We start from the raw sequence: 72089 nt of genomic DNA on the forward strand, positions 1-72089 counted from the left end.
ACACTTTCGTGCTCAAATGGTCTCTGATGTCCAATTAAGCCGTTGAGGTGTTCTTTATTTACATGGTTTTATGAGTATAGCCTACTAAAATGTGTGACAGTGATGCGCATAGTGTCATATGGTGCAAAATAAGGTGCAGAAATCGGCATCATGTTTCAATGTTTATTCAATATGATTATTAATAAATCAAAAAGCGGTGGCGGCTGGCGGCATGAGACTTGTGGCTTGCTATGTTGTCGCTCCTGTTCAGCGTGAGCAGCCATGAAATATCGTAATCTGAAAAGCAGAACGTGATATTGTGAAGAGAAAACGGAATTGCAGTGAGAGTTTGCAAAAGCTACTCAATACGTGATTTACACAGATATAATCAAGGCTCACAAGACAACAACAAATGCAAACAGGCATGGTAAGGAACCACGTTTTTTGCCGTTATCGTGTAAGACACAGCTTGCGAACAGTAGCTTTTGTAACACGTCACTTGGCGACAAACCTGCAGCACAACAAGATGTGAGCCTATTTTAAAGAACAAACGAAATTGGTTTAGTCTCCTTTGCGTAGGGTCACTCACCTTGTTTTCGACGTCGTGTTGTCCAACCAAAGGATATGTAGGATCGACTGTCCCGTTGACAGGGCGAACGCCGCTGTTGATTTTCTCTTCATGAGTAGTGAGGTGCCAGACCATAGGGACACCTGCGTTTCCCTGAGTGTGGCTGTCAACTCGAGCTAATAGGCGGGAGAAGAGATCCGGGAGTGTGGGAATAACCAACACACACACACACACACACACACCGATTATTTGTATTTAAAACCACCCTGTGTTCAACACACCGTTACTGTACACACATCTGACGCATGTGTTTCGTTTTAAGTAATTTCGCAACGAAAACAAATTTTCACGTAAAAGAAGGCGGGAACTTCATTTAGCAATAGGCACTGGCTATGCACGAATGAAAGCACTTCTTTTCAGAGAAATCGCTTCAAAATTTGCTTTCACAATAAGCCCAGCTTTGCGGAATAAGCTCGGCATATTCCAACACCCAAGCACATCCTCCGGCAGTCAAGGGCAAGTCATGAGCGGTTACTGACCGCCTGTTTTACAAACGTAACCCATCCATAGATACTCAGTAAACACATGCGAGTACGAGCGCCCCAACGACTCCCAGCGCGCGGACGCCGTCTACGTCAAGATCAGACGTGTCATATGCTGGAATTACCGCACATAGCTTCCACAGTCACGTAAACTCACTCGATTCTGTTAACGCCGAACGTCATCGCAGATCTAGGCAAACCAGGAAAACAGCAAACAGAAACGAGGAACAAGAGTGCACGGCGGCGGCCGCAACAACGCGCGCCGTCAAAAGTCTCGAGCTTTTCTCCCTACCGGCTGGGCGTGTCCAACATAAGTGACTACCGTGTACGCGCTGGAAACGTCTTACTATATTTGCATCTTAAACCACTGTCTTTATGCCCACAAAACCCATTCTCTATAGCGCGTCTAAGTATTGTGTACACACACTTTTTTTCACGTTCCCACGCGCGGAAGCATGCTGCACACTCAATGTCGATAGAAATGTCACCATGAAGTAGACTAAAGCTCATCTCAAAACGACATCTTGCACCTTCAGCAGTGCAGACACAATGAGCGATCAGCAAACAATGACTGTAGATAATTGTTTGCATCGCTCATTTTATGGGAACTCGTTAACTGACAGTTTTAGTTGGGCATCCGCAACAGCCACGCGGACGCAGGCTGCTGTTGGAAATGGCTGGCAGCCTACTTCCGCAGAGCTGCTGCAGACGCCCAGCTAAAAGCAGTGCACTCAACGTTAGCAGGCGCACGTTGCCGTCTCCGCAGTTCCATGAATATTCCGCCCTCCAAGCGTCACTTCGAGCACGGAGCCTGGCGTCACCGCCACCAAAGATGCACATGTTCGCTCGAACACAAAACTACAAGACAGACAACTGATGCAACCCGCGGAGCCAGCGCAACGCATTCCAGAAAAACCGAGCAGACTGAGAGAGGACGTGGCCGCGCCAGCCCGGCACCGTCGGCGAGCCACGGCGACACAACGGCGCCGAACGGCAAACGCGCGATATGTACGGCATATACGGCGGCGCCTTCACCGCGGAAGCCAATTGAAACGCACTTCACGAGAGTCGAGTGACTCCTTTAAAAACGCTAACTCTCTTTTTCTGCTTCTACCTTCCAACAGGGGTCAAATGGATACCCGAAGAGAGTCAGGGTGCCGTGACCCTCTTTTAACTCTTTTGTTCTTAGATTGTGCGTGACGCAGGCTTACCAGGCAGGTCGACTTGACTGTGAAGTATACAGTGTACGAAGTAACATCGGCACTCACTTTCGAGCGCAAGCTTCTGTTTAGTCGAGTTCTGTTCAGCACGGAACGGCGTGCCGATGTCATACCGAGGAAATGGAGCTAAATGTGTTTCAATACACCTGACGAGGGCCCAACTTCGCTTTGGCAGTTCAGGCACATGGTCCAGCATGAATTTTACACAACTGTTAGAGAGTGATGATACAATATTACACAACGTTGTATCATGCATCAGCTATACAATGTGTGAAGTTATACAATGTATATTCTTGAGGGTCAGACAATGGTGGACTTTAAGTAACAGTCAAGCAGTAGAGGTTTGACATATAATACATTGTTATAAGGCCCCGTAGTATGGTCTTACATTCTTGAATTTGCCTCGTTTGGTTTACTTTGTATATTGATACGGCCTTCATGACTTCATCTCGGTTATTACGTTTATCGCCACGCAGATTACGGCGGCCCACTTCTTTCCGACCACGTTGAAAGCACTGGTGCGCGAAATGCGCCGTACTGATCGGCGATTGCCTAGCCTTAAGCGCATCGTGATCACGGGAAGCGTGCTGACCCCTTCCGCAGCTAATGAGGCGCGTGAAGCCTTCGGTGGACTGGAGTGTCTTCTCAATATGTACGCCATGACAGAGTCCTGCTCCCTTGTCACAGCTCAACCAAAGTCCAGTGGAAATTGTACCGGAGCCGACGCCGGTGTTCCTAATACAACGGCGATGCTAAAGGTAAGATATCATGCAAGTTCTACCACACAGACCCGTGCCGATACTCACTGCCGCCTACTGGCGAGATGCCGATAAAAGGAAATGCGAAAAGAATAAGTGCGATCGCTGAGCGAAGAGCGGCAACGATTAAAGACCTCCACCGTGGCCTCAAGGATCGTGGATGGCACAAGTAAAAAACACAAAAGCGTATCAGATAGACTCAGAGGCTGTTTGTTATTTATGTATTTCATTCTACCAGTATATTTAACTATGTATGCCGTTGGACAAACTCTCGAAATTAAAAAAAAATTGTGCCAAGCGCAAATATTACCGCGTACAACAGAAATTGAGCATTTGTGGGCATATCATTTCGCGATCTCGTGCGTCTTCGCCGTCACCAAGCGAAGTCTGACCAATTATCTTTGTATATTGATCTGACATTTTAGGCCACGAACCAAAGGTACTCGCTGATTACACAAACAAAATAGCAGTGACCCGAGTTACAGATAAATAATACTTACACTGGTGTAAAAAGTATGTATTTGATGTTGCAATAGTGGTCACGACTTCCTTTTTGATGATCACTAATCCAAAGCGAAACCTAGCTGGCGTCTGTGGCGGTCAGTCATGGGAAATTAGTCAAGTGCACAAGAATTCAACGTAGATACGCGCAGTTATATTCTTCCGGTGAACATTCACCACCGGCTCTATTAATGTTAACGCTTTGGGCGCAACACGTGTATTCATGCATCGGATATGTCGCCGATTCGCAAGCGAAATATTATTACATTAGAAACTCGATTTAACGAAGTGATCAGATCAGCCCCTTCGAAATATTTCGTTAAATTGAGAAGTTCGCAATATCGCGAAGGCCATCTTTCGGTCCCTCGAAGCCTAGCCTTGCTTCGTAGCTGCACTCAGAAGCAAGCTACTGCGGCATTGCATTTGCCACTAACACACGCTTGTGCAGGTGAGAAGTCTGTGAGAGCGGCCCGGACATGGACCCTCTTATGTTCGGGCGATGCAGGCCAGGTAGACGGTCACGTGAAGCAATGACAGGTTGCTGCTATGAAAAGACAGGGGACAGCAGTAATTGCGCGAGAAGACCGAGCAAGAAAGTTGCGAAAAAGCGATCAGTGCCACCTTCCACGCAAACCATGAAATAACGAAAGCCACCGCCGTGTTTTTGTGAGAGAATTTACAGGGAATAATCCACCGCCGCCCTTGGCACCATGTGGTACGTAAGAGCGGTACCAACTGTTGAGTTCATTGTTGCCCGCATGGGCGCCGTGTACAGCTTCATCAACATAAAGATCAGGTCGTGACTAGGGCGGCTAGAAGCACTTACTCGAAGGAAAACCTGTCATATCAAAATTAGAAAGAAACCACCGCTTCTTTCATTCCTTTATTTCCTTTATTAAAACATTGTGTCTATACTTAGCTTCGTTAGTTCGCGCTGACGATAACAATGAACCTTATGGGTGCTGTCGGGGAATTGAACTTTATTTGTCAAATCGGGAACTACGTAAAATCGGGTTTTGTTAGACAGAGTTTTAACTGCATATATAATCATAATGCCGACACAAGACGCTTGTTGCTGTACCCAAGTAATAAGGACTTCGCGAGGAGCATGAACCAGAAGTTTGTTACCTCGGCGGCAGGCAGGACCCTTGTTGCAGCGCAATGGGCGAGTTGGTGCGTAGCTCCGACGATTCACTTATTGCAGGACGTTCCCGTCGGAAATGGACCCGATAAGTCCATCGCAATCTGCTGGAACGGCTGAGAAGCTGGTTCAGTCGGTTGAAGAAATCTCGCTGGCTTTGTCAACGGTGCCTCGCATCCCTGACAGTCGCGTCATGGCGTCCCGAAAAGAGGAGCTATGGCTGTAAGCCCCAGCCAATAGTACTTTTCCTACGTCCTCACGAGTGTACGAGAAAAACCGAAGTGTCCAGCCATTGGGTCGCCATGCAGGTCCTGCATGCCTAGTGGCCGCAATGTTGAGGTACAACGTGAAGAGAGTTGGCGCGGGCTGGTTGTTTAAGAGAACGTCGTTCTGTAAGCAAAATTATGTCACTTCCCGCCTAAATACCTTAGGGACAACAGCAGTCTTGCTTCCCAGTTTTCTTCCAGGCTTCTTAATTCCGGGTCACTTAACTGTTTCCACGGGCATTATGGGGCCCAAAGAGTCACCGTCGTCGAGATCGTTATACGGCGGCGGTTCAACAGCTTCGCCCGACAAGCATTCGTGAAGCCAAGCTCTATTGTGTGAGGCAACCTGATGGCCCCTTTAAGTTGGTAGCCAACGCAAGGCGTGGTGGAAGTTCAGGACCATGAAAGGTCTGCTGTATGGGTAAAGGCGGAACATTGACGTACCTCAAACGATTGCAAAACACTCTTTTTCATTGCTCGAATATTAGGTTCCACCTTTTATATCGAGCGGCTAGCAAAATTTGTAACCTTTCAAGTCCATCGTTTTTTTGGACTAGCACAGCGCCATCGCCTTCACGACTTGCATCAGTGTAGATCTCGGCATGCACGTCTTCGTCAAATTGTGCAAGTATTAGCGTTGTGTGCAGACGGCGTTTCAGTTCCTAGAATGCTTGTACTTCTCGCGTTATTCATTCGAACCCGACGTCTGTCTTCGTCAGGCTGGTATGTGATTCGCCGATGAGGGAAATTCTTACAAAGCGCCTGCAATAGGCACACGTACAGGCCTAGAAATCGGCGCGTGGTCTTTCTGTGCACGGCTGGTCGGAAAGTAGTGATGGCGGCTATCTTCTACAAGTTGGGGCGTACGCCGGCCTTGCTGATGACCTGTGCTATGAAGAGGAGCTCTTCGTAAGCAAGTAGGCACTTTTCCGGCTTCAGCTTACGCCCAGATGACCTGATTGTCTCAAACACTGTTTCAAAGCGTCAGAGGTGTTCCTTGAAGTTTGAAGCGAAAATGACATCGTTCACGTAAACCAGACAAGATTGCCACACTTGAAGCCTGTCAGTACTGTGTCCTTTGCTTCAGTAGAACTCGCAGGTGCCCGAATAGGGACGAAGCATAACATTGAATTCGGGCAGCCTTTTCTGTCTCTTCATTCGATTTCATTTTGCCAATAGCCAGCCCCTTTTCTTCGTCCTGCGGTATTGAAAGAAAAGGCAAAAATAAGATGCAGGGAAAGCCCGTACCACCGAAATTAGGCGGGCTCAAGCCAATGTAATATAAAACGATACGAATATTAAAGTACCCAAAGTTGTTTTTGTAAGAAATCAATTGCAACAAAAAATTTAGGCACGATAACGAGGACGACGCAGGGAGCCATGAAAAAAAATCATGGGTGTAACCTTAAGGGACAAGAAGAGTAGAGTTGAGGGAATTTTGTCCATCTGGTGTTCTTTAACTTGCACGTAAATCTAAGTACACGGGCCTTCAGCATTTCGCCTCTATCGAAATGCGGCCGCCTCGGTCAGGATTCGATCTCGCGACCTTCAGGTGAGCAATCTAGCACCATAACCCCTAGACCACCGTTGCGCGCAAGGGCGAAGTCAGCTGATGATGATAATGAATCTTGCATGCGTTGGCATGGATTCCAACCTGCCGTTATGAAGCCTTCTGTCCTCGTTGGCGCTCACAATATATATATACATATATATATATATATATATATATATATATATATATATATATATATATATATATATATATATATGTTGATATTGTACAGAAGCATTAAAACGCTGTAATGGGCCGTCCTCTTGAGCGCCTTCTAGTGGGTCGCCCTCTTCGCCTCTTCTCGGAGAGCACGCCCCTCGTGCTCTTGCTCGTGAGAGTCTGCGAGTCTGCGCTCTCTCGTTACTGTCGTCGCTGCGCATCGTCGCCGTCGATCCCGCCGTCAATAAACGCCTTTACAAAGTGGTGGAGAGTGCTGTACCGTCCCCACAACTTCGGTCTCCATCTGATGCCCCTAGAGCTTCGATCCCGTACCGTGCCAACTACCATGCCGCAAGACGCCGCTCAGCAAACGCCGCCTCCTGCTCCGACCGCTTGTCCCGGTGTCCCCCGTATCCGTGACCCTCCTGTCTTCACCGGCGCGGATGGCACCGAAGTGGAGGACTGGCTCACGATTTACGAACGGGTGAGTGTCCCCAATAAATGGGACGAAGCAGGCAAGCTGAGCAACTTGGTTTTCTACCTCGCGGGTGTGGCCGGCATGTGGTGCAACAACACGCATCCGATTTCCCGACGTGGTCCGCTTTCAAGACCGCCATCATCAACGTGTTTGGCCGCCCTGCCGTTCGTAAGCTGCAGGCCGAACAGCTTTTGCGAGAACGAGCTCAGCAGGCCGGCAAAACCTTTACCAGCTACATTGAAGACGTCCTCGATTTGTGTAAAAAAGCCGACGCCACCATGTCGGAATCTGACAAGATGAGGCACATTATGAAAGGCATCGACGACGATGCCTTCACGATGCTGCTCGCCAAAAAACCCAGCACAGTGGCCGAGGTCATCACGCTCTGCCAGAGCTACGAGGAGCTGCGCCGGCAGCGGTCGATGACCCGTCGCTCTCCATCCCGCGACGCCGAGCTCGCTGGCTTGTCGACCATATTCGACCACTCCGCCTTGCTCGCAGAGGTGAAGTCATTCGTGCGCGAGGAAATCGCGCGCCAGTTCTCTCTGCTGGACTTTGCTCCACCTCAGTACGTTCACCAGCCGTCGACCACTCTTCTCCCTCCCCTCCGTCGAGCGATTGAGCAGGAAATCGCGGAGGTCATGCCTGAGTACCGCCAGCACCATCCCGCTCCTGCACCACTGAGTTACGCCCAAGTTGTCGCAAGGACGTCCCCTGTAATACCTACGGCAGCCCCACATAGTTACGCCGAAGCCGCCGCTAGACATCAGTCCTTCGAAGCGGCTGTGCCGGCTACCTACGCCGACGTAATGCAGAGGCCACGACCGCAGCCCACGATGCAGTCATATCAGTCGCTACCCCTTCAATCACGTCCTGCGCCATGGGCGGGCCCTGCTCCAGCAAACCGATGGCGCACACCTGACAACCGCCCATATGCTTCGCATGCGGTTACGCCGGCCACGTGGCGCGTTATTGCAATCGCGTCCAGCCGCCTCAAGTCGCGTCGCCCTCCGCCAGCCAGACGAACCGCACATTTTACGCCCCACCTACGCCTCTGTCACCGACGTCACGCCAAGCTCCATCTACTCGGCGCTCTCCGTCTCCCCGACGTCGCTCACTGTCGCCGATGCGCCCGCGTCCGGTCGCACGCGACCAGGAAAACTAGTCGTCGCAGTCCACGAGGCAAGGGCTGCGACGCTATCGAACTGCGAAAGCCCTCAGCGAAGCCCATCGAACGTAATAGACGTTTTTGTGGACGGTGTTCGCGCATCTGCCCTTATCGACACTGGAGCCGCCGTATCCGTTATGGACGCTAAACTAAGCCGCCTGCTACGAAAAGTGACGACGCCACTTTCCTGTCTTTCCCTCCGTACAGCCAGCGCCCAATGTATTCACCCTACGGCGGTATGCACAGCCCGTGTCATCATTCAGGACGCTCTGTACGCCGTCGAATTCATCATAATTTCCTCATGCTCTCACGACGTCATCCTGGGATGGGATTTTCTCTCCCGCCACGACGCCGTGATTCATTGCGCGCCAGCCGAAATAGAGCTTTCACCATTCTCAGAATTGACGCCGGCAGACAGTTCATCGGCTGCGACCAAGGTATTCGTCAAAAACGACATCACAGTTCCTGCAAATTCGTCAACGGCTGTGTCAGTCTATTGCACCGGTTTCTGCGACGCCGTTGCACTCCTTTCTCCATGTGACCGCGTTTTCACTAGGAAAGGCTTGCTGGTGCCATTTGCGACCGTGGAAATCACTCAGGGCGACACGGATATTTTTGTGACCAACACATCCCTGTTCATTGTTACGTTGGTGCGAGGGGAATGTCTCGGCAGAGCGGAACCCCTCGAAGACGCCCAAGTTATAGACGCACCGGGTGACACGCACTGCGCCAGCTCCCGTACGCTCAGTGCTGTTTCCACGTCCGATTCGTCACCTGCTGATGTGTTTAGGTCCTCCATTGCTGACAACCTCACATCGGTCCAGCGTTCCCAACTTCTGTGCCTGCTGGAAGAATTTCGTTCTTCTTTCGATGTCGGGCAAACTTCTCTCGGCCGCACTTCCGCTGTTACCCATCGCATCGACACTGGCGCCCAACCACCACTGCGGCAACGTCCATATCGCGTGTCTCCAGCAGAACGCAGGTCATTAATGAACAAGTCGACGATATGCTTCGACGCGACGTTATTCGGCCCTCGGACAGCCCATGGGCGTCTCCCGTTGTTCTCGTTGCGAAGAAGGACGGTTCCGTGCGGTTCTGTGTGGACTACCGACGGCTCAACAAGATCACTCGCAAGGATGTTTACCCGCTGCCGCGAATCGATGACGCGATTGACAGTCTGCAAGGAGCCGAATTCTTTTCATCTTTTGATTTGCGCTCGGGGTACTGGCAAGTACCCATGGCGGATGACGCTCGACCGAAGACAGCCTTTGTCACGCCCGACGGCTTGTACGAGTTTAACGTCATGCCGTTTGGTCTGTGTAATGCGCCCGCGACCTTCGAGCGCATGATGGACACCGTTCTGCGCAACTTGAAATGGCACACGTGCTTGTGTTACCTGGACGACGTCGTCGTTTTCGCTCCGGACTTCTCCACGCATCTCCAACGTCTGCGGCATGTTTTGACGCGTTTGCGCAACGCAGGCCTCCAACTGAATCTGAAGAAGTGCCGATTTGCAGCGCGGCAGCTGACAATCCTCGGCTACGTCGTGTCCAAGGACGGAATCCTTCCCGATCCGGCCAAGCTTCGGGCCGTGGCCGAATTTCCCAAACCTACGTCCGTCAAAGAACTGCGCAGTTTCGTAGGACTGTGTTCGTACTTTCGACGCTTCATACGAAACTTCGCTACCATCATATCGCCGCTGACGAAGCTCCTTGGAAGTAACGGACCCCTAAATTCATGGTCGTCCGAGTGTGACGACGCGTTCGCAAAGCTCCGTCGTTTGTTGACGTCTCCTCCCATACTACGCCACTACGATCCTACGGCCACAACGGAGGTACACACGGACGCCAGCGGTGCAGGCCTCGGCGCTGTTCTTGCGCAGCGCAAACCAGGGTTCCCCGAATATGTCGTGGCATACGCAAGCCGTACGCTTACCAGAGCCGAGACCAATTACACAGTCACGGAAAAAGAGTGCCTGGCGATCATCTGGGCCCTTACAAAGTTTCGACCTTATTTGTATGGTCGCCCATTTGATGTCGTCACCGACCATCATGCACTATGCTGGCTGTCGTCATTGAAGGATCCCTCAGGCCGTCTCGCCCGCTGGGCACTTCGACTACAAGACTACGACATCCGCGTGCTGTACCGCAACGGACGCCAGCATGCTGACGCCGACGCCCTCTCGCGCTCTCCCTTGCCTGACGACAATACCCCCTGCTCAGTATCTCACATAGCTCTTGCTTCAATCGACGTTCACACCATTGCTACCGAACAGCGCAAGGATAAATGGATCACCTCGCTGATCGACTTGCTGACGGATCCGCCGGCAACACCATCCACTCGAGCGTTGCGTCGTCAAGCCCACCATTTCGCCATTCGTGACGACCTACTGCACCGACGCAATTATAACGCCGACGGCCGCCAGTGGCTACTAGTGATAGCCCGCAGTCTGCGTTCTGAAATATGCGAGGCCTTCCACTCTGACCCGCAATGCGCGCACTCTGGGGTATCCAAAACTTACCACCGCATTCGACAACGATACTTCTGGCGAGGGATGTACCGCTACGTGCAGAAGTTCGTTCGCTCCTGCCTCGATTGTCAACGCCGAAAACCTGCAACGCACGTGTCGCCAGCAGGTCTACAACCATTACCTTGCCCTAACCGTCCGTTTGGGTGCGTGGGCATCGATTTGTATGGACCACTTCCTCTGACTTCGATTGGTAACCGCTGGACCATCGTCGCTGTTGACCATCTAACGCGATACGCCGAAACCGCCGCCCTCCCAGCAGCTACAGCGCGCGATGTGGCCTCCTTCCTGCTCCACCGATTCATGCTGCGTCACGGTCTGCCCCAGGAGCTGCTCAGTGATCGAGGCCGTGTCTTCTTGCCGGAAGTCGTCGAAGCCATTCTCAGAGAGTGCAACGTCGTTCACCACAAAACTACTGCTTACCACCCGCAGACGAATGGCCTCACCGAACGCTTTAACCGCACGCTCGGCGACATGCTCTCAATGTACGTCGCAGCCGACCACAAAAATTGGGATGCCATTCTGCCCTTCGTCACGTACGCCTACAATACCGCCTCTCAGAGCACTACTGGTTTCTCGCTATTTTTCTTATTGTACGGCAGGCACCCGTCGCACACAATCGACACCATCCTTCCCTACAGGCCGGATCGATCTGAATGTGCGCCTATTTCGGAAACAGCCAGGCTTGCTGAAGAATGTCGCGAGCTTGCGAAGACCTTTACAACGCACGAACAAGAGCGGCAGAAGAGCATTCGCGGTGGCACCACCACTTCTGAATCCACGTTCCTCCCTGGAGCGCTCGTGTGGCTCTCGGTCCCGACCGCTGCAACTAGCCTCTCTTCCAAACTGCTGCCCAAATACGAAGGCCCCTACCGTGTCGTCGAACGCACGTCCCCGGTCAACTACCTGATTGAACCCATTGAGCTAGCTTCGGACATGCGCCGTCGAGGGCGCGACATTGTGAACGTGGAGCGCCTCAAGCCCTACCATGACCCGCTCATAGTGACCAGCTGTTAGGTCGCCCGGCGGCTCCCTTTGCGTACCCGGGGTAATTGTACAGAAGCATTAGAACGCTGTAATGGGCCGTCCTCTTGAGCGCCTTCTAGTGGGTCGCCCTCTTCGCCTCTTCTCGGAGAGCACGCCCCTCGTGGTCTTGCTCGTGAGAGCCTGCGAGTCTCCGCTCTGTCGTTACTGTCGTCGCTGCGCATCGTCGCCGTCGATCCCGCCGTCAATAAACGCCTTTACAATATATATTGTTGCAACCTATTCATGTGCCGACGACGCCATTTGCACAAATCGGCATGGATTTTCTGGGCCCCTTCCCCACGTCTACTACTGGAAATAGATGGATAATCGTCGCCACCGATTACCTCACCCGATACGCCGAGACAGGAGCTCTGCGACGGGCAACAGCGGCTGAAGTGGCGCGATTTTTTATCGAAGCCATCGTTTTAAGGCACGGTGCTCCCGCAGTTATTATCACTGACAGAGGTACCGCGTTCATGGCCGAGCTTTTGGACACCGTTCTGCGACTAAGTGGTACCGCCCACAGGAAGACAACGGCGTATCATCCACCGACCAACGGGTTAACCGAACGTCTCAACAGGACCCTGGCTGACATGATAAGCATGTACGTAGATGTAGAGCACAAGAACTGGGACGACATCCTACCCTACGTCACATTCGCGTATAACACGGCTCGTCAGGAGACCACTCGGAAGACACCCTTCAGTCTCGTTTACGGCCGTGAAGTTACAACTACGTTAGACGCGATGCTCCCTCATGAAAATGATGGCACAGAGACGGACGCTGAAGAATTTACGCAGCGAGCAGAAGAAGCTCGGCAACTTGCCCGGTTGCGAATCACCGAACAACAGGACTATGACGCCAGGCACTACAATCTCCGGCACAGACCCGTCACATACAGCGTGGGCGACAAAGTGTGGGTTTGTCGCCCACGCTTTGTGAGCATTATTCATGCGCTTCCTCTTCTCATCTCAACGGCTGCTTTGACTGCCAGAATAAATCCCGATCTCACGGCGGCGCAAAAGGAAGAACTTTTCGCTCTGCTTCAAAAACACAGCACTTCGTTTCATATCCATTCAAAGCTCCTGGAACGTACTTCCGTTGCAGTGCATCGCATCGAAACCGAAGACAATTCAATTGTACGCCGCCGCCCATATCTTGTGTCTTCCGCTGAGCGGAAAATCATCGAGGACAATTTTGCCGACATGCTCAAACGGGACGTCGTCCGGCCATCGTCCAGCTCTTGGTCATCACCTGTAGTGTTGGTCCGGAAGAAGGACGGTTCTGTGCGATTCTGCGTCGATTATCGGGCGCTTAATAAAATCACGCGCAAAGACGTGTACCCGATGCCATGAATAGACGACGCATTTGACTCTCTTCAGGGCACTGAATTTTTCTCCAGCCTCGATCTCCGTTCTGGGTATTGGCAAATACCTATGCACGAAGCGGACAAGGAGAAGACGGGATTTGCAACACCAGACGGGCTGCATGAATTCAACGTCATGCCTTTCGGTTTATGTAATGCTCCTGCCACGTTTTAACGCTTGATAGACACAGTTCTTCGCGGCCTTAAGTGGAAAACATGTCTCTGTTAACTGGACGACACCTTTATTTTTTCTACCACTTTTCGTCAGCATTTTGAGCGCTTGGACGAAGTTTTGACGTGTATCTCGAACGCTAGACTACAGCTCAACACGAAGAAATGCAATTTCGCCAGCAAGAACATCAAAGTGTTGGGCCCCTTGTCAGCAAAGACGGCGTTCGGCTGGATCCTGACAAGCTTGCTGCCGTGATGAGCTTCCCTTGCCCAGAAAATCAAAAACAACTACGAAGTTTTCTAGGCCTGGCGTCATACTTCCGCCGCTTCATCAGCTGTTTTGCTGCCATCGCGTCGCCACTGCACAAGCTGCTGACGTTAGGATTTGCCTTCACTTGGACCGACGACTGCGAGCGTGCTTTTCAAGCCCTTAAGCATGCCTTAACGACCGACCCCGTTCTGTGTCACGTCGATGAGAACGCACCTACTTTTTGCACACCGATGCTGGTGGCCACGGGATCGGTGCAGTTCTTCTACAGCAGGATGCCACTTCACGAGAGAGATTTGCTGCGTATGCCAGTCGTGCTCTCACGGCTGCCGAACAGAACTACTCGATAACAGAGCAGTCTTGCCGTTGGTTGGGCCATACAAAAATTTCGACCATATCTGTACGGACGCCACTTCGATCATCACGCCTTATGCTGACTATCTTCTCTGAAAAACTTGTCTGGTCGCCTGGGTCGCTGGGTACTCCGTCTGCAAGAGTACAATTTTCAAGTCGTCTACAAGTCTGGCAGGAAATACCAACATGCTACCGCTCTCTCTCGCTACCCCCTGCCAATATAATCGTCGAGTACGGTTGTCCATTGCGTGTCACGTGATTACAACGATGCGTCGCCCTTTACGTTATCCCAACTAGCGCTTACTGACACGTTGGCTCACTACGCTCAATTCGCCTCGCGCCAGCGTGATGATCCACACTGCAACCACATTATCGAACGCCTAAGTGGCAGATTGCCTCCGCCTAATGCCAGATTGCGTCGACAACTACGGCAATTTAAGCTCGACAGCAATATCCTACATCGTTATCTTTACACTACCGATGGACGCCGGTGAGTTCCAGTTCTTCCACGTTCGCTACGTCACCAAGTCCTCGAAGCCTTTCACGACGACCCATGTGCAGGCCACTTGGGATTCCACAAAACATACAGGCGCGTCAGGAGACGTTTCTTCGGCCTTTCAACTTTGTGGCCAAGTACGCTGCATCTTTGCCTCTGTGCCAACGACGGAAGCGACCTACATCGTGTCCTGTTGGCCTATTACAGCCCATCCCGTGTTCCGAGACACCATTCGCCATTGTTGGAATCGATCTAGTCGGACCTTTCCCAATCACGCCAGCAGGTCATCGACGGATCGTGACAGCTGTTGATCACCTGACACGGTACGCACAGACTGCTCGTCTACGTACTACAGGTTTTCCCGCTCAATTTAATCCAAGCGCCAGCCACATTAATCTAGGCGCCAGTCAATTTAATCCAGCCGCCACTCAAATTAATCCAGGTGCCATTCATTTTAATCCAAGTGCCACTGAAATTAATCCAACCGCTAGCCGATTTAATCCAGACGCCAGCGAATTTAATCCTGACGACATCGTGACTTCAAAGCGACCCAGAATTTTCGGGAACGCGTGGAATGAATAGCTTCGGAGTGAATTTAAGAGGAAATATTATCAAGATGCGTAGAGTAAACAATGAATGAGTCACTAGTGACACAATGTGACTCGCGCGACTTCATCACGCCTATCACCCGCGTACGCACTATTCACACCTTCGACATGTATATCAAAGGAAAGGCCGTCCACACAGTAATAACTTCATACCTATTGCCCAGGCCTATGATCTGATCACTAGTGACTCAGGTGACGTCATCACGCATATCACCCACGCACGCGCTGTCTTAACCTTCCGTCATGCATATCAAATGAAACGTCTTTGAGAGAGTAATGACTTGAACCCTGTCACTTGGCCTAGTGATGTGATCACTAGTGATTCGCGTGACGTCATCACGCCTAACACCCACGCAAGCACTCTCTAACCTGCCTTCATGCATATAAAACGAAACGTCTTTGAGAGGGTAATAACTTGAACGCCGTCACTCGGCCTAGTGACGTGATCACTAGTGACTCGCGTGACGTCATCACGCATTTGAGCCACGCACACGCAGTACAAACCTGTCTTCATACATATCAAACGAAACGTCTTTGAGAGGGTAATAACTTGAACGCCGTCACTTGGCCTAGTGACGTGATCACTAGTGACTCGCGTGACGTCATCACGCCTAACACCCACGCACGCCCTGTCCTAACCTGTCTTCAAGCATATCAAACGAAACGTCTTCGAGAGGGTAATAACTTGAACGCTGTCACTCGGCCTAGTGATGTGATCACTAGTGACTCACGTGACGTCATCACGCATTTGAGCCACGCACACGCAGTACAAACCTGTCTTCATACATATCAAACGAAACGTCTTTGAGAGGGTAATAACTTGAACGCCGTCACTTGGCCTAGTGACGTGATCACTAGTGACTCGCGTGACGTCATCACGCCTAACACCCACGCACGCGTTGTCCTAACCTGTCTTCATGCATATCAAACGAAACGTCTTCGAGAGGGCAATAACTTGAACGCCGTCACTTGGCCTAGTGACGTGATCACTAGTGACTCGCGTGATGTCATCACGCCTAACACCCACGCACGCGCTGTCCTAACCTGTCTTCATGCATATCAAACGAAACGTCTTTGAGAGGGTAATAACTTGAACGCTGTCACTCGGCCTAGTGATGTGATCACTAGTGACTCGCGTGACGTCATCACGCATTTGAGCCACGCACACGCAGTACAAACCTGTCTTCACACATATCAAACGAAACGTCTTCGAGAGGGCAATAACTTGAACGCCGTCACTTGGCCTAGTGACGTGATCACTAGTGACTCGCGTGATGTCATCACGCCTGACATTCACGCAAGCACTCTCTAACCTGCCTTCATGCATATCAAACGAAACGTCGTTGAGAGAGTAATAACTTGAAGGCCGTCGCAGGCAGCGTCTGCTAGTAGAAAACTGACTGATCGCGCTGCACAGCCGTTCACCGGCCAACCCGTATATGTAGGCACCGGATCGCGCGTTTCGAATTCAGTCAAGGGCGTCTTCACATGGCTTTCGCTTGACTTGACGCTTTTCTTGACTCGAGTAGATGCGATGGAAGCAATAGTACCTTCAACCAGTAGTGGGGTACAACCCAACATCAGCGTCCCACCACTCGTTGAAGGCAACGCTTCTTCTTCATTCAATAAGTAAGAATAATAAAGGCGAAATAACAATTAAGCATTTCCAAACCATACTCAATTGCGCAACATTCACCCGAAACCGTCACCACTATGCGACGCATTTACTCCAGCTCGTCGTGTGGGAAGATGTGGGCGGCTTTCTTGTTGCTTCTCGTATTTCGCAGTATGCCTTGGAAACGCGGGCAGCCAGGCCGCACTACAGTGCACGAACAGGCGTTCACCACCAAACAGGCACGCTTATTCCAAGCACACTAACCTATAAGAAACGGCGTGGCGTAGAAGGTAGAAAGAAAGCCACGAGTCAGGCACAGCGTTCGACGGCGCATCAGCAAATGGTCATCTGCAATTAGCAATAGTATGTATCTCAAGTACGAGGACTGCCCTTTATTACAACGGATTTGTTTCACAGGATAACCAGATGAATTATTATTTGAGCCGAAGGAGTGGTTGACAAATCCTTTTGTAGCATGTTTTGAAACAGGCAGACCGTGCGTCTTATGCTTGATTATGTATATACAGTGTTATGACTTACCTGGCATGTTATCGCAATGCCGAAGCAAAGATGATGCCCGGTTAAAACACCCACCCGACCTTAAGAAACAATCGTTGTTCTTATAACGTCGAGCTTGTTAAATCGGTTATGAAATGGGTGATGAAAGAGAACCGGGGCAAGTCCGTGGAAAACGAAATTTATCATTATACAGGCAAAGCAGTTTTCATAAACACGCAGCCGTACTTGTGCTGCTGAGCAGTGTTTCACATATCAAGGCAGTCGAGGGCAGCTTGTACGAAAGTGTAATTGTGCCTATCATGAGCGGCACAGTCCACACGCTGGATGTGCTGCATAGAGCGCCCCGCGGCCTCAACCAGCAGAGCACGGCGATGTTCTTTCTTCGAGATCCCTCCCGGTGTCGTGAGGAGATCATCCCTCCGCTCGCTTAGAAAGCCCTCCACACCTGCCTTGAACTTTGAGAACAGCTCCTCAATTAGATTGAAGAAGGGGCTGTATGGCGGTAGCCACTTGACTGTGTGGTCGCTTGCCGCGAGGACAGCCTGTTCGGCGCGGCGGTGCGCTGGTGCGTTGTCAAACAGGAACACTGCCTGTATTCCCGGTTTCTGCTGAGAAACTTTTCTCGACACTTCTGCGAGAAAGTCGTTGAAGACAGCCCAGTGGACCTTGTCCGCAATTGTCCAATGGACAAGGCCGTTCGCCGACATGCAGGCTATAACATTTACATTCGCCCCCTTTGCGCTAGTTGACAAACGGCACGCTGGAGCACCTCGTTTCGCCCTTCCGAAACTGCGCGAGCACCATACGTTGAAGTTGGTCTCGTCGATGTAGTATCGTGTTAGTGTAGTTCCCTCGCTCTGAAGCCACTGGGCATATCGGCGCCGCAGCTGCTTCACGTCGGCGCGATTTCGATCTACTGGCCTCTGGGTCAGCAGCTTCACCGAATATCCATGGCCATCGAGAAGCCGATCAATCGTCGACGTGCTCACTTCAATATTAGGCATCTCTTCCTTGAGGGCCCTCTTTATTTGTTCCAGCGTGAAGGATGGATTTTCCTGTACGATTTGTTGCAGGGCGTCCACCACGTCCGGTCCAAACTTCTTCGACGAACCACCACGTGTTTTAGCTGTGTCACGGTCAGTAGCGGCAATAGAACGCACGGTCTTTATATTGATTCCCAATGTTTCGGAGAGCACTTTTAAATCACCTCCGCGCCTGTGAACATCTATTATCCGGCAACGATCTACAGGGGAAACGCGAGCGTACTTTTTCTTCTGTTCACCAGGTGCCTTCCGCGGCCTTCCGGGGCGTCGAGTGTCTCGGTCTTCCATAGCACCAGTGGTCGCAGCACGAACTTTCACTTATTCCAAGGCCTGCAAAAGCGCTCACATAACGATGTCACCAGCAGAAACTTGGAACTATGCTGGCTTGTCGCTCGCGTCGCACCACGTCGTCCCGTCGTCTGCGTGAAACAGACTCGGCGCAAAACAGCTGCGACACACTGTCGTCTGCTTCAGTTTGATGTAAAACGTATCTTCAATTCACTATTTCGTGTGATTGTCGTCTGCATTGAAGAACGACAATTGAGAATTGAAAATGCGTTTTAAATACGTTTTACATTCTGCGAGAATACCATAATGCTGGTTATTTATGATTCGAAGCAATTGCTTTAAATCAAACTGAAGCAGACGACAGTGTGCTGCGGCGAAAACAGCTGCGACACACTGTCGTCTGCTTCAGTTTGATTTAAAGCAATTGCTTCGAATCATAACTAACCAGCATTATGGTATTCTCGCAGAATGTAAAACGTATTTAAAACGCATTTTCAATTCTCAATTGTCGTTCTACAATGCAGACGACAATCACACGAAATAGTGAATTGAAGATACGTTTTACATCAAACTAAAGCAGACGACAGTGTGTCGCAGCTGTTTTGCGCCGAGTCTGTTTCACGCAGACGACGGGACGACGTGGTGCGACGCGAGCGACAAGCCAGCATAGTTCCAAGCAGTGCTGGGCAGTATCGAAGATACATGTATCTTAGATACTATCTTAGATACTCTTTGGGTATCTTGTATCTGTATCGCGATACGTCTCACAAAACCAGTATCTGTATCTGTATTTCCGATACATTCAATAATGTATCGTGTATCTTAAGATACAAGATACTGCTATAAAAACACCACTGTGTTAACAATAAATGTTGGCTGAACTCCGCTTCTCAAGGTGATACTGCTGCCACTATTCCACCTGAATAAAACTAATGACCGGTGGCATTCTTTTATCTTTTTGCCAGAGTGCTCCACCGAGCACAGGCGATTAGGTCTACGCGTCGCTATTCGTGGAGCAGACTCACGTGATGGCACTCGAGCCACCTCGACAAGAACGGGCGCGCGAACGTATACGCGCATCCGACGTTTTTTTCTCGATGTTTTCTTTCTTTTTAATTGTGTCGGTGCCATGACACTTGTTCGTAGCCACTATACTGTGCTGAGTACTCCAATGCGTGCGGCGTCTTTCGCTCAAATTCTGATGCCGCTATTCGCCGCGAGATCGGCCTATAGGAGGCAGCACCGTCGCCGCGTTAGTGTGGAGAGGCGGTCGGCGGCGCGTATACAAATGCACACCACGGCGGTTCGTTGTGAGCTGTTTGAGCCGATTGTCGGCGAATAAAATGCGTTGATTGCAGCTTACTGGTAATATATACGCTCTTCATTGTTGAATCGATGCACGAAAATCATCCAACGTTACTATTATTAGCGAGAGAAGCGCAATCTGCTGATGAAATGGATGCGCGCCCTGGATGACAGTTTGTGCTTACGCACAACATGACGTTTTTTGTTGTTTTCTCTGTACGTGTTTAGCTTGCGTTTTGTGTACTACGCACTGCTGTAGCACGGCTGAACTACTCAAGTGTTTACTTCTTGTTCATTTGTATACCAGCCCACATTCCTGTGCAATGAGTTCAATAGCACTGTTCGCGCGAATACGCATACGCATGTAAGAGTGTTTAGCACAGAGTTTTCATCGACTGATTACGTGCACGACAGTGATGCAACAAAGGTCCAGTTATTTTATGGAATAAGGATTTTTTTTCTCGAACTAATCATGTCCGCTGCCTTCCATCAATTTATAACAACTCCACACAAACGCTCAAGATAATGTAAAAAAAAAGGATGAGGTTTGCGTGACATATTATACGACAAAAATGTAAGGCACGCCGTCGGAATTAATTTTAACATTTGGGTTCTTCAAAGCGTACCTAAATCTAAGCACACGGGTGTTTCTGCATAAATTTTGCCCAAAGTTAAAATTGCACGCTGGAACTCCGTTTTATCACTGCTGTGGCATTCCATTGTCTTTTTTTTTTTAGGGGACAGTTTGAGTACCGAAGTGTCAGACTTCACTTGATAGAAATATTTCGCTGTAGTGGGACCACGACCATACAATAAAAAGACATCGCACAACTAAAGCTCATCATAAACTACAGTGCCGCAGTTATACACTTAACAACAACGCGAAAGTGCATGAGCCTCGCTTTTGTTTACCACCGTGTCGCTGAAACGCGGCATTCACACACTATTTAATGCTCCTTATGTTTGGGACTATGCCAAGCGCACTGTACGACGTGCTTGAACCAGAAAGCGGCACCAACACTGAAATGATTCTGGCGAACGAAGGGTACGACACCAATACACAGCCCTCTCGGAAGTCGCATTCACTGATCTTATTACAATGCGCATGCAGCCGAGCAAGCCCATTTGCTTCTGTACACCATGTTAGGTATACATACGAGCAGTTAAACGCGGGCTAACATAACAGAACAAACCGCCTTTTGAGAACGTGCTGGACGTACGCGCACATGCAAACACGACGTGGCTAGCAGACGACGCAGGGAGCAATCCACACTAGGCGCGCTTCAGCCAGTAGCCGCCAGGCGGCGACTCTGCTCGATCTCGCGGCCAATAGTGTCGTTGAAGTTTGTCTTGCGTGGTGCTCATTTATTGCAAAGTCTCAATAATACAAGATTGGGGTTGATTTACGTCTCGCGGCTATCACACATAAGCGATTTGAAAGATCTCGTGGTGTAAGCTTGATGATGAGATTGATTTATATGCAAATGAGATTTTAACAACCGTCACACCACCGGTGCCGATGCTAGATGCAGTAGAACAAGCATCTACGTAACAGAATATATTATGGCGTACTGTATCATTGTTCTTGCTGCTAAATTATTCAAGGACTTATTTTAATGATAATTTGATTTATAACACAATTGCTCTCTTTGCTGTACTCCGTTAGCATTACATGCATTACGTAGGCCTCGGTATAGTTCTTGCCCGTCTGTGTACTGTGATACGTCTTTTGCAACCAGCCGCTAAAATACGTTCTTTGCTTTAGTCGTATTTTTTTAACTGTCTGCGTGAAAGGATGTAAAATAATCTGAGCGTGCGTAGAGTATGCAGTAACAACAATTCTGCTTACGATTTAGTAAAATAGCGAAATTGAGTTTACATTATAATAATGCAAAATATAAGAAATGTTAAAAAATATTAGGAAGGTGGTTTGAGAAATATATAGTGCAAAGTACTCCGTTTTCCTCATGAACGTCCACACGAGCCCCTTTATACTATTATCCATCGCTACTGTCTTTTTTTTTTTCAATTTTCTGTCCTTAACATTAAAGTTGAGGCAATCAGTTTTCTATTGTCTGACCGTAACATCTAAGTGGACGATACATCATGCTTGTCATAGCTTCTAGAGGTGCCACCTTTATCGTATTGATACAGTGTTTTACATAACTGGAACCGAATATTTACAAAGAAGTAGTTAACCTCTACCGAATAAAACCAACTACATGGCTTAGCGTCATGTGGCTCTCGTTAGCGTATTTTTATATTGCGCTTAATTTCTTATTTAATTACGATGAAATATGCAACACTTCATATATTCAATTTAGGGCCAAGTGCACTTTGTTAGGTTGTCGAGGACATTCAAAAACGACCAAACCGGCGCGTGGACCGTGGTGAAATGAGCGGCCGCTGCTTTAGGTATCGGCTCCACAGTGCGTCAACATTTCTTAAGGGCGCACACGGCATAGCAAACGCCACCGTCCCTGAGAAGCGATAGTTTGACGGTCCGCGCGCCGGTTGTTTCGCTCGAAGCAAGTTTCTGAGCGCTGCAGTACGGTAACGCATGAGCACAGTCACGTGATTTTATTTCACATTTCGAGGGCTGTCCTTAAAAAGCTGGAAAATATTCACCATGCACCGTGTACGAACCAAAAAAAAAAAAAGATAAAACGGTCGTTTTTAAATGCGCTCTATTCGTGACGAAACGCACTCGGCCCAAAAATGAACATTGAAAATGTTCCATGATTGAGCTTATTTAATTAACCTTTTAGGCGCAATATAAAAAATGCCATAACGAGTGCCATATGACGGTAAACCATATGCCATTGGTTTCATTCAGTCGCAGTTAACCACTTGTCTTTTAAATATGTATTTGGTTCTACTTACGTGAAACACACTGCATACTTAATGACTGTGATTGTTAATACGGAACCACCTTGCTATTTGACTCAGGTATGTTCGTTTTCCTTTGTAGATCACCGTAATGCATTTTTTTACTTTTATAAATCAACAGGTAAGAACAGCTAGAAGTGGCAATAGTGCGAATAGCAGTGATATCCTGCGACGCTTTGTACCGCTACAATACGTCTGAAACGTTTCTGTGCGCCACAAGTTCTCTTGCAGGAGAAAGGGTAAAAGCAGAGTCCCTCAACAATTTCGGTGTTATCAAAGGACTCTGGTAAAGGATAGCCCGTTAGTGAATATGTTGCTAGCGAATCCTTTACGCCAGAAGATAAGTAGGATATGAAATATTATTGCACTTTTATGTCTTCAATGAACTGTGAGTGCTGACTCTCTTCGCACGATGGGTCGCAAAAAACATCCCTACCAGCGTTTCTGCTGCTCTACACCTGTAGGGTGATGCGCTATAACGAAAACGGTAATACGCTTACGGACAAGGTAAGACTGTACAGCGGTATTTGCGCCATCATGCGGAGGCTTCTTAATGACGTTATTGCAAGTAGATGGCAACCAGCTAGCTGGTCGCCAAATAGAGCAGCGATACGCATTATTACGATAGTGTCAAGCAAAATCAGCTGACCTCGCCGCGTATAAAGAGCGGTCATGTTAAGCAGCCAAACAAATCTCAGTAAGTTAATTGTTTCGGAATGAAACTGGTATGCTTTAAGCACGGTGTAAGAAGTGGCTTTGAGCAAGAATGACAGAACTTTCGGGATGCAATCAGATTTTTCATTACAATTAAACAAAGTTTGTCGCAGTTACGAAAATTTCAAGTAAACGCTTTTGTACATACGCCTTTGCTGCTTCATTTTAGAGATCTATAATCGCGAATTTGCAAATGTATCGAAGTATCTTAAGATACAATTGGGAAGTATCGTATCGGATACATTTTTTCGGGGAGTATCTTGTATCTGTATCTCAAATACTTCTTGCCAGAGTATCTTGTATCGTATCCCGATATATTTTCAAAGTATCTTTGCCCAGCCCTGGTTCCAAGTTTCTGCTGGTGACATCGTTATGTGAGCGCTTTTGCAGGCCTTGGAATAAGTGAAAGTTCGCGCTGCGACCACTGGTGCTATGGAAGACCGAGACACTCGACGCCCCGGAAGGCCGCGGAAGGCACCTGGTGAACAGAAGAAAAAGTACGCTCGCGTTTCCCCTGTAGATCGTTGCCGGATAATAGATGTTCACAGGCGCGGAGGTGATTTAAAAGTGCTCTCCGAAACATTGGGAATCAATATAAAGACCGTGCGTTCTATTGCCGCTACTGACCGTGACACAGCTAAAACACGTGGTGGTTCGTCGAAGAAGTTTGGACCGGACGTGGTGGACGCCCTGCAACAAATCGTACAGGAAAATCCATCCTTCACGCTGGAACAAATAAAGAGGGCCCTCAAGGAAGAGATGCCTAATATTGAAGTGAGCACGTCGACGATTGATCGGCTTCTCGATGGCCATGGATATTCGGTGAAGCTGCTGACCCAGAGGCCAGTAGATCGAAATCGCGCCGACGTGAAGCAGCTGCGGCGCCGATATGCCCAGTGGCTTCAGAGCGAGGGAACTACACTAACACGATACTACATCGACGAGACCAACTTCAACGTATGGTGCTCGCGCAGTTTCGGAAGGGCGAAACGAGGTGCTCCAGCGTGCCGTTTGTCAACTAGCGCAAAGGGGGCGAATGTAAATGCTATAGCCTGCATGTCGGCGAACGGCCTTGTCCATTGGACAATTGCGGACAAGGTCCACAGGGCTGTCTTCAACGACTTTCTCGCAGAAGTGTCGAGAAAAGTTTCTCAGCAGGAACCGGGAATACAGGCAGTGTTCCTGTTTGACAACGCACCAGCGCACCGCCGCGCCGAACAGGCTGTCCTCGCGGCAAGCGACCACACAGTCAAGTGGCTACCGCCATACAGCCCCTTCTTCAATCCAATTGAGGAGCTGTTCTCAAAGTTCAAGGCAGGTGTGAAGGGCTTTCTAAGCGAGCGGAGGGATGATCTCCTCACGACACCGGGAGGGATCTGCAAGAAAGAACATCGCCGTGCTCTGCTGGTTGAGGCCGCGGGGCGCTCTATGCAGCACATCCAGCGTGTGGACTGTGCCGCTTGAGATAGGCACAATTACACTTTCGTACAAGCTGCCCTCGACTGCCTTGATATGTGAAACACTGCTCAGCAGCACAAGTACGGCTGCGTGTTTATGAAAACTGCTTTGCCTGTATAATGATAAATTTCGTTTTCCACGGACTTGCCCCGGTTCTCTTTCATCACCCATTTCATAACCGATTTAACAAGCTCGACGTTATAAGAACAACGATTGTTTCTTAAGGTCGGGTGGGTGTTTTAACCGGGCATCATCTTTGCTTCGGCATTGCGATAACATGCCAGGTAAGTCATAACACTGTATATACATAATCAAGCATAAGACGCACGGTCTGCCTGTTTCAAAACATGCTACAAAAGGATTTGTCAACCACTCCTTCGGCTCAAATAATAATTCATCTGGTTATCCTGTGAAACAAATCCGTTGTAATAAAGGGCAGTCCTCGTACTTGAGATACATACTATTGCTAATTGCAGATGACCATTTGCTGATGCGCCGTCGAACGCTGTGCCTGACTCGTGGCTTTCTTTCTACCTTCTACGCCACGCCGTTTCTTATAGGTTAGTGTGCTTGGAATAAGCGTGCCTGTTTGGTGGTGAACGCCTGTTCGTGCACTGTAGTGCGGCCTGGCTGCCCGTGTTTCCAAGGCATACTGCGAAATACGAGAAGCAACAAGAAAGCCGCCCACATCTTCCCACACGACGAGCTGGAGTAAATGCGTCGCATAGTGGTGACGGTTTCGGGTGAATGTTGCGCAATTGAGTATGGTTTGGAAATGCTTAATTGTTATTTCGCCTTTATTATTCTTACTTATTGAATGAAGAAGAAGCGTTGCCTTCAACGAGTGGTGGGACGCTGATGTTGGGTTGTACCCCACTACTGGTTGAAGGTACTATTGCTTCCATCGCATCTACTCGAGTGAAGAAAAGCGTCAAGTCAAGCGAAAGCCATGTGAAGACGCCCTTGACTGAATTCGAAACGCGCGATCCGGTGCCTACATATACGGGTTGGCCGGTGAACGGCTGTGCAGCGCGATCAGTCAGTTTTCTACTAGCAGACGCTGCCTGCGACGGCCTTCAAGTTATTACTCTCTCAACGACGTTTCGTTTGATATGCATGAAGGCAGGTTAAAGAGTGCTTGCGTGAATGTCAGGCGTGATGACATCACGCGAGTCACTAGTGATCACGTCACTAGGCCAAGTGACGGCGTTCAAGTTATTGCCCTCTCGAAGACGTTTCGTTTGATATGTGTGAAGACAGGTTTGTACTGCGTGTGCGTGGCTCAAATGCGTGATGACGTCACGCGAGTCACTAGTGATCACATCACTAGGCCGAGTGACAGCGTTCAAGTTATTACCCTCTCAAAGACGTTTCGTTTGATATCCATGAAGACAGGTTAGGACAGCGCGTGCGTGGGTGTTAGGCGTGATGACGTCACGCGAGTCACTAGTGATCACGTCACTAGGCCAAGTGACGGCGTTCAAGTTATTGCCCTCTCGAAGACGTTTCCTTTGATATGTGTGAAGACAGGTTTGTACTGCGTGTGCGTGGCTCAAATGCGTGATGACATCACGCGAGTCACTAGTGATCACATCACTAGGCCGAGTGACAGCGTTCAAGTTATTACCCTCTCAAAGACGTTTCGTTTGATATGCATGAAGACAGGTTAGGACAGCGCGTGCGTGGGTGTTAGGCGTGATGACGTCACGCGAGTCACTAGTGATCACGTCACTAGGCCAAGTGACGGCGTTCAAGTTATTACCCTCTCAAAGACGTTTCGTTTGATATGTGTGAAGACAGGTTTGTACCGCGTGTGCGTGGCTCAAATGCGTGATGACGTCACGCGAGTCACTAGTGATCACATCACTAGGCCGAGCGACAGCGTTCAAGCTATTACCCTCTCAAAGACGTTTCGTTTGATATGCATGAAGACAGGTTAGGACAGCGCGTGCGTGGGTGTTAGGCGTGATGACGTCACGCGAGTCACTAGTGATCACGTCACTAGGCCGAGTGACGGCGTTCAAGTTATTGCCCTCTCGAAGACGTTTCGTTTGATATGTGTGAAGACAGGTCTGCACTGCGTGTGCGTCGCTCAAATGCGTGATGACGTCACGCGAGTCACTAGTGATCACATCACTAGGCCGAGTGACAGCGTTCAAGTTATTACCCTCTCAAAGACGTTTCGTTTGATATGCATGAAGACAGGTTAGGACAGCGCGTGCGTGGGTGTTAGGCGTGATGACATCACGCGAGTCACTAGTGATCACGTCACTAGGCCGAGCGACGGCGTTCAAGTTATTGCCCTCTCGAAGACGTTTCGTTTGGTATGCATGAAGACAGGTTAGGACAGCGCGTGCGTGGGTGTTAGGCGTGATGACGTCACGCGAGTCACTAGTAATCACGTCACTAGGCCAAGTGACGGCGTTCAAGTTATTGCCCTCTCGAAGACGTTTCGTTTGATATGCATGAAGACAGGTTAGGACAACGCGTGCGTGGGTGTTAGGCGTGATGACGTCACGCGAGTCACTAGTGATCACGTTACTAGGCCAAGTGACGGCGTTCAAGTTATTACCCTCTCAAAGACGTTTCGTTTGATATGTATGAAGACAGGTTTGTACTGCGTGTGCGTGGCTCAAATGCGTGATGACGTCACGTGAGTCACTAGTGATCACATCACTAGGCCGAGTGACAGCGTTCAAGTTATTGCCCTCTCGAAGACGTTTCGTTTGATATGCATGAAGACAGGTTAGGACAGCGCGTGCGTGGGTGTTAGGCGTGATGACGTCACGCGAGTCACTAGTGATCACGTCACTAGGCCAAGTGACGGCGTTCAAGTTATTACCCTCTCAAAGACGTTTCGTTTGATATGTATGAAGACAGGTTTGTACTGCGTGTGCGTGGCTCAAATGCGTGATGACGTCACGCGAGTCACTAGTGATCACGTCACTAGGCCGAGTGACGGCGTTCAAGTTATTACCCTCTCAAAGACGTTTCGTTTTATATGCATGAAGGCAGGTTAGAGAGTGCTTGCGTGGGTGTTAGGCGTGATGACGTCACGCGAATCACTAGTGATCACATCACTAGGCCAAGTGACAGGGTTCAAGTCATTTCTCTCTCAAAGACATTTCATTTGATATGCATGACGGAAGGTTAAGACAGCGCGTGCGTGGGTGATATGCGTGATGACGTCACCTGAGTCACTAGTGATCAGATCATAGGCCTGGGCAATAGGTATGAAGTTATTACTGTGTGGACGGCCTTTCCTTTGATATACATGTCGAAGGTGTGAATAGTGCGTACGCGGGTGATAGGCGTGATGAAGTCGCGCGAGTCACATTGTGTCACTAGTGACTCATTCATTGTTTACTCTACGCATCTTGATAATATTTCCTCTTAAATTCACTCCGAAGCTATTCATTCCACGCGTTCCCGAAAATTCTGGGTCGCTTTGAAGTCACGATGTCGTCAGGATTAAATTCGCTGGCGTCTGGATTAAATCGGCTGGCGGTTGGATTAATTTCAGTGGCACTTGGATTAAAATGAATGGCACCTGGATTAATTTGAGTGGCGGCTGGATTAAATTGACTGGCGCCTAGATTAATTTGGCTGGCGCTTGGATTAAATTGAGCGGGAAAACCTGTAGTTCTGCCTCAGATGTGGCCGACTTCTTTCTAAACGCCGAGAGCAGCCTATGGCGTCGTTGGCAAAATGTGCTAGAAGGCCGTGTGCACAACTAGCATACACATACTGAAAGAAATATTGCTCATGTATACACTTGTTTCTCTGGGTATACGTGTTGCACAGACGGCCCTCTAGCCCATTTTGCCAACGACGCCATAGGCTGCTCTCGGGCGTCCATACTTCCCATTGGGCCCGCCAAGCAAGCTCACATTGTAACGCGAGTTCATTACTCGTCGCCCTGACGGCCACGCGACAAGACTTTCGACCACTCACGAGCGACTGACATACATCTCGCATCTTGCCGCTGCCTGTGACGAGTGTCAGCTGTAAGGGCGACCACATGCTTTGCGGCGAAGTGGCAACAAAATGAAATGCAGGGCGCTTCGGAGGGCAAAATTCAATAATTATTTTCTTTCTTAAAACAAAAAATGATTTGATTAGACTTTCTGCATTACTTAACGATGAGGTCTTCTATCAAACGGCGCATGACAAGGATCTTTACTTGGACTGCATCAGTATGAAAAATACTGTCAAACATGCGACAAATCGCATATTTTCTCTAATTTCACAATTTTTTTCGGGAATATTTGAAGTCTATTTTACCCCTAAACAGTTTTGTATTGAAATACACTTTCCTTAAAATCATACTATTATTAAGATTGGTCAGGAAGATTTCCAGATAGCTCAGAAAAAAATGACGAACATTGAAGATTTTGTAGTTTTTGAAGATACGTAACTGGTAGTGAAACACAAAAGTTAAGGAATTAATGAACAGGACAACTAAACAGAACCTCTGCGATAGCACAAGCGTGCTTTAGAAGCCCAACACGCAAAAAATAGATTTTATACACATTTTTCTATTAGGCACCGTTTAACAAATACAAGCGAATTTCTAGGGGGCGCCATGATCGTCAAAATTTTTTTCGAGCAAAAATGTTGTGCCACAATACTACATGTGGCACAGGAAAAAGGCACAAATTTTATCAGCGAAATCTGTGATGTGCGAGCGCCACGTCTGGGACACTTGGCATGAAATGACCCATATATATATATATATATATATATATATATATATATATATATATATATATATATATATATATATATATATATATATATATATATATCGGGTGTCCCAGCTATCTTTTTTTAGCCAAGGCTTAAAAAATGCAATATTAGAGGCAGGCGAGCGCAATCAGTTGCAAATTGCTCACAGTCACGTTGCGCACTACATACAATTCCTTGTTTGGTAATTAACTAATTTATTAATTAGGATTATTCGACTAAATTGCTAAACATTGACTTTAGGCAAGAAGTGCGCCTTGCAAAGTTTGAGAGCGTCTTCAGAAACCCCAGTTGCATTATTTGCGATAAATAAAGTCTCACGTATACCATTTTTTCTAAGCTGCAAAGAAAGCCCGCGCAATAGAAAAAGAACCACGTGACTTGCGCATTTGCGCACCGCGAAAATGCTGCCCTCAGCCGTGGTTTGAACGAACGAAATCAGCTGTGGCCGGGACTCGCCGGCTCCGTTTCAGTGGTAGGCCGATGAGTGGTGGTGGTTTCTTGGCCCGTTGCCAGCCAGAGGCCGTATTCTCAAAAGTCCACAATCGCAAAAGTATCGCCTTTGGTGCGCGCTGGTTGGCTATTGACCAAAACAGGAAAAGCGAGGGCGCCATGTAGTATTTCCGTCGACGCGACGGTGCTCTACGGCGCTCCTGCAATGCCTGGAATAAACGAACACACCTTATCACCGTCGTTTGGTGGTGAAGACTAGCCTTTCAGTGACGTAGGCGGTAGCTTCTAATATTCAATCCTCGGTGGATGTACGCAGCATTTTTTGCGCTGAAGCTTTCAGCGAGCATTACCTTGGGGTGTTATTAGTACTCGTTCTTTGCCAGCACCTGTTTTTTCGTGGTTTGAACGTCCCAGGAACAAGAACCGTGCGTTGCTCGCGTGGCTTATCGCGAGGTGGGAACTTGTTGAGATGTTGAGACGATATCGCTGCGGCGGCACACTACAGCTGAACTCTCCGAGTATGCCGTGTTAAACTCGCAACGAAAATACATTTCACGCAAAGTTGCTTTCTTTAAATATTATACTCTGCATTAAACAGTCGCACAAAGAAACGTTGAAAGCACTTTCAACACGTCCTATATTTCAAGTAGCCACAGCCAAGCCTGGCCACTGCGTAGAAGCCAGCATGCGCTCGAAAACGCCGCACTCGGGTCGCTCTGCGCTCGTACGGTACAGTCACCCCTGTGTTGTGAGACATTCGTAACACCAACGGCCAGTGCAACAATGACGTCACAGGCAAGTGTTTCTTCAGTTATTGAACGCATCAGATTCTACGTCACCAAACGCGATACTATCGCCTTATGCGATCGTTTGAGAATACGGGCCCATTTGGCGCTCGTGACGGTGCAAGATGTAGCGAGCGCGGGCCAAGAATCCACAGTTAACTTGTCGGCCTACCGCTGCAACGGAGACGGCGAGTACCGGCCGCAGCTGATTTCGTTCGCTCAAACCATGGCTGAGGGCAGAATTTTGGCGGCGCGCGAATGCGCTAGTCACGTGGTCCTCTTTGTATTTCGCAGGCTTTCTTTGTAGCTTGGAAAAATTGTTATACGTGAGACTTTCTTTATCCCAAATAAGGCAATGGGGGTTTCTGAAGACGCCCTCAGCATTGAAAGCAGCATTTCTCGCCAAAAGACAATATTTAGCAATTTAGTTAAATAGTCCTAATTAACAAATTAGTTCATTACAAAACAAAAAAATTCGGCAGATCCCACGCATTGTGGGAATCGGTGTCATGCGAAGCAGTCCGTGCGTACTTCTATGCTGTATTTTATGGCTTTGAGCCTAGCGTTACGAGGTGGAGCGACGTGTTTTTATAAGTGTAGTAGCAAGTGTGCACGTTGTGGCCTTACCAGTCACGTCGACGACTACAACATTGGCGTTTAAAGGGTAAGTTATGGGGCGACATAACGTCAGCCCTCACGTTAGAGTACATACGTCAGTATTATGGAAACTAAGGGCACTTTCTGGTGCAATCATGTTAATATCGCACGTAACTTTCGTTAATGTACTCCACCGGGGTCGCGCAATGCTTCAATATAACTTGCTGAATCATACGAATACAAGTGTAATGTTTATTAGACTACTATAAAAGCGGAGCCAACACTAGAACCACAGACGTTAGTCTGGTACGACGCCTGTACCGTAGGAGTACATATGTAGTGTTTATTGTTTTCCTCTAAAATTAGATAGCCAGCACCACAAACGCAATGGACGCTACACCGTCATTACGCCTGCATAGGCTGTTTTTCCAAACCAGTTAATAGACCTGACGTGGTTCTGTGGTAGAATATCTGAATGCCACGCAGAATGTTTGGGTTCGATTCCTGCTGGGATACTAATTCTTATTCTTCCCTTCACCTGGTCAACGCTGCCTATGTCGGTTTTTCTTAACACTCACTCATTTAAATTACCAATGTCTGTTCTCGCCGTTCCTGGGTAGGTATAAGCTGTCAATCACCTGTGGCGAATACCCGTACACAGCGGTCCGTGGTAAACGGCTTTGTGCCACACGTGTCTGGACGAAATGGTTTGACAACGTACGCGAGAGGATTTTCCGTTATTCAGGTCATGACCACGCAGTCATATTCGTCAAGTCCTCTTACCCTCCCATGCCAATTTTGGTGTAGACCAAGTTAAGGAGGCGATCTTGAGAGCACCCAGACGTAGGCGGCTAGATAGATAGATAGATAGATAGATAGATAGAAACGCTGAAAGTGCCATAGGTTCGCTAAGAAATGCTTCGCATTTAGAAAATTATCTGTAGTGCGCAAGGTAGCTGTCAGCAATTTGCAACTGATTTCACTCGCCTGCCTCTAATATTATATTTTTTAACCCTTGGCTAAAGATAGCTGTGACACACTGCGTATATCTTTACTACGTGTCCATTTTACTTATGCAAACACATTAAACACAAAGAAATTACGAGGCACAGTATATATTGCGAGCGATCCCTTGAAAGAAATGTATCGCACCGTTGTTAATCTGGCCGCCAAAGATGGTTTAGGGCTCTAAATAAGCGTGGAAACCAAAATCATGCTGACAACAAGCGTACTTGCCAAAATAACGACGAATGAATGTGGATCAGATAACGCTAACACTTTCCTACTTCAATTGTTCATGATTGTGTGCGATCACAGCTTAAAATATTGTTATAAGCATAATGTATACATTCCGTGTGTCTAGTTCTGTGTCGTGCGTTGGGTGAACGTTCTGGTCCCACTAGTGCACGACATAGCATGGAAACAAATGATTTCTGGCGAATTCATACCATTGAAAACTGCGTTGAATGGGGCAGAAGAAAACTGATGTTTCGGGAAGCTTTCTTGGCCGCGATTGCAATGTTCTGTTATGCATTTTCAGGTGGTAGATGTGGTCACTCGTCAGAAGCTTGGTCCCCACCAGGTGGGTAAGATCTGTTTCCGCACGGCAGCCATGACCTTGGGTTACTATAAACGTCCCACGGAAACTGCAGAACTTTTTGATGAAGAGGGCTGGTGCAAGTCAGGTAAGCAAGTCTAACCCATCGTGTTCGATTAGAAAGAGTATGCTGTATTCGCGACACAACAAACACACGACTTATCTAAAATTTAAAGCTATTGTTATTCGGATGCACTGGTGATCCATAATTGCAGAATGAAATATCGCGACAGGTAAACAGAAAGCAAGCATGTCCCACACGAAGAGCGCGGTCACAATTTTGATGTCATTGTGAAGGAGTACAAATGTGTCGCTACCTTCGGCAGCCCATTACGCTGCAGTGTCGCAACCTGACTACTCACAGAGTTATTTTTCCTCGCCGATTGTCTTAATAGAACTTATGCGTGCATTCCGAATCTCTCATGCTTGCTTACGTCTTCTTTGTAACTGCAGTTGAAAACCAATTAAGCGAAGTGATGACCACGCTCTAATTATTTTGTTAAGTCAGAAAGTTCGTGAAATTGAGAGCGGAGTCTTACGGTGCCTTCAAAACTACAATTTTAACGTAAACTCACCGAAAGCTACCGCTGCAACCTATTTGCCTCTAATCGTGTGAAGAGACCGTGAGGGAGGCCCCGATATGGAGCCTCCCATGTCCTGGCGATGGAGGCCAGGTTGACGGTCACGTGAAGCTGTCACAGACTGCTCATATGCAAAGAAGCGGAGAACAAGTGCAGTTACTGCGCGAGAAGGCCGACCAAGATAGCTGCGAGCAGACAATTAGTGCCATCTTGTGCATAAATGATAAAATAACGGAAGCAACAGTACCCCAGCGGAAGCATATACAGCTGCAATAGACCACCTCCGCCCTACTCTAAAAGTGAGTACTCTAATAAGTGAGTACATGCACGTGTCGGAATGGCGCTAGGTCTAACCATCGTACGTCCATTCGCCAAAATCATTTCAATGTGGGTACCACTTTGTCGTTCAAGCACATCACATAGCGAATTTGACGTCGTCCTAAACGACAAAAAGCACTAATGTTGAGGTGTGAATGCAGAATTTTAGCGGCACCATCTCGTGAAGTGTTGGCGATTTTGAAATCCTCGTGATAACGCAAAGCATGAACTAGCGTCTGCAGAGGCCGGTTAGCGGTAAAAAAGACCTGAAGCCACGCATTTCTATAGCAGTACGCGTATTCATGCAAACAGACAAGCAAAGTGCACAAAGTTCTACTTCATCTAATTACGCCGAAATACAGGCTTTCTTCTTTTGTAGCCGCTTGAACAAGAAGTAAATAATTAATTGGCTCATTCATGCAACACTATTTATATTGTGGTATAGGCAAAACACAATTTAAACACGTGCAAATAAATCAAGAAAAAAAAAACGCCAGGCCTGCGCTGAAACCGCAGCACAGTCACAGCGAAAGCTGGAAGAGCGGCGTTTCTAGAGCCCGTTCTAAGCTCCCTTAGGGCTACTATAATACAAGTTCACTAGAAAGGTACCCACTACGCCATAAACCACAATTTTTGTGAACTTGGGAAGCCCCTACTAAGCCATTATTCGTCATTCTGCGGGGAAGCGTGGCACCAGCTACACGTCTGTAAGGCCTTATGTGCAATTTGTTGACGCGACGACTGATGGCGATGAAGAATTATGGTTCAGCCCTTTGTAATGGGTTGGAAGCTTTAAACGGCCCACCAGTTATGTATTTGCATTGGGTGACGCCCGATCGCTATTTCCCTCTCCCGTCATGCTGTATAACATGCGTTGACATGGGAGAGAGACGGGGGGGGGGGGGGCGAAGAACTTTACTGAGACCCCGAGGAAATGGATCATGCGCTTATGGACTTCCTTGGCAACCAATACAAGTGCACTTGCGAGGAACCCACTACGCTATAAATCATTGTAATTTTACTGAGACCCCGAGGAAATGGATCATGCGCTTATGGGCTTCCTTGTCAACCAATACAAGTGCTATTTCCCTCTCCCGTCATGCTGTATAACATACGTTGACATGGGAGAGAGACGGGGGGGGGGGGGGCGAAGAACTTTACTGAGACCCCGAGGAAATGGATCATGCGCGTATGGACTTCCTTGGCAACCAATACAAGTGCACTTGCGAGGAACCCACTACGCTATAAATCATTGTAATTTTACTGAGACCCCGAGGAAATGGATCATGCGCTTATGGGCTTCCTTGGCAACCAATACAAGTGCTATTTCCCTCTCCTGTCATGCTGTATAACATACGTTGACATGGGAGAGAGACGGAGGGGGGGGGGGGCGAAAAGCTTTACTGAGACCCCGAGGAAATGGATCATGCGCTTATGGACTTCCTAGGCAAGCAATACAAGTGCACTTGCGAGGAACCCACTACACTATAAATCATTGTAATTTTACTGAGACCCCGAGGAAATGGATCATGCGCTTATGGGCTTCCTTGGCAACCAATACAAGTGCACTTGCGAGGAACACACCACGCTCTAAATCATTGTAATTTTACTGAGACCCCGAGGAAATGGATCATGCGCTTATGGGCTTCCTTGGCAACCAATACAAGTGCACTTGCGAGGAAACCACTACGCTATAAATCATTGTAATTTTTGAGAAGTAGGGCTGCAGGCACTGTGCCATTATTCGTCATTCTGCGGAGAGCCGTCGCACCTGCTGAGCGCATGTAAGACATTATGCGCACTTTGTTGATGCTGTGCCTGATGACGATGAAGAATTATGGCAGAGCCCTTTGTAATGGGTTGGAAGCATTCAACAACCTACTCGTTGCGCAATTCGCATTGTGTCACGCCTGGTTGCAGAATTCGCGTTGTGCGACGATTTGTGCTTATTTTACTCTTTTATCATGCTATACTGCTTATGGTAATGTGGTTCCTTCCCGACATGAAGCCTGTATAGGACCTTTTTGCAAAGCAGATTCAAGCACCGACATGGCTCAGAGGTTGAATATTGGGCTCCCACGCAGAGGGCCCAGGTTCGAACCTCGTTCCATCCTGGAATTTTTTTCTTGTTTCGTTTTTTTTTTTCTTATTTCGAGCGATAGTGGTTACGGACACCGGCGGCGGCGGCGGCGGCGGACAACTTCGGCGCCAAAAACGGCCGGTGAAATGATCTCATAACAGCTTTCGCTGTAAAATTGCCGTGGCTTAGCTCGGCTATGGCAGAATATACGCAGCGTTAGCAAAGCTTCTGCTGATTATTAAAGACGATAGTCTTTCTTGGGGAAAACGCAGAAATTTTGGTCTGTCTTTCTGTTTGTCGGCACGTCCCTCGATTCAGCCACTCGGCCAAAGTTGAACCACTTGCCCAAGGGCCAGCCCTCTTGAACTGGTGCGGCTGTTCATACTTGTGAACGTTGTCGATCAAAAAGTAAATATCATGCATATCTGAGGTGCAACATCACTAGGTAAGTATTAGGTGGCGTGTTCCTTTAATATAAACTGCACACATACGTAATTTTAAGGACCCTAGTTTCTTAAGCTGCGCTGAAACTGCATAAGAATGGAAGCTTGAGCGAGTTGGTATGCGTTCATCTTTGTTGAAACAGCGCTCACTAGACGACGACGAAGTAAAAGAAGGCACAGGACAGGCAGCGCCTGTCCTGTGCCTTCTTTTATTTCGTCGTCGTCTAGTGAGCGCTGTTTCATCAAAGCTGAAAATGCGACTGCGCTGACATTTGCCTTCCTCCGTTCCCTTCGCACGAGCTCATTGTTGTGTTTCGGTTTCGGTTCTGTATTGCACTGTACGAATGCCATGGGTTGGTGTTGAAAAACTTTAGTTTTGAGAAGGCCAAGAAGGTGAAAAAAAATATTTAAAAAATGAAAAAGCAGCGTTGTGGGCGGCCTTCAGGCTGCCAGTTGTGGGCGCCGCTCTGGCGTTCCTGTTTTACCCAGGCGACGTGTAAATAAAAGAGTGTGTGGAGAGTACTCGTTGAGTGCGGACGTTTCTCTGCTTCAGCGCTTCGCGCCAAACCGCGTTTTCGGGCTGGCTGGCGTCCCCGCCGGTCGCGTTGGTCACCGCCGGTCTTCGCCTGCTGCTGCGCCGGGACTACCAGCACGCAACACAGCACTAATGTTTCCCGACGTATTGCCAGATGGCGTCCATATCTCACACAGCGCCTCTTCTATCGTCTTTACACGACATTTGCAGCGAAGCACGCAGATACGCGGCCAACTTTTTCTTAGCTTTCCAGATTGTCTAGGATTAATAGCCTTCTTCTGTTCATTCTTCATACGCTGAACCGCTAACTGCCAGGTAACGACTTCGGCATCCGATGAGATAAGCTTCTCGGCTCTTCTGCACCTTCGAGCAGCATTTGCGCTCTCCTTCTCCATGGTATTACCCACCTCCGAACGCCAGTCAGAGGCGCTATCACGCGGTCCCAGCGCAGTGTCAGACGGCGACCGCATAGCGAAGGCGAATAGCTGCGCGCGCGCCGGCGCCACTATGTCTATGGCTACGACGTCCCTCCTCTCGAATGCGGCGCAGACCAGCAGCGGCGATCCGCGCGCGGCGGTGTCGGAGAGCGCCTGAGATGCCAGCTCCGTGACCAAGGTGTGTGGCATCACTGATCCTCGCGCATGCGCAGCACGGCTCATGACCCTCCAAGCGAAATCGGCTCCGGCTAGGCAAGTGTAGCTAACGCTACAAAAACATCGAGCACGGTTCAAAACATGAATGTGACCGAAGGCCAGTACCCCATTGATTGGCACATTGCGCTTCTCGCACACGTAATAGGAACGTTAGGCCGGTTCCGTGCATTAATGTGGCTATGTAGACCGTATATATCGCCATTAGGCTGCACTCAACGCGCTTTATTCGCCGACAATCGACTCAAACCGCCTACGGCAAAGCGCCGCATCGTACATTTGTATACGCGCCGCCGGCCGCCTATCTGGCCTATCCACACAAACGCGGCGACGGTGCTGCCACCTATAGCCCGATCTCGGACCGAATAGGAGCTACAAATGTTTTGTAACAGCGGAGCTGTTTAGCAAATCGTTCCTTGTGAGTCGATCGCAGAAAACTATCATTATCTCAACGGGTATGTGCCATTGTGCGGCTACATGAGAACGAGTACAAAGACAGAAAGAAAGAAAGAAAGAAAGAAAGAAAGAAAGAAAGAAAGAAAGAGAGAAAGAAAGGAAGAAAGAAAGAAAGAAGGTAAGAAGGTAAGAAAGAAAGAAAGAAAGAAAGAAAGAAAGAAAGAAAGAAAGAAAGAAAGAAAGAAAGAAAGAAAGAAAGAAAGAAAGAAAGAAAGAACGGAAGAAAGGAAGAAGCAAAGAAAGAAAGAAAGAAAGAAAGAAAGAAAGAAAGAAAGAAAGAAAGAAAGAAAGAAAGAGACTGAAAGAAATATATAAACAAAGAGAAAGAGAAATATTCTTGCAGAAAAAATTTCTTCGCGAGGCGCGATTCGAACCTGCGTACGCAAGATGCGCAGCAGCTAAGCCACGCCCACCGATGGAGATATCGCGCGCATCCTCCGCTCTATTCGCGGCGAGATCGACCTATAGGTGGCAGCACAGTCACCCCGCTAGTGTGGATACTGGTTTCGTGTGGTGTGTGTAGAAGTGCACGGGGCTTCTGTTTTCACATCGTGATTTTTTGTTCCGTACCCGCCGAAAACTCTTCGTTACTGATGGTGAAGTTTTGTTCGGTGCCATAATGCCGCACATACTACACAGAGCGAGGGATAAGCTTCCATTTCTATCCCACCGACGCGGAACGTCGCCGACTGTGGCTCGTTAGGCTTCGTAACGGCAAGACGCCTTCCAAGTACGCGATGGTGTGCAGCAAGCACTTCGACGACGGTGCATTCTAGCGTTCGCGAACGAGAACGGATGGTGAGTAGTCAGCGATAACTTTGCTAATGTGTGCATTTATATGCTTGTTGCTGCTGTGCACTACGAGCGTGAAGACGGTTGTAGTAAGCGAACGCTCGGGGAAGCTTCCCTGTGCTTTGATTTTCCTACACTTCCGCAGGAAAATTAAGCGAGAATCAATCGAGAAAGAAGAAAATTATTTCATGGAATTTATTGGGTCATTCATGTGCCGTCTGCGCTGTGAATGCAGTTTGTTCGCGCTTGGCTATGAGTCTGTTTAAACGAGAGTCCCCGAGCCTTTTTGTAGTTCGCGCATGTTCCATTGTGTTTACACGGCCGCGAAAACAGTTCTCAGTGTTCCGCAGGGCAAGTACGTGCACCGAAACTCGGCAAGTGTGTATGCATGATCTGGTGCATAGTAAAGGGTATCTTTTTATGAGCCCTCACTCACCACCTAAGCGATGAAAATGAGCGAGCGAGTTTATCGCCACTACTGATCTTGATGAATATATTTTTCTCGCTCGCTCTCTTTTTTTAAGGGTTTTCGCGGAAGAGATTGAGGCCTGACGCACTTCCGGCACTGAGCTTTCCAAAGCGCAAATTTTACAGGCATAAGCTACCTCGCAAGTACACGGGTGTCTTTGTATATATTTCGCCACAAGTTATAATTGCGCAAGGCAACTCAGTTTTGCGATTTCCGTGTCATTCGATTTTCTGTTCTGTTTAAGGGACAATTTAAGTACCGAAGTGTCAGACGTGATTTGACAGAAATATTTCTCTGTAGTGGGACCAGGACCGTACACAACTAACGCTCGTCGCGTAACCTATAAACGACAGTCCCGAAGTTATACACCTAACCACAACGCGCAAGTGCATGAGAGCCTTTTTTTAAACCACCGAGCCGCTAAAAGGCTATATTCACATGAGATTTAATACTTCTCATCTTTAGGACAACGCCAAGTGCACTTTGCAATGCGCTTGAACCACAGAGCGGCACCTACACTGATATGACTCTCGGTAACGGACGGTACGACGACCACACACAGCAATCTCGACAAGTGCACTCACTGATCTTATTACAGTACATATAGAGCCGATCAAGGCCAAATGCTTCTTTACATCGTGTTAGGCATACGTACGAGCGGTTAAAGTTGCACCAACGCAACGGAACAAACCGCCTTTAGAGGCCCTGCATGACGTACGCGCACATGCAAACACAACGCAGCTAGCAGACGACGCATGAAGCAATCCATACTAGGCGCGCTTCAGCCAGTAGCCGCCAGGCGGCGACTCCGCTCGATCTCGCGGCCAATACACCCATAGAGATAATATACTGACTCTAGAGGAAAAGCTGGGCCGCGAGACCTATAACCACAAGAACGCTGACATCTTGGAACGTTGTCATTCTTGCCATCACATATCAATCCTAAAGAAGCATCTGCACAATTAAAAACTTGCGGATATTGTTTTGTGTTTATTTTGAATACTTCTACGAAAGAATACGACGGCTATTTATGAAATTTACTGCGCGCGGAAAGGAGCGTTTGCAGGCTGGTTAACTAGATGGCACCACCATAACAACACTCGCGAGTACGCGAGTGTGTGCTTGCGGCCGATTGCGCCGGTTTGCGCGTCGTGTCAGAGCCCCTGAAACTTCGTTCGCGACGTGTATCTCGTAGTTGTCATAGTGTCCCGTTGTGTGCGTTTTCTGTCGCCGCATACCACTCGACTTCATGTGGCAGCCCTTTTTTCTTTCGAGCTGGAAACTTCAGTGCATCAGTGCAAACCAGGACGGACGGCAAAGAAGAGATGAGACAAGCCCTGAAAGTTATGTACGAACTAGTCGCAACCGATTTTTTTAATACTTTTTAACGGCGATAACGCTTCGTGGGCCGTGTAACTATAGTTTTGATTGAAGCTTTCGGGAGATGTCTCACTCACATTCGCCGTTGCATGCTGCAATCGACATTGTTCTGCTTTATGGCTCTCTGCGCTGAAGTACGGCAGCAATGAGCTGAAAAATAACGTGGATACAGGTGTCTCGCCATTGCAAGTCAAATCAGCCCGCGACCACGGCCTACGGACTTTGCTTCGAGCTGCGAATCTGTCGAGTGACCTTTGTGCCAACGAACGGAGGAACTTTGGTAGGGAGTGCCTAGTAAAAACCATGCACAAACAGGTGGAAATTTTAGCTGTTATCAACCGGACCAGCTGCACAGACAACCGTACACTAACACACGGCTTCACGCATCAAAACACAGCCGATGTTCTCTGAACAGCGCGTAGCTGGCTTAGGTTGGTAGATTAAAACTGATTACTACCGTCAAATTTAGCGAGCGTCTCAGGGTCTGGCAACGGTGGCAACGATCGTTTTGTTCCATCATGGCGGAACGCATGCGGTTATAGGTTTCAATGCATGGGCCCTATGGGGAGCTTTTCCTCTAGAGTCAGTATATTAACTCTATGAATACACCAGAGCACGCCTGTCTCGCACCCAGGCTGCTGGCGAGCCGAGCGGATACTCTCTCACCCAGATGCCGGGCTGACCGGGGCTGCCAAGGCGCGCGCGGGCTGCACCAAGTAAACAGGGCAAGCTGCAGTTCTGAGGCTTTAAAGTGCGAAAAAGTACCCGTTCACGCCGCTTCAGCGTATAAGAGCTCGTCTGGGCACTGCTGCGTCGTCTTTGGATGCCAAAACAAGCAGCGCAACAAGAGGATATTAGCGGTGTCTGCGACGATTACGACGCGCCACGGAAATAGTGCCGGTGCGGTGTTTTCAGCTTCGCCGCGAGTGGATAACCGTGATTCAAGTAAAAAAACTAGGAGCCGAGTGAAAATGCGCGAGTAAGTACACTAACAGCGTGTATTCTGCAGTGTGATGCCCACCTATTTTATTTTGCGAGCCTAATTTGCGTGACACGAAGCTGGGTTGAAGGCAGGCGCGAGCTTTGTGTGAGCGTGCACTTCATGCCTTTGAGCGTTTCCTTTGACGAAAATCTAGTGCAAGGTAGTGCTTTCAAGCACAAGCAATCAGCATGCTTTGCCACTTTCAACGTAGTATTCAGCTTTAGTGCTTTTGATTGCATTCACGCCTTCGAGATTTCGTCTTCAAAAGGTAATAAATGGCATGGTGCTCCTCAACAGCTGGTCTGAATTTCGTGCTTTCATTTCAGTGTTTTATGTCCCCAAATTTATTTGTACACGAGGCATTCAGCTGCACATAATACATATATTGGCACGTAAGTAAACAGTACTCGCGCCAGTGTCCTTTACGTCGCAGGCGTAGCTAACCGGCTTAACTAAGAGTAGCACAGTTTCGCTTGTAAAGCACCATCGTTACAAGAATAAAATAGCGCAGGTAGCTTCCAAAAGGGATCGCTGAACGATACTTCAGGTTATACTCTCTGATAGCATGCTTTTGTGAGCAAGACGCATTATTATAAGAGCGCCCGTGAAACAAAAATTACGTTCCGCGAAACTACCCTTAAAGTGTCCTCTAATTATTACGCGATGCATGCTGAAATGATGAGCTTTCACAAAACTTTGTGCACAACTTGTAATATGGGGCAACAAAACACCGTTCCACTCTTTCGCGAGCTGCACTGCAATTACGATTCACGCGTACTACAGCGAGAACGTATTTTTACAAATGTAACAGCGTACGTATCTGACGAGGTTGCTTCTGCAGCCCACTCGGCACGTACTGTATACATTGTGGACTTGCATGAGGAAGATGTTCTTGATGTTCCAATAAAATCAGCGAAAATGTCCAGGCTAGAAAAGACGCGAAACACGCTCGCCAACGGGCTGAGTTTCGGAAGTTTCACGTTTGCTCCGGTAGCGTCTGCTGGCGTGGCAGCCCGCGCATGTTGTTTCGTCGCGTGTGCGATAGATAGCGCGACGCGCGATGCGAATATGGCGATGCGCATGTAATTCGCTGTGTTCTGGTCTATAGGCTCCCCAAGCATCGCTTAGCGGCACTGCGGCTTTTGACAGGCAGCACCATTTTTGGCAGAAAAATAGAAGCTAGGGGCAAACAACGCGCGTTTTCCCTTCTCTCCAACGAGCTGCCGCTAGCTTCCGCGCACGTGCAGAGCTCTCGCGGTGCACTTGCGCGCCTCACAATGTACCGCCTGACGTGCGGCTTCAAAAAGATCTTCAAGCTGGACAGGCACGTCCGAAAAGCGAACTTGATAAAAGGAGAAAGGCTCGTCAATCACGTTTACGGTTAAGAGCACACGATGGACGACAAAGATGCCCGACTCAAAGCGAAATGCATTTCCCAGTCGCGATTACACCGTGTAGGGCGTACACCTTGACGTTTAAGTCTCATTCTGTCATGTCAAAGTAACGTAATTTTCCATATGCACTCCGAAATGAATCCGTGCACACCATCGATGTTCTGCGTTGTGGACTATGAATCATAGGATTGTTGTTTTGATATTGGATGCTTGCAGTACCAGCCGTGTACCTTCGTGAACAAACGTTTGCGGCGTGCGAAAGAAAGAAATTATGCAGCCATGGCACTGTTTCCTGAGCAGGTTAGAGCGAAGTCCTCCGTGCCAGTGGAGCATCATCCGCCGAGTAGGACGCGAGACAGCTAGCTGAGCTTTAACCACTGTGAAGCAAGTTAAACTGCTTACCTCGTTTTTTTCGGCTATTGCGTCATGCTTGCACTCTTTTTATGAGGATATCGACTTTACAGGTGTATACAACCTGCTGCGCGATACGCGGCTAGAAAATGGCACAAAGTCAGAAGGCGGCTACTGCAAGGTTGGAATTGCAAAGCATGTGTTAAGTGCCAGTTATATTTAGCGGCTTAAATATATATCACCCTAATAAAGTAACAAAAACAAAGCTAACCAGCAGAACGATGTCGAAGTTTGCTGAAAATGCACAGTGTTCCGTTCCGTCAGGATGAAGCAGCCTTCCCGTTGCGTAAAATATTTACAGGCACCAAACTTTTGACAATGTGCCGAGTTCGGTTCAATTCTTCCAACTGCGCACCGCTAACCGCGCCATAACGCGAGTGTGAACGTTCAACAACGACGGGTAGATCTTACGAACACGGGGAACCAAGCACAATGTTGTTTCCCCAATAACCTAAACTGGACTCCCACAATGCGAGAAGACAGGGAAACCATTACTGTATAGTCGCTGCGTGCATACGCATCGTTACGTACATTGTCGAAACAAACGAAAGCGATGAACTGAGAGAGCCAAAACAGAAGGCGAGACAGCGCTGTAATCTAGGACATACTTGATTCTCCTTACCGCGGTGATCCACGCTTGTCGCCTTTGTTTCTCCTGCGACTTGCCCGAGAACCGATACAGTTTCACACGTGAATCGCGTGCCTTGGTGTTGTCTGCACTGTTGTGGCAGGCCACGACACAGTCATGCGTCGGACGTTCCTTAATTTCGTACTAATTGTTGTTTTCAGAGGCATCGTTGTACTATTCCGCGAATTCTAAATAGTTACATTAGCAAAAGTGTAGATGTGTCTCATTTAGGTTTCGCAGAATTAGGGGCTCTTTTTGTTGTATAAACTATGTAGCGACTTATTTAGGTGCAGAAGATTGCAGCGGGTTTCTTTGTTGTATAAACTATGTATAAACCACGTTTTCAGTTTTCCTTTGACATGACCTTTACGAAAAAAAAAGTGTATGATATTGTGATGTCCTTCAGCTGCTGTCATTGTTCACCAAGGGGGCGGAGGATCCCTCAAGCCGTCATTACGGCTTTTCCCTCCGCCTCCTGTTACACTGTACTGTGACGAAGCAAATAAAGCAATCAATCAATCAATCAACCTCCCCTCCGCTTCCGCGGGGTCGCTTTTGCCAACGCGGAAATGCAGCTTCGCACAGCAAGCCTCTCGGTTCAGCGCGTCGAGCTGTCGGCACGGCGCCCCAGTTCCCCGCACCGACTGAGCAACGCGGGCGCGCGCGTGCTCCCGCTGCCGACAAACAGGCCCTGCGACAAACAGGCGCCTGCCCCCAGTTTCGCCAGAGCTTTTCTCCAGAGCCGCAGCGCGGCGCTGTCATCGCGCTGTAAACTTGAGCTTGGGTTCCCTATGATGCATAGCCTGGCTGCGTACTCCCGAGGAGCACGCCGAGCATTTTGAAGCTAGACGTGTCGGTCGGCGGGGAGCACGAGCGGCGACGGGTCAGTGCTTCGCTGTGCCAAGCTTTGTGCGACTTAGAGCAAGCTGCCCGTTCTCTATCTCTGAAGTTTGGGCACCCGCGTCGTGTCTGTGACTGCCTGTGGTTTAACTCGAACCTCTCTGCGTTGAGAATCAACCTAGAGGCAACTTATCATCACCTAGCTGAAGCGTAGCAACAACCTAAAAGCAACCTGGAAACAAGCTAGCATCACATATAGCTAAAACCTGGCAGCAACCTAGAAGCAACCAGATTAGACTTCAGAATCGTGCAGCTTCGCTCTTTCAAGCCTTTCACGACTTAGTGCAAGTTCCGCCATTTCTTTACATATTTACCTCTACTAAGCTTACTAATATTACAGGTGATGCTGGTTATTATGACGAAGACGGCAGGCTCTACATCGTCGACAGGCTTAAGCAGCTGATCAAGTGCATGGATATCCAAGTTGTTCCTGCAGACCTCGAAGAACTTCTACTTCAGGAACACTCTGCCGACATCGCCGAGGTGTCCGTTGTTGGGCTGCCACATTCCGAGTACGGAGAAGTTGCTGCGGCTGCGACTGTGCTCACGCAAGACGGCGGCAAAAAGAACCTCGGCCTCCTTGCTAATAGTATCAAGGCTACGGTGGAAAGTGAGTGCATTAACATCGATCGGAATGTGGGTGGAAATCAATTTTCGATAGGTTTTACAGGTTTAATTTCGTGGTAAGGTGACAAACAGTGTGCAATACGCATTTTATGTGACATGATCGATGGATACAAAAACTTTATTATGGTCCCTTGGAACGCGCTCTAGCACGCTGCGGGCCGCTCCCACGTCGGAACAGAAAGACCAAGTCTCTCCGCTGCATCGCGGGCCCATTGGACCGGCCATAGCTGTCCTTCGAGTGCAGAGAGTTGGTAATAGCAGCCTCCCATTTGGACGGCGTGTTGACTTCACCGCTGCGTAACGCGGGGCGCCGCAGAGCATATGTTCTAGGTTGGCTATATCCGCGCATAATCAACATGCATTAGTTTGTTGTATTTTCCTATAAATCTTCTACAATAGCGCGGGGTTAGCGTTCACCCCGACCTGAAGTAACCTGAGTGTCAGAGCCTGTGGTCTGCTTAATTTTTTTGTGTGATATCATCACGTGGCCCATAGCTATATATTTCGCCACATAGCTAGCCCTACTGCTGGTGCTGCAATTATCGCTGCTAGTCGGCTTCCACAATAAAACCCCTTAAAGTGGGATCATCTATATTCACTTTACCGCCCGCTCGTAGTATGGGACCTAGTGTGGTGCATGTCTGAACAAAGGTAGGAGGAGCATGGTAACTATTGCACTGGGGATTCAACGAGAGATGACCACTCCATATTCTTTTGTCTGTTTTTTTATATATTAGGTGGGCACATGCAAAGTGCACGAAACGGAAAATTTTACTTTGAAACAAGGTTCCACGCACGTATATATATATATATATATATATATATATATATATATATATATATATATATATACACATATATGTTTGGAGGTGGCGGAGCGGGCGTCCCCTTATCGCTCACCGCAATATTTTGCGATTTCACGGCCGCATTTAATGCGAACTATAAACGTTATGGCAAATAAAATTTCTCCTCGTTTTCTTATGCGTGACTATGAATGGCATCCGCACTTTCCTCATGCTGTCAAAAAAATGTGAAGAAATGACAAACAAGGTCGAAATCAAAAATGTTTGGTAACTTTAACGCACCCTTGGCGCGTTTCCTATTTCACACAGAAACTTCAAAAATGTGTCAGCTATATAGCAATGCATTTGCAACATTCCTGCGAAAGGTTATATGTCTACATACAGTGTAAAAAAAGAAAAAGATTGTTAAGAAGGCGTGTTTTTTTTTTTTTCAGGAAAGCCAACTTTGAAAGAATAAAATTGAAAAAGAAAGCACCCCTCCCAAATTTAACGGGAATTTTGAATCGAACACCGCTTACGTCAGTCAGAACATGGTTTCAGTATTATGTGTCCTCATTCGTTTGTTCACAAAATGTAACAGGCCAAAGTTGCCTATACAGATTGTGCTAACCGGAGTACCTTTGCTGGTTGCTATGAGCTTGCGTTCTGCGTAAATCTACAGTTTGAATTACTTGGCGGCATTGAAACTTCGCTCTGGCGTTTGTTCTCAATCAAAATGAATTCTCGTATTTCATTTGTGTCTAGCATGTGGGGGGGGGGGGGGGGGATGCTGCGGTTCTCTAAAGGGCTAACGCCTACTCATTTTCCAGCCTACAACCTTAGCTTACCCCTCCATTACTCGCTAGCAAAGATTATGCAAGGCGCCCCGAGAACATCCTTCAGCTCACTTTTGCTGACAAGCATTTTCAAAAAAAGGGTTGGACACGACGTCCTTATCAAGTCGTCGTTTTCCGAAATAGCAAACCTGGCCTCGTTATCTTCAACCGTTGCCAGAGTAGCCAAAGCGAGGCTTTCACTCTATGGACAGCGCTCGCATTCATCAAACACAGAATTGGGTGGGGGAACCGCAAAGGCATAATGCTTTTGCGTCTTCCACCAACAATATTTCTATGTCGGCATTAGTGCAGTAATGGCAAACGCAAACCTCTTGTGGTGCGAGCAGCAGGCATTTCGCACGTAGACTGTAAACTTCTTAGTTTCGGGGTGAGCTGCTTTAAACATCTCCAATGCCACGCCAGGAGGAGGAGGAGGAGGAGCACGTGTTGATTATAAAAATTCGGCAGATCCCACGCATTGTGCAATTTCATGCCAAGCAGTCAGCAGGTAGAAGACTATGCTGGATTTTACATTTTGAGCCAAGCGTTACGACATGGTTCGACGTCCTCGTGTAAGAGGTGGTTCGGCGTTTTCGCTTAGCTAGCACGCCGAATACACTTGCGTGTAAAGGGGTCGCTCATGGTCTGACGTAACGTGGGCACTCCTATTAGAGCAGAGGCTTCAGTTTCATCGTGAACAAGTGCGCGCTACGGGGCGATGACGGGCATATCATACGTAGCAGTCGTATGGGCATTCGCATACGACCGCTTGAGGAGTCATACACATGTAATGTTTGTTACATTAATATAGAAGCGAATATCCGACACCAGGGGGAGGTTACTCCGTATACCTCCCATAGGACGCCTTAATTCATGACGTCAGCGCTGGCAGCGCCAAACGTCCCTTCAGTTACTATCCTGGCGGCTGGGATTCAGAGACTCCAACGGCAGAATGGCGGCGCACACGGTATGCGTCGTCATGGCAACACTATCACCAGCCGCGCCTCCTCTCTTAGCTCCCTCGCGCGCGCCGGGTTTTTTTCTTTTTGTTTTGTTTGCGTGCGCAGGCACCCTCTCCCTTTCTTTTATGACCCCCTCGTCCGCGTGCTACGCCGTGCAGCGCGCCGGGCGCTTTTTTTTTTTTTGCATCCGCTGCGTGTACTGCGCCGCGCGTATGTTGCGCGTTTGAATGTGCGCAATTTGCAATCAGGCATTCTGCAAACACTGCAGTCGTGCAGCATGTGCCAGAACGCAAAAGAATGAATTGCACTCACAACACAAAATATCTTTGGTCTCGTTTTATTGTCCTCGTTTCCGAAAATCATCATTTTCATCAAATGTGGTGCGATACAGGCTCAGGAGATTAACAGAAGTTATCAACAGGAGATTAACATACACGTGTTCATGATCACTAAACAACACGAAAGTTCTCGGCAACGAACTTAAAGAACAGTGGAATAAAAAACAGAACATAACACTAGGGCACATAATCAAAAACACAATTTTTATACTGACAAAAGTGCAGAACAGCTTCTGATATATGCGCACGATATTGCACAAAATTATCATAACAAAATTGAACATTCCTGGAATGCAAAAACAATGAAAGCAGTTGAAATACCTAAAAATAGAATAATAATGTAAATATCATTTTAAAGATGTCAAAATGAACTCCACATATAACACAACTAATATTGGCCGCACGTTATTGACTACATTTCCAAAAAACGTTGATTTTCATATAACTATAGTGATGATAAACGTCGAGAAAATGAACGACTGATATCGGAGGATTCATGGCATCTCTTCTTGAAGTGCGCCGATTCTGCAATTCTTCAGCTTTTCTCTGGGCGCACCGATCAGCTGTGTTGCGTTCCGAAATACACCCTGAAGAAAAGGGCAAGTTTCAATCAGATAAAGAGCGCCGTCGACTCGTGCAAAAGTGAACTCGTTTGTTCGTCTCAGAGCAGCACAAGTTTTCATACATCTACCTAATGTCTCACAAACGTGATTATAGGCGATGGCGAGTAATTAACCGGAGACAAATGCAAAGCACACACTCAAACACGCGGTTCTGTGAGAGTTGTAAACCTGTAACTATAGTTACGTCGCATGGGCTTCATGTCCGATGCTTGTTCGTATAATGATTTAAACGCAGCATCGTGCCCTTTTCAAATCAGTCATTTTTGAAAACATTAACTGAAGCCCCACTGCAGAGAACAGCTACTCGGTATGGACGTGAATTCAAATTGACACAATGAAAACCGCGACTCAAAGGGCACGCTCACCTGTCGCTCTTTCGGGGGCCGGCACTATATTCCGGGACTTGTTCTGGAAGTATTCGAGCAACAAAGCACTATGCACGAACAGCGCGAGTCGTAAAACATCACGTCGCACAAGCACACAGCGAGTGAGCACCATGAAACGGACGCGCGACGGCTAACACATGCCTTACCAACGCCAGACACGAAACTTTCTAACGGATTTCAATGTCGGCGGCGCCAGCAAGGCGGCGGAAAGCGCGCCTCCCGCAGAAAAGGGAGTTGATCCTACCAGAGAGGGGGTTGAAGAGAGTTGGGAGGAAAGAGACGGAACGCAGATTTTAACTCTGATCCCAGTCAATGAATGGCGCATCAATTTGCCATACCGGTCACGTGGCTTTCTTTCACTAGCCTGCCGACACTGCCACCCCAATTGTTGTCCTGACGTAACGCATGTATACAGTTTTTTTCCCAAACAGTTTGAAGCACTGGCGTGGCTCTGTAGTAGAATACATGACTCTCGTGCAGAATGCCTGGGTTTGACTCCGGCTCGAGCCGAAAATATAACACGAAAGGGTTTTATGCCAGGGTCCATCAAGACTTCACTGACTCATATGCATCGCGGATATCACGTTGCTTATGTGCGCACTGACGGATCCGAAAGAAAAAAACTAGAAGAAGAAAAGACATTTCCGCCGCAAGGGCGAAGCAATGAATGCGATAGGAAGAAATTGAAATGTCACACGAAGAACCAGAAGCAGCTAGATACTTGCAGCGTGCCGCTGAAGCACAAAGAAGGACGCCCTAAAAGAGCGCACAGGCATGCACAGGGCAAGCGTGAGCTAACAACTGTCACCGTTGTTACGTCTATGTACTTGAGCATATAGAGCTATGTGCTTGAGCATATGGTACGTCTATGTGCTTGAACATTTTATAAATGGTTTTTTAACACGAAAGTGTTTTATGACGGGGGTCCACCAAGACTTCACTGACGTATTTCCGTCACGGAAATGAAGTAAAAAAATGTACACAATCAGATGGCAAAGAAAAAAAGGTACCGTCAACGGGCATCGAACTCACGACCCTCGGTCCGCAACAACAGATGCCGGGCACGCTATCCATTGCAGACTCAGGAGGCTTTACGAACGCGCCTTTTATATCTACCACTCTCCCGGTCGGCTGGGTGGTGTTGACCTCTGGGAGTGGTAAGGTAATGTAATTCGTCATTGCTGTGGCCTCCGCAACTAGCGCCTGCAACGCGTTATGCGTTCGTCCCATTCGACGCGTTTTCAATAGAAGTTGAATTTTGTCAATGCCTTAACACACCGCGAGGTGGCGACCTTTGCCCAAGCGTCGTAGAAGCGTCGGCCTCGCTCAGCATCACGCTAATACAAACCAAAAATAGCTCTGCGACGAGCGCCTGCCTCACCTGGCTGTAACACCGCGTTTCGTGCTAACGCGCTCGACCCGAGAAAAAATTCCACAGCATATCCACGGGGTGAATGATGATGAGTGGGGCGAAGCTCTCGTACGGCAGGATCTTGGCAGCGGCGTCGCGCAGCTTAACGCCCAGTACATCATCAACGACGTGAGATCTGGCCGGTTTATACTAAAGGGTCGATGAGAGTCATGGCGACTTGCAGCTCACTTTAATTTTACATGTACGCTGTGAATTTGTATTGTTTAATCACGCACAGGAGAAATCTCTCCAGGCGCTACCTTGGAGGTAAACAATGGCTGCTAATGGGGAATGAGAGACAGAAGAAGCCGGCTTTTAGCTAACACTTACACTTCTACGTCTACTAACGTTTCCTACTGGAATATATGCCAATGGCTGCTAATAGGGAACGAGAGACAGAAGAAGTCGGCTTTTTGTTAACGCGCACGCTGCGAATTTTTTATTGTTCAACAACGCACAGGAGAAATCTCCCACCGGCACCACCTTGGAGGTCAAGATCTGGTGCTAGCGTTAAGACTGGTTACGCACTACGACGGGGACGAACGGGTGCCGCTTTAAGGAGCTTCGCCCCTAAAATCGCGGCCGGCCTACCGGGGTGGCCTGACGCGCTTTGCGTTTCCCTCTTGTCCGGCCGTGGCGTTCAATCACATTTTAACATGCCGCGGGATGGCGATCAAGTTCTGCGTCCAATATGCGACGCTCTTCTGGCTATCACACCTCGTTCTCTCATTACGCTTTCACCGTTAACTACTACAGCTACCACAAGGGTTTGTTTAATCATTTAACATGGACGTTAGTCGTTGGGATGGAGATGTACCACCAATCATCAAAGTTGGTGCATACACGTTAAACGGCGCCATTAGCTGCCAGACATCAATATACATTGTGCAAACTCTCTTATACCATTGTACAGTAAGCATTCAGTTACTTCTGTAAGGGCACGCTTTATTTTCGTGTTATTCCGATTCCTATGACGGAAGGATCAACCGCGTTTTTTGGAACAACTGGTTTTATTAATTATATTTTTCTTCTTTTACACTGCATGTAGGAAGACAATCTTTCGCAAGAATGTTGCAATTTTTTTTGGCTTCATAATTGGCTCTAAAAACTGCTTGTGTGAAACGCGCCAGGGCCCATGAAAGTTTGCAAACTTTTTTTATTCGGGCAATATTTGTCATTTTCGTACATTTTTTTTCATTTGTGAACAGCGTGTGAAAGCATGGATTTATCTAGCAGTGATTAACAGTAAAAACCTGCAGAAAAACTGATTGGCACAAGGTTTATGGTTGGAATCAAATTTGGCCGTGAAGTCGGAAAATATTGCGGTAAGCAGTAACGAGACACCGCGCCGCCACCTTCAAGTATTCTATTTTTGCGTGCTCGGAGAGTTTTTTTCGTAATAAAATTTCTGGTACCGTTCACTTTGAATGCGCCAACATAACGTATGAAAAACAGACAAAACAATAACACCAAGTGGACTAGCATGCTCATTCTGTCATGGAATCACCAAATGTTATCACAATACCTCGGCCCCGCCCTCGAGAAATAACACCTGCTGTAGTGGCCGTACAAGGGCTCATATTATATACATTATTAGCCCTTGTACAGCCACTGCAGCAGGCGTTATTTCGTGAGGGTGGGGCCGAAGTATTGTGATAAAAGGGCTTGTACGTAGGGCTGATAATGGCAATGTGGAAAGAACAGTGTACCACAAGGAATGTGACACCGGGAATGTTTTGTCCTTTCCCTCGCATCACCTGACCGAACACAAACTGTCCGTCGTGAGGACTTTCTTGTCACGTCGGCATGCAGTGTCCTGTAGTGAGCATTTGCGGCTACATGAAGTGGAAAACGTGGTTGGTGCGCTGGAACGACGGCATTGACTGTGAACGATTGAACGACGGCAGGAACAAGGAGTGCGCCACGAGAAAAGACTGCGTCCATTGCTTCTGTTCAGGGTGTATCAGACTCTGTTCGGAGAGCCTTGCGTCCGCCGGGCATACAAACCGTTTTTAAGCCTCGTTACACCTTGGGGCATGTGTTCACTAAGCCCAAAAACTGCACACCTGCAAACGATCAAAGCAGGGTCATCTATAATGTATGATGCGGGGATTGCGACGCAACTTCCGTCGGCGAAACGGGCAGGAAAAGATCGACGAGGCCTAAAGAATACAGAGGAGATGTTGCTAAGTCCACCCATGCCACGCGTTCGAAGACGGAGCTCGTTCAACACTGCTGGACGACAGGGCATAGCTTCGACTTCAGCAATGCGACGACGCTAGCTCGGGAACGTAGTGAAGGAGGAAGAAAACTTCTGGGCTGATCCGTCGCGACATGTCGGCTTGCTTTAACAACCGCGGCACCCTACCGGGCGTTTACAAGGACGTGCGTCCGGAGCGGCCCCGCCAGATGGCCTAAGCGCGGCAGCCGATCGCCTCCGCGACTTAAGAAATATTCCCGCTTCTGCGCTCGGCAATGTTCTGCGAAGGCGGGGTCACCGGCCTTCCAGCTCATGGCGTCAGACCGGAGCGCACGCCGATTGGTACAGGTTTGTGTGCGTCCCCCTTTGAGGGGGAAGCGCCGCAGACTTCTAAAGCTGTATCCCACTACAGCAGTGTACTGGGCGACCTTCGCTCATTTGTTGCCAGTGTACACTCAGGATGCAACTTACATAGGTTTGCAATAGAGTGAACTTGGGCGTGTTGGTTAGGCATGATGAACGCCCCACAGCGCGAGTAAACAACGGGGACACAGGAAGGGAACCCACAAACGCGTGTTATTTTGTTAATACTTGTTGCGTTAACTCTCAGTGAACCTTTTACAATCACTAGTACTTGGGTTATCTGGCGTAAAGGTATCAGCGAAGGTCCAGCTAAAAATTATCGTACTACGCATGCTGTTTTGACCTCATATTTGCTACCAACCAACGGTTTCAACATGAATATCCTGCGTTCGTCTGTACTCTCCTACGTAGTTCGATGAAATGGTACAATAGAACGCATCGTGCCGAGACCACTAAATGCTTCCAAACGCATACGGTGTTCTTGTTGTTTGATAGTCAGTGAACAGGGCAGACAATCTTCAATTCACAACGTTCATTCTTACGCTATCTTCCAATTCACTATAGAAAATAAAGCAAGTGCTACGCCTGTGAAATCTGACTAAACAGCGGAGCAGGCAAGCAAGCTCCACCACCTGGAGAACGTAGATAGAGTTCTTACTTCATCTTTCTTGACCTTCTTCTTTCTTTCATCGTTCTTTATCTCTTTCTGCATCTTCTTCTTCTTCTTTCTTTCTGTCTTTTCTGATTGTATATTGCTGTCCCTCCTCCTTTCTCTTCTTCTCACCCTCACACCACTCCTTCTCACCCTCACTTCTCTTTCCCACCCATTGCTACGCTATACTATACATGGTTCTGCTATAGATTACCCTCTGGCACCCACTTCGCCGCGGTAGTGTAGCGGTTACGGTGCTCGGCTGCTGGCCCAAAGGTCGCGGGTTTGATCCCGGCCGCGGCGGTCTTAATTCGATGGAGGCGAAGTGCTAGAGGCCCGTGTACTGTGCGATGTCAGTGACGTTAAAGAACACCATGGAGTTGGTCAAGATTTCCGGAGCCTTCCGCTACGGCTTGCCTCATAATCATATCGGGGTTTTGGCGCGTAAAGCCCCAGATAATATTATATATTACCCTCTCACCTTCTCCTTTTCCTCCGCACCCTAGCGTCAGTCCTCGTCACTCTCACTCCCTTTCCCAACCCTTTGCTAAACTAAACTATGCAAGGCTATGCCGTGCTTCACCCTCTCCCCTCTGTCTTTCCTTCCTACTCACCCTCACACCACTCCTTCTCGCCCTCACTTCCCTTTCCCACTCCCCTGCTATACTATATTATGTATGGCTATGCTACACTAGAAGCTGCTTGGTACGTACCCACTTTCTGTGGCGCATACCCACTGAGCTTTCTGTCTACGACACCAGCCGCGGGGGAGACCTAAGGCCCGGTGTGCGAAAGATCTTCCGGACTATCAATAATGTTGTTACCAACCAACGGGCCTTGCTCTGAGTTTAAACGTCTCCCCTGCTAAAAGGTAGCTGGAAGTTCTATGACATATTAATAGGGCTCACAGAAACTGTTCAAATAAGCTATCTTGAAGACATGTTTTTGGCAAAGGTGAACCAGGTTGGATTTCTGGCTCACAACAAAACGAAGTCATCTTTAAAATATTTTTGACCTCACCTTAGAAAAACTTAGATGCGCTTCATTATGACTCCTTATCTCTCATTTCGCAGAACAACTTGCAGTACACAAGCATCTTCATGGCGGTGTGTTCTTTGTGGATTCCCTTCCAAGGACAGACAACGGGAAACTGGATCGACGAGCGCTGGCGCACTTTCTCGCGCAGGCTAGGAAGAGATGAAGAGTGGTTGCACGTTCGAATAGGTACGAAGACACCACCAACTCAGTGGTGCTCTTCAGTGGGCAACTTGGTCAAACCAACATTATTTACCTGCTATGCCATTCATTATGAAATAAAATGCATAAAATGTGGTCGTTCATTTTATGTTTCCATTACGTTCGCCCCCGGGCACCAACTATAGGCCTCGTGAGCTCTTACGCTGTTGCACCTGCTCCGCAACGCCAGGTATCACAGGGCGTTCCACCTATATTCCTGGCGTTACACGACGTACTGCTAGCAAAAGTTCATCGATGCATGATTTTGGAACTCACTGAACCGCTCAAATGAATGAGTGCGTGCATGAAATCTGTATAAACGACGACTTTTTGGAAAACTATTTAGCTCTCAAATTCTTGCCGTTTGAAAAACATATGGGTGGAAGCAGTCAGTAGTGAAGACGTGCAAAAAGTGATGTTATGCGGTAGTTGAGCTGGTGCACCTGATATCGTTGTGCCGCGATCTCCTAATCAAAGTGAAGATTTTGGCGAAACCTTCTTAACTTCCCGGACCACGCTCCTGGGCGTTGCTCTCTGGGCGAACAGCCCACACCCCAAACAAGAACATAGCCGATGAAGGGATCAAACATCCACTCATCAGCACAGCAAGAAGCAGTACTCCAAGCGGCTATGAAACGGTCGACACACCCACCTCTCTTTATTACTACGTATGCGAGTAGAGAGTCCTTTAAGATTGATAACTTCGACAAGTATGTCCACCTTTCTACTGATTCTTCAAATATGAAGCCACCATCTTCAGTACCGAAACACAGCAGACGATATTACGGAAATAGAAAACGCACCGAGATTGACAGCGTCATAGTCAGTGCTGCGCAGTATCGAAGATATTGTTACGAATATATTTAACTTATTTACAGTATGGAGTAGTCCAGCAGTCAAGATGGCGGTTGTGTATTTTCAGCACACCGACACGTCGTCTGCCTCTTCTTCGCACACCTCACCACAGACATAGCTGCAACCCCGCTACATCGACCTCCGGCGGCGAAAGCGCCGACTCGGCGCTTGTTAGCAGGTGGTGGGCGAAAGGTACGGCTTCAGGCGAGCGACGTGGACGACGTTGGAAGACGTAGAGGGCGCCGTATGGTCCAGAGGGGCGATGTCATAGGTAACCTCAGTCACCTGGCGTAGCACACGGTAAGGGCCGGAGTACTTGGGCAGCAGTTTTTCGGCCAGGCCAACATGCCGAGATGGAGACCACAGGAGAACGAGGTCACCCGGATTGAAGCGAACGTTCCGGTGGCAACTGTCGTATGTATGTTTCTGGCGGAGTTGCGAGTCCGAAAGGCGTCGATGGGCGATCTGACGGGCCTTTTCGGCTGTGCTAATAGCGTGGCGAGCATATTCGGTGGACAGGTGGGCAGGGGTGGGTACGAGCGTGTCGAACGGCAAGGTCGGTTCTCTTCCATACAAAAGGTAAAAGGGAGAATATCCAGCAGTGTCGTGGCGCGAGCTGTTGTAAGCAAAAGTGACAAAGGGTAGCGCAATGTCCCAGTCGCGATGATCAGTCGAGACATACATGGCGAGCATGTCAGTGAGCGTGCGATTCAAACGTTCTGTGAGTCCGTTCGTTTGGGGATGATAGGCCGTCGTAAGCTTGTGCTTGGTTGCACAAGAGCGAAGTAGGTCCTCGATTACCTTGGATAAAAAGTAACGACCTCGGTCCGTGATAAGTTGACGAGGAGCGCCGTGATGTAAGATGACGTCTTGGATCAAAAACTCGGCGACGTCCGTAGCGCAGCTGCTCGGAAGAGGTCTCGTAATGGCAAAACGGGTCGAATAATCCGTAGCGACGGCGACCCATCTGTTACCGTTGTTAGAAAGTGGGAAAGGTCCCAAAAGGTCGAGGCCGACACGAAAAAAAGGCTCAGCAGGTACGTCGATAGGTTGAAGGAGCCCGGCGGGGTGCACAGCTGGCTTTTTCCGGCGTTGGCACGACTCGCAAAAAGCGACATAACGATGTACGGAACGGTAGAGGCCGGGCCAGAAAAAGCGTCGGCGGACACGGTCGTACGTTCTGGCAACACCAAGATGGCCGGCCGTAGGTACATCATGTAGTTACTGAAGTACGGTCGAGCGGAGATGAGTGGGTACTACAACTAGTAGTTCCTGTCCCACTGGGCGCATGTTCCGGCGGTATAAAATGCCGTCGATGACGACGAACATGCGAAGCGAACTGTCCGTCGAGTCAGTATTCAGGCGGGTGATTAGATCTCGTAGGGACGCGTCACGCTGTTGCTCGTCACCGATGTTTCCGAAAGCGGAGAGCGAGGAAATACAGATGGACGTGTCATCCGTTACGAGGTCTGGATCGTCGACGGGGTACCGAGAAAGGCAGTCGGCGTCTTGGTGTAGACGGCCGGACTTGTAGACCACTGTGTACATGAATTCCTGGAGGCGCAGAGCCCAACGAGCTAGGCGCCCTGTTGGATCTTTGAGTGCTGAAAGCCAGCATAGAGCGTGGTGGTCTGTGGTAACGGTGAAAGGGCGACCATATAAATAGGGGCGGAATTTACCAACTGCCATACAAGCGCCAGGCACTCGCGCTCAGTAATAGAGTAATTGCGTTCGGCAGGAGAAAGGAGCCGGCTGGCATACGCAAGAACTCTATCATGACCGGATTGACGCTGGGCTAACACAGCGCCAATGCCGTAACCACTAGCGTCGGTGCGGACCTCGGTTGGAGCGGACGCGTCGAAGTGGGCGAGGATCGGCGGTGTGGTGAGCAGCGTAATGAGGCGGGAAAAAGCACTGGCTTGGTCAGGACCCCACCAAAATGGCGCATCTTTCTTAAGAAGGTCAGTGAGGGGGCGGGCAATATCTGCGAAGTTTCTGACGAATCGTCGGAAATATGAGCATAGGCCCACAAAACTTCGAACGTCTTTGGCACAAGTTGGCACGGGAAAATCGAGGACAGCGCGAACTTTGTCGGGATCGGGTCGGATGCCAGATGAGTCGACGAGATGCCCTAGAATAGCAACTTGGCGATGGCCAAAGTGGCACTTCGATGAATTAAGTTGTAGCCCAGCCGCACGAAACACGGAAACAATAGACGACAGTCGGTCGAGGTGAGACTCAAAGGTGGGAGCAAATACAATGACGTCGTCCAGGTAACAAAGGCAGATAGACCATTTAAAGCTGCGCAAAAGCGTGTCCATCATCCGCTCGAACGTGGCCGGCGCATTGCACAAACCGAACGGCATGACTCTGAATTGGTAGAGACCGTCAGGCGTTACAAAGGCGGTCTTCTCACGGTCGAGGTCGTCTACGGCGATTTGCCAGTAACCAGAGCGTAGGTCTATCGAAGAAAAATAGGTAGCACCATGAAGGCAGTCCAAGGCGTCATCGATGCGAGGAAGCGGGTAGACATCTTTTTTGGTGATCTTGTTTAAATGCCGATAATCCACGCAGAAACGCCAGGTGTTGTCTTTCTTTTAACTAAGACCACAGGGGAAGCCCACGGACTCGAAGAAGGCTCAATAATGCCTTTTGTGAGCATCTTGTCGACCTCCTGTTGAATAACTTGGCGCTCTGATGGTGAAACTCGGTAAGGACGCCTGTGAATTGGAGCTGCATCACCGGTATCTATGCGGTGCTTGACTTGCGAGGTTTGACCTAAGGGCCTACCGTCAAAGTCAAATATGTCAGAGTAGGTCATAAGGAGGTCACTGAGGTCTTTAACTTGAGAGGGCAAAAGGTCTAAGGCAATCATCTTGGTTATGTTGTTTTGCAGTGTAGAAGAGGTCACTGCGTCGACTCTAGGCGGGTTTGGAGAGACGACAGCGGGCAGTTCGGGTGACACCGATGAGATCTGGCACTCGTACGACGGTGACAGAGTAGCGAGAGCAATGCCTTGTGGTAGGACTTGAGGGCTCAGTCCGAAGTTCAGAAGAGGAAGGCACGTCTTGTTCGCTGTAATAGTTACAACTGTGTACGGAGATGAGACGTTGCGGGCCAGGAGAACACTGGGAGAGGGAGAGACCACGTAATCCCCATCCGGTACACTGGGATATGGTTCAACAGCGACGCAAGTTAGGGCTTGTGGTGGCAGACGAACAGCCTCAGCACACGAAAGCTTCGTCTGAACCACCTCCGACACGTCGGCGGACGCAGGCAAGTCAAGTTGTACAACACCGGCCGAGCAGTCAATGACAGCAGAGTGGTCAGACAAGAAATCGAGTCCGAGGATGACATCATGAGGACAATGAGCGAGAACATGAAACAGAACGGACGTCTGGCGGTCGGAGAACCTCACACGTGCCGTGCACATTCCGAGTACAGCCGGCGTTCCTCCACTAGCGACACGTACAAATAGGGACTCGGGCGGCGTAAGGACCTTATTTAATCGTGCACGGAGATCAGAGCTCATAATAGAAATATGTGCGCCGGTATCAATGAGGGCAGTAATAGGCAGGCCATCCACTTCCACAGCAAGCAGGTTCTGGTCCGTAGTGAGGGTCAGCAGAGGGTCTTCAGGTCGGGGGTCGAATGCAGCATCACCTCCGGGAGCTGCATTGGTCAGTTTTCCGAGTATGGGCGTCCAGTAGGGCGAGGCGACGAATGGCGACGGGGCTGAGGTGACCGGGAGCGACGATCGTGTGGGGACGGCGAACGGCTGGAGCGTCGGACCGATGTCGTAGGAGCCTCATCGTATGGTGCACCGTCACGAGCGGGAAACTGCAGGGGCCGGTGGTTGTCGTCACGTCGATAGCCAGCAAACGAGCGAGATGGAAAGGTGCGAGAACGACAGTAGCGGGAAATATGTCCTACACCGTGGCAACGAAAGCAGATCGGCTTGTCGTCCTGCGTTCTCCACTGGGCAGGGTCACGATAGCGGCGAAACATTTCCGGTGCACGAGGAGGCGTTATGGAACTGACACGAGGTTCCGTCAACGAACATACCGGCTGCAGTCCGACATTTGCAAGCTCCTCCCTCACAACCTGCTGGATCAACGAGATCGTTGGTCGAGGATCATCAGATGGTCGCGTCAGGAAAGATGATGGCGACGCCGCCTCGATTTCTCGGCGCACGATGCGAACTACGCTCTCGTTGGTAGGCGGTTGACCGCATGGCGGCTGAAGGTCCTCGCAGGATGATGTAGCGGCCGTGTTCGGAAGTCGCATGAAATGCTGGGCAATGCGGCGACTCTTCAGCTCTTCGAACCGGCGGCACTCTTTGATGATGTCGTCCACGGTTGAGCAGTCTTTAGACACAAGTAAATTAAAAGCGTCATCCGCAATTCCCTTGAGCAAATGGCTTACTTTGTCACCCTCTGACATGTTGGTGTCGACACGACGGCAAAGGGCCAGGACGTCAAGGATGTAGGAGACGTATGATTCGGTGGAAGTTTGTGCCCGACAGGAGAGTTCTCTAGAAGCGGCCCGCTGGCGTCCGACGGCTCTACCAAATAGGTCGCGAAGCTTCTGTTTACAGGCATCCCAACTTGTTAAGTCAGCTTCATGAGCCTGAAACCACGCGCCTGCTGTTCCGCAGAGATAGAAGTCAACGTTGGCGAGCATCATTGTAGGGTCCCACCTGTAGACCGCTGCAAACCGCTCGTACTTCGCAATCCAGTCATCGACGTCAACGTGGTCGGTGCCGCAGAAGTTACCGGGATCGCGCGGTTGAGTCAATACGACCGGCTGTACCGGCTGTACCGGAGTCGCGGTCGAAGCGGCAGCAGCAGAGTTGCTTTCTGTTGACATATTGAGGCTGTCCAGGACACGTCCGCTGCGGAGTTCCGTCTTGCGTAGTACCCAGCACCTCCACCAAAATGTTACGAATATATTTAACTTATTTACAGTATGGAGTAGTCTAGCAGTCAAGATGGCGGTTGTGTATTTTCAGCACACCGACACGTCGTCTGCCTCTTCTTCGCACACCTCACCACAGACATAGCTGCAACCCCGCTACAATATTATATCTAAATACTATCTTAGATACTTCTTGGGTACATTGTGCCTGTATCGCGATACGGCTCGCAAGACGTATCAGTATCTGAATTTCTGGCACAGGAAATAATGTATTGCGTATATTAAGATAAAAGATGCCGCGATCGCAACACCACCATGCGAAACAATAAACTTTGCCTGAAATCCGCGTCTCAAGCTGATACTGCTGCTTCTAAGCGACGTAAATAAAACTAAGGACAGTGACATTCGTTTATCGTTCCGCCAGAGTGGTCTGGCGAGGGCAGGCAATGAAGTCTGCGTGCCCCTATTGGCCGCGAGATCAAGCGGAGTCGCCGCCTGGCGACTACTGGCTGAAGCGCGCCTAGTGTGGATTGGTCCATGCGTCGTCTGCTAGCCGCGTTGTGTTTGCATGTGCGCGTACATCAGGGTTGCCACTGACTTTCGAGTAAATGTCGCCAAACAACGAGCAGACAGTCGCCAAAAGTCGCCATTTTTTTAGAAATTTCGCCAAAAAAGTCGCCATTCTAGATGTGTGCGGCATATCCTAGTAATAAGAATTTTCACTGATGTATAGCCCCGTAGAATACAGTGCCATTCAAAGCCCTTAAAGTATCTTGACATTTCTCGATGCCAGGCGCACCGCGTCTTCACCATGGGAGTGCTTGGTGCACCTGGTTCTCCGACTAGCCGCAAGATGTGCGCGGAGGCGCAAGTATGAAAGGATAAAACGCTTATGATATCCATCGGGCCCGCGACGCGGCGGAGGGGCAAGGCCTCTCTGTCCCGACGTGGGAGCGGCCCGCTGCGCGCTAATCGCGCGTACCGAAGGACTAAAATAAAGTTGTTCATCCATCCATCCATCCATCCATCCATCCATCCATCCATCCATCCATCCATCCATCCATCCATCCATCCCTGTCCGCTCGTTTCAAAGGTAAAAGTGTGGTAAACCTTGGGCGAAAACCGCGAAGGCGTTGTTTTTAGACAGTTTTACATCCCCTTATACACACTAAGAAAAAAAAGAGTATGCGTGACTCTTTTCGGAGAGTTCTGACTTGCCACGTATAGGACTCTCTTTTAATAGTCACGGTGACTCTCTTGGTGGGTCAGGGTCAGCTCGCTCTAGGAGAGTCCCCTGACCCTCTAGGAAGAGTGCAAGGACTCTCATCGGGAGGATCACGTTACCGCTTATAGGGAGTCAGACGACTCTTGCCTATAACGCTCCTAGGGGGGTCAAGGGACCCACACCGAAGCATCAAGTGACTCCACAAGTATTTTAAGCTACTCATTGGACCCTTGCTCTACTTTTGCGCGACTACTGTTGAAAATAGTGGAGTATTCATTTTAAGCAAGTCCAATAATACTTGCCGTTCTGCCCAGCGACTGCAAAAAAAAGTATAGTTCAGTTTTAGCATCATTTTAAAAGAACTCGTCAAAACAACACATATTTTCCAGCAAAGTTATATAGAAAGCGCGTAAAGATGGTCTTTGATTTCCAATTAAGAAGTTTGGGTATTCCTCATTTACACGCTTCTATGAGTATAGCCAACTAAAATGTGTGACCGGTGTGAACTGTGCATAGTGCCATATAGTGCAAAATTAACTGCAGAAATAGGCATCATGTTTCAATCTTTATTCCTTATGATCAAGAATAAATAAAAAAAATGGTGACGGCTGGAGGCATCAGACTTGTGGCTTGTTAGGTTGTCGCTCCTGTTCAGCGTGAGCACCATGAAAAACGGTATCTGAAAAGCAGAACGTGATATTATGATGAGAAAATGAATTGCAGTAAAGGTTGGCGAAACCTACAAAATAAGTGGTTCACATAGACACAATGAAAGCTCACAACAAAACAACAAATGCAAACACGTATGGTAAGGAGCCAAGTTTTTTGCCGTTATCGTGTAAAACACAACTTGCAAATAGTACCTTTTGTAACACGTCACTTGGCGACAAACTTGTAGCACAAGATGATGTGAGCCTCTTTTAAACAACAAACGAAATTGGTTTAGGCTCCTTTGCGTGGGTGCCACTCACCTCTTTTCCGACGTCGTCTTGTCCAACCAAAAGAAATGTAGGACCGACTGCCTCGCTGACACGGCGAACGCCGCTGTTGATTTTCCCATCACGAGCGGTGAGGCGCCAGACCAACGGGGCACCTTCGTTTCCCCGAGTGTGGCTGTCAATTGGAGTGAAGAGGCGGCAGAAGTGATCCGGGATTCTGGGAATAACCAAAACACACACATTATTTGTATTTAAAATCACCCTTTGTTCAACACACCGTTATTGTACACACATCTGCCACGAGTGTTTCGTTCAAATTTCGCAACGAAAACAAATTTTCACGTAAAAGGCAGCGGGAACCTCGTGTCGCAATACGCACTGGCTATACACGAATGAAAGCACTTCTTTTCTGAGAAATCGCTTCAAAATTTGTTTTCAGAATAAACACGGTTTTGCGCCGGCTTATCCCGGCACCCAAGCACATCCTCCGGCAGTCAGGGGCACGCCGTGAGCGGTTACTGACCGCATGTTTTACAAACGTAACCCATACTCAGATAAACACATGCGAGTACGCGGGCCCGAACGACACCCAGCGCGTGCGGACGCCGTCTACGTCGAGATCAGACATGTCATATGCTGGAATTAGCACACATAACTCCCACAATCACGTACACTCACTTGATTCTGTTATAGCGTCATCGCGGATGTTGGAAAACCATGAAAACAGCGAACAGTAACGAAGGAAAAAAGTGCACGGCGGCGGGCGCAACGGGCACCGTCGAAAGTTTCTAGCATTTTCGCCTTACCGGCGAGGCGTGTTCAACTTGAATGACTACCGAGTACGTTCTGCAAGCCACCGTACTATGTCTGCACCTCAAACTACCGTCTTTAAGCCAACAAAAACCATTATATATAGTGCGTGTGAGCGTTCTGTACACAGGCTTTCTTTTTTTTTTTTTCACGTTCCCACGCGAAGAAGCACGCTGTACACTCAAGGTCGATGGAAATGTTATTATGAAGTAGACTAAAGTGCATCTCAAAACGACATCTTGCACCTTCAGTAGTGCTGACACAACGTGCGACCAGCAAGAAATGACCCTCGATAATTGTTTGCATCGCTCACTTTATGGGAGCTTGAACAGCAACGCGCATAACGGTGGCAACTCGTTAACTAGTTGGGCATCCGCAACAGCCCCGCGGACACAGGCTGCTGTTGGAAATGGCTGGCAGATAACTTCCGCAGAGCTGCTGCAGACGCCCAGCTAAAGCTGTATAATTAGTGCCTACGAAAGCAGTACACCCACCGTTAACTGGCGCCCGTTGTCCGTATCCGCAGCTCCATGAATATTCCGCCCTCCAAGCGTCACTTCGTGCACGGAGCCGGCGTCAACACCACCGAAGACGCGCATGAACATGAAACTGATGAAACTTCAAGACACGCAACCCGGGCTGTCAACGCAACCACACAACGCATTCCAATAGACGAGGACACTGAGACTGACTGAGACGACTGAGAGAGAAGCCAGAAGCGGCGCGCCACCCCGGCGCCAACCCCGTCTCCGTCGGCGAGCAACGAGCCACAACGGCGCCAAAGGGCAAGCGCGCGATATGTATGGCGTATTCGCAATGCCCATAGACTGTCGCGCCGCCAAGCGGAATTCAGGAGCGTCCTCTCGAGGAGGGTTAGTAGATGACAAAATGGCAGCACTACGCAGTCGCTCCCTTGTTCGGCTGTGCTAACCTCAGTGTTAACGCGTTGGCAAGGAAGGAACACTACGACTTGGCATGTTCCCTGCATCAGTGAACAAATCGGGCCCTCCGGGACACGAGAAATCTGATTCGTTCTTGCGAGGCGCGATGTTTTCGTGAAAATACGTGCCGACTCTCGCTTCCAATGCTAGCGCACGGCGTACGCATACTATATCAGCTTCGCGAGGCTTTCTGTAGCCACGTAGGTTAATTATGTGTTATCGTCTGACATATTCAGTTGAAGCTCACCCTGTTTTACGTGTATATAGCATTGGTCAGTGTTTCTTGTAGTGCATGAATCCCATAACACTGTACGCGGGAGGTCGCGCCAGCTCGCGATGTGCTCTTGTAAAACTGAGCGATCTCAAGTTGTCGATACATTAAAATATGCCTCTATCATTTGTCAGCAAAGCGCTGTTACTAATCGTGCGAGCGACGTTTCAATCATTCGAGGACGCGTCTGCTCCACGCCTTTGGTGGAGCGAACGCTTTCCACGCCGTCCTTCGTTTCATGTTTCATAGCCAGCGCTGCGCCGCTTGTTTTTGTACGTTTGTTGATAGGTGGCAGCACACTGCAAGCGATTTGCTCGTTGACCGATCTGAGAGCGAAATAGGCGAAATGTTCTCCGCGCCCTGACGTCTCTGTAATTGTAAACGTGGTGACGCGGAGTGGTAGAAGTTGTTCGGCGGAGGAAATTCTTCAGAATGCTTTCAGCAGTGATGTTGAAAGAAACCATCTTGACGACGAGGATTTTTCACTCGACGTAGAAGACTGTGAAGGCACCGAGAGTGACAGCGACGGTGAACGATCAGCTGCTAACTCCGAGGAGCGAGTTGCACTTCACGTCCCCTCGTGCGTTAATGTTCTTTCACGCTCGTAAGTCACTTTGATTGTATTTAATGTATAATATCCTTGAGCGAGATCAAAATAAAAGCATAGTTCCTCTTGTTCATTGCATGTATCAATTATTGTGGATAATATGGAGCGCCGCATGCCGCCAACACGTTTGAGCTCGACCAGGGAAGCGAAATGGTTAGAGCGTTGGAACGTGCAGTCACAGCCACAATCCACGCCTCTCGGCTAACTTCTTCGACGTTGCGAAAAGGATACGTGTGCATTCTTTTCGATATTCGTGTTTCGATGATCAAGCCTGCAACATGCGAGTGAAGTGAATTGCACGCGGCTAGAGTCTCAGCATGGCTGTGACACAAGCGCTACTGAATGGGAAGTTAAATGCTTGTGTTTCGTTGAAGACGTAACTCCGCGTTCCCAACTGCACAAGTAATGACGACGGCGTATTATGTTTGCAAACCATCACGAGGTTAAACGTGCGGTCCCGTGCAGCAGCGATGGCGCTACTCGCTGGCGGCCTACTACTGCGGCAAATCCGTAAGGCAGGCTCGGTACAACGTATCTATCTATAAACGTTGGCTCGGTACGTACTACCTCGGAGTGCCGTTCTGCTCATACGTCAATTTTAGCTCATACAGTTTTATGTAGCACGCACAGGATTTCGCAAAGCATCGTTATGCACGGTAACGGAGCTGAAATATAACCTTTCACACCACAGCAAATAATTAGGTGGCGAGTACTTAGCACTTTCCGTGGCTTGGGAAAGTAGTTTAGTCTCATATCCAATTCAGCACAGCTCATGACTTCATCCGGTGAAAGTGGCACGGGCCGTACGTCCGCACGTACTATCTGTTCCTATGCTAACAAACGGGTTGACCCTCCTCCTGGCGCCATCTTGAAAAGTACGGCGCGCCACCTATAGTTCGTGGCCATTGCGAATACGGCGGCTCTTTCATGACGGAAGCCATTCGAAACGCGCTTCAGGAGCCTCCAGTGACTCCTTGCAAAATGTTAACTCTTTTTCTCTGCCTGTACCTTCCAAAAGGGGTCACATGGACGCCCGAAGAGAGTCACGGTTCCATGACCCTCTTTTGACTCTTTTTTTTTTCTTAGAGTGTATGAAAAAGAGGATTAACAGGTTTATTGAAAGAAGTAAGACACAATTCTTACAGGCATCGTTCATTAGTGAGTCTTATACCTTTCAGTGTGAACTAATATGATACCGGACGCCACTGTCCCTTTCATATATAACCACTTATATCTACCCGCGTCAATCCAGTGCGTTATAATTGAACAGGTAGACATTGTAAAATGTTACATAGCAATTGTTTTCATTGCACACGCTCACCGAGTACAGTAGAAAATGCCTGAATAAATATTTTTTTATTGCACGAACACCCGCGTATCCGCCCATCTTCGCTATACGAGCTCGATTAGGGGATACTGCAGCGGTGAATAGGTCGCCAAGCTATTCAGAATAGTTGGAGCTTTGGCGGAACAAATGGCCGGAACACACGACCAACCCGTCATCTAGCCCCTTCAGAAGCGAAACTTTAGCGAAGCTCTGAAGCACCTAGATGAATCTAGATGAATTGAGTTTAAAGCATCTAGATGAATTGAGGAGATACACACGAGTTACAGGACGAACATACAGAACGGCGCGCAATGTGCACCTCAAAACCCAGAAAAATACAGAGAATAGTGCCGCTCATTCGTTGGGAAGGCACTGAGCTTAAGATGCATAACTCAGTGAAGACCTAAGCTGAAAATCGCCAAAAATTCGCCATGTCGCCATTCATAATTTTAGGTCGCCACGGGCCTCTCAAATTCGCCAATTTGGCGAAAAGTAGCCACCATTGGCAACCCTGGCGTACATCATGCAGGCCCTCAAAAGGCGGTTTATTCCGTTGCGTTGGTGCAACTTTAGCCGCTCGTACGTATGCCTAACAACATGTAAACAAGCGTTTGGCCTTGATCGGCTGTATATGTACTGTAAAGAGATCAGCGAGTGCACTTGTCGAGAGTGCTGTGTGTGGTCGTCGTACCGTCCGTTCACGAGAGTCATATCAGTGTAGGTGCCGCTCTGTGGTTCAACCGCATTGTAAAGTGCACTTGGCGTTGTCCTAAAGATTAGAATTATTAAATCTCAAGTGAATATAGCCTTTTAGCGGCTCGGTAGTTAAAGAAAAGGCTCTCATGCACTTGCGCGTTGTGGTTGGATGTAAAACTTCGGGAATGTCGTTTATAGGTTACGCGACGAACTTTAGTTGTGTACGGTCCTGGTCCCACTGCAGAGAAATATTTCTGTCAAGTCACGTCTGACACTTCGGTACTTAAATTGTCCCCTAAAGAGAACATAAAATGGAATGACACGGAAATCGCAAAAGTGAGTTGCCTTGCGCTATTATAACTTGTGGCGAAATGTATACAAAGACACCCGTGTACTTGCGAGGTAGCTTATGTCTTTCAAATTTGCGCTGTGGCAAGTTCAGTGCCGGAAGTGCGTCAGGCCTCAATCTCTTCCGCGAAAACCCTTAAAAAAGAGAGAGCGAGCGAGAAAATATATTCAAGACAAGCAGTGGCGATAAACTCGCTCGCGCATTTTCATCGCTTACGTGGTGTGTGAGGGCTCATAAAACGATACCCTTTACTATGCACCAGATCGTGCATACACACTTGCCGCGTTTCGGTGCACGTACTTGCCCTGCGGAATACTGAGAACTGTTCTCGCGGCCGTGTAAACACAATGGAACGTGCGCGAACTACAAAAGGGCTCGGGGACTCTCGTTTAAACAGACTCATAGCCAAGCACGAACAAACTTTGCATTCACAGCGCAGACGGTACATGAATGACAAAGAATAAATTCCATGAAATAATTTTCTTCTTTCTCGATTGATTCTCACTTAATTTTCCTGCGGAAGTGTAGGAAAATCAAAGCACAGGGAAGCTTCCCCGAGCGTTCGCTTACTGCGACCGTCTTCACGCTCGTAGTGCACAGCGGCAACAAGCATATAAATGCTCACATTAGCGAAGTTATCGCTGACTACTCACCATTCTTTCTCGTCTGCGAATGCGAATACACCGTCGTCGAAGTGCTTGCTGCACACCATCGCGTACTTGGAAGGCGTCCTGCCATTACGAAGCCTAACGAGCCACAGTCGGCAACGTTCCACGCCGGTGGGATAAAAATGGAAGCTTATCCCTGGCTCTGTGCAGTATGTGCGGCATTGTGGCACCGAACAAAACCTCACCATCGATAACGAAGAGTTTTCTGCGGGTACGGAACACAAAATCACGATGTGAAAACAGAAGCCCCATGCACTTCTACACACACCACACGAAACCAGTATCAACACTAGCGAGATGACGGTGCTGCCACCTGTAGGTCGATCTCGCCGCGAATAGATATGAAAACTTGGGCCAGGAGTCGCTGCTGCGCCTTTCTGAAAAGCACCCCCTTTTTCGGGAATCTCGCTATGCGGTCGATGCGGTCGCATATAGGGTTCCCAAGCAACGCTTAGCGGCGCTGCTGCTCTTGACAGGCAGCGCCATCTCTGGCAGAAAAAGAGAAACTGGGGCGTGATCAGCGAGCGTTTTCCCTTCTCTCCACCGCGTTGCCGCTCGCTTCCGTGCACGTGCAGAGCTGGCAGAGCTCTCGCGGTGCACTTGCGGCGTCTCACAATGTACCGCGTGCAGTGCGGCTTCAAAAGGATCTTCAAGCTTGACTGGCGCTTCCGAAAAGCGAACTTGATAAAATGAGAAAGGCTATCACGTTAACGGTGAAGAGCAGACGATCGATGACAACCACACCCGATTCAAAGCGAAATGCATTTCCCAAGTCGCGATTACAACGTGTAGGACGTATACCTCGAGGTAAGTCTCATTCTGTCATGTTAAAGATGAATAATGGTCCACATGCACTCCGAAATGAAGCCGTACACGCTATCGATGTCCTGCGGCGTGGACTACGAATCATATGATTGTTGTTTTGATATGGCATGCTTACAGTAGCAGCCGTGTACTTTCGTGAATAAACGTTTGCGGCGTGCGAAAAAAAGATTATACGGCCATGGCACTGCTTCCTGAGAAGGTTTGAGTCAAGTCCTCCGTGCCGCTGGAGAATCACCCGCCGATTAAGACGCGAGGCAGCTAGTTGAGCTTCAACCACTGTGAAGCAAGATGAACTGCTCGCCTCGTTTTTTCGGCTCTCGCGTCATGCTTGCAGTCTCTTTTTATGATATCGACTTGACAGGCGTATAAAACCTGTTGCGCGAACGCGGCTAGAAAATCGCACAAAGTCAGAAGGTGGTTACTTCAAGGTTGCAATTGCAAAGCATGTATTAAGTGCCAGTTATATTTAGCGGCTTAAATATATATCACCCTAATAAAGTGACAAAAAATGCCAGGCCTGCGCTGAAACCGCAGCACAGTCACAGCGAAAGCTGGAAGAGCAGCGTTTCTAGAGCCCGTTAAGCTCTCTTGGGGCTACAATACAAGTACACTAGAAAGGTACCCACTACGCCATAAATCACAATTTTTGTGAAGTTAGGAAGCACCTACTAAGCTATTATTCGTCATTCTGCGGAGAAGCGAGGCACCAGCTACACGTCTGTAAGGCATTATGTGCACTTTGTTGACGCGATGACTGATGACGATGAAGAATTATGGCTCAGCACTTTGTAATGGGTTGGAATCTTTGAACGGCCCACCAGTTGTGTTATTTGCATTGGGTGACGCCCGATCGCTATTTCCCTCTCCCGTCATGCTGTATAACATACGTTGACGTGGGAGAGAGCCGGGGGGGGGGGGGGCGTAGAACTTTACTGAGACCCCGAGGAAATGGATCATGCGCTTATGGGCTTCCTTGGCAACCAATACAAGTGCACTTGCGAGGAACCCACTACGCTATAAATCATTGTAATTTTACTGAGACCCCGAGGAAGTGGATCGTGCGCTTATGGGCTTCCTTGGCAACCAATTCAAGTGCACTTGCGAGGAACCCACTACTCTATAAATCATTGTAATTTTACTGAGACCCCGAGGAAGTGGATCATGAGCTTATGGGCTTCCTTGGCAACCAATTCAAGTGCACTTGCGAGGAACCCACTACGCTATAAATCATTGTAGTTTTTGAGAAGTAGGGCAGCAGGCACTGTGCCATTTTTCGTCATTCTACGGAGAGCGTTGGTACCTGCTAAACCCATGTGAGGCATTTTGCGCACTTTGTTGATGCTGTGCCTGATGACGATGAAGAATTATGGCAGAGTCCTTTGTAATAGGTTGGAAGCATTCAACAACCTACTCGTTGCGCAATTCGCATTGTGTGACGCCTGGTTACAGAATTCGCATTGTGCGACGCTTGGTGCTTATTTTACTCTTCTACCACGCTATATTACATATGCTAATGTGGTTCCTTCCCGACATGAAGCCGGTATGGGACCTTTTTGCAAAGCAGTATTAAGCACCGGCATGGCTCAGAGGTTGAATAATGGGCTCCCACGCAGAGGGCCCAGGTTCGAACCTCGTTCCATCCTGGCATTTTTTTCTTATTGCGTTTTTTTTTTCTTATTTCGAGCGATACTGGTTACGGACACCGGCGGCGGCGGCTGCAGCGGCGGCGGCGGCAGACAACTACGGCGCCAAAAACGGCCGGTGAAATGATCTCATAACAGCTTTCGCTGTAAAACAAAGCAAACCTGCAGAACGATGTCAAAGCTTGCTGCAAATGCACAGACGTCCGTTCCGGCGTGATAAAGCAGCCTTCCCGACGCGTGAAATGCAGGCGCCGAACTTCTGACAATGTGCGGAGTTCAGTTGAATTCAACCAACCGTGCAACGCTAACGGTATAACGCGAATGTGAACGTTCAACAACGACAGGTAGGTCTCACGAGCACGGGGAATCAAAACACAGAGTTGCTTCACCTACAACCGTAACTGGACTTTAACAATGCGAGAAGA

General features: G+C 48.7%; 1 protein-coding gene across 1 annotated transcript; it reads left to right on the forward strand.

The window, feature by feature from the left end:
• The first annotated feature begins 2789 nt into the window (after positions 1-2789).
• Positions 2790-47272, forward strand: LOC119383542 (uncharacterized). Its single transcript, XM_049412905.1, has 4 exons — positions 2790-3067; positions 33101-33245; positions 45517-45786; positions 47268-47272. Exons 1-4 carry the CDS (start codon positions 2837-2839, stop codon positions 47270-47272), a joined length of 651 nt encoding a protein of 216 aa, XP_049268862.1. The 5' UTR covers positions 2790-2836.
• Positions 47273-72089: the final 24817 nt, after the last annotated feature.

The sequence above is a fragment of the Rhipicephalus sanguineus genome, chromosome 2 (genome assembly GCF_013339695.2).
Source record: "Rhipicephalus sanguineus isolate Rsan-2018 chromosome 2, BIME_Rsan_1.4, whole genome shotgun sequence".
Classification (NCBI taxonomy): Eukaryota; Metazoa; Arthropoda; class Arachnida; order Ixodida; family Ixodidae; genus Rhipicephalus; species Rhipicephalus sanguineus.

Bases quoted from the DNA above. Each gene is read 5' to 3' on its own strand.
- LOC119383542 (XM_049412905.1), top strand. From the start codon at position 2,837: ATGCGCCGTACTGATCGGCGATTGCCTAGCCTTAAGCGCATCGTGATC. The intron at 3,068-33,100 runs GTAAGATATCAT...ATGCATTTTCAG, and splicing joins ATACAACGGCGATGCTAAAG to GTGGTAGATGTGGTCACTCG. The intron at 33,246-45,516 runs GTAAGCAAGTCT...CTAATATTACAG, and splicing joins AGAGGGCTGGTGCAAGTCAG to GTGATGCTGGTTATTATGAC.